Genomic DNA, 54912 nt, shown 5'->3' on the forward strand with positions numbered 1-54912 from the left:
TTTTAGCCACTGTAATATTTTCTCGAAACATGGTCGTTTCCATTCTAGATTTCCAGACTCCACAAACAGCGTTACTAATGGGCACCGGGTTCCAACATTTTTTCGTATTATGAATAGCATCAATAACTCTTCTCCACAGCGCCTTACCTTCGGTTCGATACCTCCATAGCCACTTGGAAAGGAGAGCCACATTGGACTCTCGAAGTTTACATAAGCCGAGGCCACCAGAGTTGATTGGTGAGGCCACACGGTCCCAAGCCACCCAATGTATTTTCTTTGTATCACTTGATCCACCCCAAAGGAATTTCCTTATAATACTTTCCAACCCGTTTATCACCTTTTCAGGAACCTTGAAAAGAGAGAAATAGTAATTTGGAAGGCTTTCCAAAACAGCTTTCACCAAAGTGACCCTCCCGGCAAAAGAGACGCAGTTTGATTTCCAAAGGGCTAGTCTAGACTCGAAAATATCAAAAATAAAATCCCAGCTAGCGACCTTATTCATGTTGCCACCAATTCTCAAACCCAACAGATTGAAAGGAAGAGAACCCTCTTTACACTTGATACACGAAGCCATCCTTTTAACTTCATGATCATCCACCCCCACCCCAAACAAGTTGGACTTATTGAAATTTATTTTAAGCCCCGAACATAAATAGAAGCCCCTTAATAAACGAGTTACCTTTTTAAGATTTACCTCAGACCATTCTCCCATAAAATGAAATCGTCCGCGTAGAGCAAGTGTGAGATTATAGGACCTTGGTTGGGCAGCCGGATTCCTATAATGGCATTGCGGTCAGTCGCTGTCTTCCATCATCCAAGCAAGACCTTCCATGACAATCAGAAATAGGAACGGGGACAGGGGGTCTCCCTGTCTCAGTCCCTTGTAACAATTGAATTCAAAAGTTGGAGAGCCGTTGTCCAGAACCGCAGCTCTAGCAGAGGAAACAATACCAAAGATCCACCTTTGCCACCGGTCCGGGAAGCCTATTTGATCCAAAATATCCAGTAAAAAACCCCAATTAACGTTGTCAAAAGCTTTATTGAAATCAATCTTCAAAATAAAAGCCTTCCTTTTTTCCTTTTTGAGCCAAGATACCATCTCATTCATGATAAGAGGGCCATCTAGGATCGATTTGTCACTAATAAAAGCACTTTGTGAATAAGAGATTACAGAGCATAATACCTTCTTCAAGCGGTTAGCGAGCACTTTTGAGATGATTTTGTTTATAACTCCAATGAGACCAATGGGTCTGTAGTCATTGAGGGAGCCCGGGTCCTTACACTTAGGGACCAGAGTAATAAAGGACGAGCTGCAGCCTTTGCTAATGATCCCTGTTTCGTAAAAAATATTGAGGACCTTTACAAAATCCGTTTCCAGCCTCCCCCAATTTTTTTTTTATAAATCTGAAATTAAAACCGTCTGGGCTGGGGGCCTTATCATCTCCACAGGAGAAAACGGCCTGCTTGATTTCAGTCACTGAAAACTTTGCAATGAGCAGGTCCGCCTCTTCCTTTGCGAGTCTGGATTCCGGTTCATAAGATAATTTGGGCCTGACAGCCCATTCTTCCTTGAACTTATCTCTAAAGAAACTGAAAACTTGTTTCTTGATTAGAGATGGTTTGGTAACCCATTTTCCTTCCACCATCAACCCAGGTATACCATTCTGCCTTTTCCTATTGTTAATTAACCCGTGGAAGTATTTGGTGTTTTCGTTGCCTTCAACCGCTCACTTGCATCTCGAGCGTTGCTTGAGGTCGCTAGCTTTATTTTTGTCAAAATCGGCAATTGTTTTAAGACACTCCAATCTGGTCCAGTTTTCATCCTCAGATAACTCTTCCTCTTCAACCTTGGTGTTTAGTTCTTCGAGTTCCATTTTACAAATCTCAACTTTCTCCTCTTCCTTTTTCTTGAATTCGTCTCTCCAACTACGAAGGCAGTCACGTAGCCATCTAAATTTTAGCGTCAAAATCACATCAGGTGGCCCTATACCCTTAAAAGTATCAAAACCTTTGTTAACAGTTTCTTCAAAACCGTCCCTATCCATCCAAGAAATGAAAACCCGGAATGGCCTAGGTCCAAAGTTTCTGTTCGCCAGAGTGAGGAGAATAGGGTTGTGATCCGACCTCAACCTTGGTAAAGAACGAAAGCAAGCAACCGGCCAAGAATCCACAACCTCACGTCCCACCAGTAATCTATCGATTTTGCTTAACTTTTTTCCCCAATCACCCTCCATAAGGAAAGTAAATTTACTTCCCTTCATCTCAAATTCATGGAGGTTAGAGGCTTCGATAAAAGCATTAAATTCACGGGCACCATGATGCTGGAAAACCGACCCCCTTCTTTCCTCTGCCACCCTTACCGAGTTGAAATCTCCAATAAAAAACCATAAACCAGAGCCCCCATTCTTCATACTAGTTAACTTTCCCCATAACTCTCTTTTTGCCCTTCTACTTTGCGGAGCATAGACATTTACCACAAAGAAGAAATCATTCGAACCTTTCATAGTGCCTTTTATCAAAAGAAAATTACTATCCTTCACAACATTAACCATTCTGAAAATCGAGGGATCCCAAACGTAGACCCCCCGATCTTCCAATCGAATCCACAAATTCAAACTCGAAATTTGAGTTGCCCCAATAATTACCAATTAATTTTTTATCCACATTCACACATTGTGATCTTTGAATAGTCAAAAAAGAAACTTTTCATTAATCCTTAGTCCCTTTATCCAACTTGATTTCCCCGTCCCTTTAATTCCCCTTAGGTTGATAGATAAAATATTCATTAAGAGACAACATTAATACCTTCTTCTTCAATGGCAGTTCTAACTTTGTCTTGGACCCCACCAAGGTTAACACCCACCTCTTTAACAAAAACGATGGTTTCTTGAACTTCAACTTCCATCTCTTCATCAGCTTGTTTCTTGCTGTGATCCTCTTGCACATAGTTCTAGCCTGGAATTAAAACCGCCCCCGCTGTTTTTCCTTCCATCTTCAGAGTTTCCATTTTCCATAGCAAAAAAGGCTTTGTTGATTCTGAGAGTGTGACCTCCCATTTTGATGTTCTTCATGCGTCTTTCCATCTCTTTCGAGTCCTTAACCCCAACAAAACTTGCAAAACCGAACCTAAGATCATCCTTGTTCCTTTTCCTTGCGATGTAAACTTTTGTTACTTCTCCATATTCTTTGAGAACGTTGGTTAAATCCCAAGGCCTACATCCCCCAGGGAGATTGGCTACAAAGAATTTAACGATGTGTTCCACATTACCGCCTTCAGATCTTCTGCCAAAGTCTCTTGGTTGTCGCTTCCTATACCTTGGTTCTTCCCAGCCACCCTCTCTCTCACTTTCTCTCTCACACATTTGTAAAATATTTTGATTTTAGTTTGATAACAAATGGTAAATCTACTCTTCATCCAATCAAGATGGAACAAGTGGCAACAAAGCAACACCTGGCTTTCCGGCCTGGACTGCATGATCCATGATGAACAAACTCCATCATCTGAATTAAGCTGTTGATGTCTCTTATTAATATTATTAAGGCTTTTGCTTATTTAGTTGTTATTAAATACAGTATTAGTTGTTTATTTTGTTATCAGGCTTTTTGCTCAATGGACGTACGGCTGATGATGATGAATATAGAGTAATGTTTTATTAAAGTTTGTTTATAATATACTAGTTGATTGTTCTTTTTTGTTTTTCTCAAACTTTGATCATGTTGCTTATCGTTTTTCTAGTTTCGACCTTTTGTTAATTATTCATTGCTCATGTGTTATTTCTTTTCTTTATTGTTTCTTTGATCCGGTTTTTATTTTAGTTTCTACTTTGAAAAAGAAAGATGATGACGACGATGATAACACGGGTAAATCTACTCATTATCAAGAGGAGTCATTAGAAGTGACAAAAAAGCAACAACTTGGCTTTCCATGGATTGCATGATGAACAAATTAACTCCATCAAAAACTCAAGCTGATGTTTCCTACTACATTACTAAGGCTTTTGCTTATTTAGTTGTTTTTATATACATATTGTTTCTTTTTTCAAACTTGATTTTGATCATATTAGAAAAATTTATGCTTGCTTAATTTTCTGTTTCTGAGTTTCTTGTTATCTGGCTCTTTTATTCACAAGCCAGAAATCGATATATTATGCTGTTAAAATACTACAATGCTCTTTAGCTACGTGATCCATTTTTTATTTTTTTTTGGTGGTTAAAGATAGTTTTTCACCCTAAACAACACAATCAAATGAACCAATATGAATATTTTATTAGTTTTAATGAAAATTTCTATCCTTTAAACGTGTTAACAAATCAAAGGGAGCAATCATCAAGTCCCCACTGTCATGTAAGTTTTGTCATGACCCTAATGATGCAGCCCCGGCCTCCTGGTTAATTTTGTGTTACATTACTAGTTATGAAGAAAAAAAAAAACACTATATTACAACCAGTCGGGTTTTTGAGTTTTCTTTAACCTTTTTTGAATCAACTTTATATAGAAATCATAACTCACATCATCAGTTTACTTATATGTGATGGAAAAGTATTATGTTGTGTCATATACTTCAAATTGCTAACATACTAACTGTTAAGACTACCACCAACGGCTACATAACAATCTCTCTCAATGTTACACTCTACTCCCTTCGACTATTGGTAACTTGCTACTATTATCCTAAAGTATAACATTTCAATTGTTATGTAACAAAGGAGTCACAGGGTATGCAAGTGCATACCCTATATTGTATATGAATTCGCCTCATCTATACTTCTATACTACTATATAAATATTAAAACACCGACTCTTAATATTAAATTATACCATTAATCCATTATACTATAAAATGTCTCTACTAACCCCTTTTAAATTAAATACTTTTACCTACACCAATTGATGCCGTCACCAACCGTCGCCGCCATCACCACCATCATCGCCGGCTCGCCGCCGTATTGCACGGGTACCATGCTCATTTACAATAATGTTGATGTATGGGAATTGGGATGTAAGCTCTCACCTCTCTGTTTGAGAGCTCACCATATTTAGGATGTAAGCTCTCACCTCTCTGTTTGAGAGCTCACCATATTTACTCAAGCAATGACACCACCACCCAATCTCGTCAAAGGTGGGATATGGGGAAAAGGAAATATAATATTTATGTTTCCACCTGATTGTAGAGACTAGAGAGACTTCTTCGGGAGATCTCTTGCTCATACATACAATATAATTGGGATGTAAGCTATCTGCAGATCAAATAACTTCCATATAAGAAAAAAAATTCAACAGAATATGATCAACAAAACTATCAAATACAATGCTAATAATCAATAATTACAACGTAGCTTTAGCAAAAATAGATGTTCTTTGCATCATAGATGACAACATAACCTATTGACAACGATGTATGGACAACATCACTGTTATATTGTACAACAAAATACTCGTAGTACATTAATTTACATTTACCAAAACTTGCATTTTCTCCGACATAATCACAAGGTTTTATTTTTTAGTATGATCTTGTGTCCACTGATTGGACTTCAAACTGATCACTTGAGGTTGTAGCAGAAAAACGTGCATCGTTCTGAACAGCAGCAGAATATTGAGACACACTACTTCCTGTGTGTTCACCCTCATTTTGGCTCCTCATCGTTCGGAATCTCAAATCTTCAAAATGACGACCGACTTCATGAGGTACTTCAGGGACACATATTCTTCCTTCAAGCATACTCACTACCTCGGACATAGTAGGCCTTGTGTGAGGTGATGCATTTGTGCACAATAGTGCCACTTTCACAACTATTTCTGCTTCTTCTTTGTTGATTTTAGACCCTAGTCTCTCGTCAAATAGTTCCTCATATTGTTCATTAGAATGCAAACGACAGGCCTGCAACGTCATATTGTTCAAAAAAATCTCGATATCAACTCATGTTGGGTACCTGGTAAAGTTTTAGGTGGCGATGGCGACCTATTTAGTGTTGACTGGGTTGATTCAGGTGATGCTTTTAGGTCTAATGGCTATAATAAAAACATGGCATAAACAGGAACAGTTGAAAAGATCAACCGGGCTGCAGGCCACCCAAATGTAATTAAATGCAGAAACCTTTTGAAGTAAATTAACATTTGTATTAATATTGTACAGTTAACACACTAATGATTTATAACATGTAAATGTGTCCTATCATGATGTTTTGACTTTTGATCCATAACCTAACCCAGTGACCCACCCATTTTTGTCACCTTTAAACATTTTACCGCGTATGACTTTATAAAAGACATGCATGGAAACATCAGTTGTTACTCTGAATGAGAGTGTTCCCATCTGTTGTGGTCAAAGTGATACAGTTTTAAAGTGTCGCCACTTCAAATTTAATATCGATAATCCCTTCACTATATTCTTGTGGTTATTGATGCTTTAGAAATTTCATATGGCAAGTATAAACAGGAATATTGAAGACAGCTAAGAACAGAAATAGTACCCAATCTAGAAGACAAACACTATCATCCATTGGTATATATTTGTTGTTGTTCTTGCCACTCACGATTTCCAAAGTCACAACTCCAAAACTGTATACATCCGCCTTGTAACTCAAGTGACCCCAAAGTGCATATTCTGGTGCCATGTATCCTCTGCAACAAATTTTCAACATTCATCAAATATATCAGATTTTTCTAGATGGCAAATTCAACCCATTTATATGTGAAAAAATGGGTAGATTAGGTTTTATTTTTCTATCTCTAGCGGGACCAATGGACTAATTCAACACTAGTTATATAGGAAACATGTTAAATGGGACAGAAGTCACCAAAGTGTATTTTTGTTGCTTCTTAAATCAAATTATGCAAAAAAAAAATTAGATTAACATTTTCATATAGTTTTCATAACCATATTAATTACTTCAAAAATTCATAGATAATATTAAAAATTTAGGCCAAAATACATCTGGGTCAATCCAACCTGTCCCATACAAAGATAGTCGATTTGAGCAGCCTGAGTAGGACACTCTGGCACCTCTAGAACTTAAGAATTTTTTTTTTTTGATAAACCAAGACTTCGCGATAATATGAAGAATTAAATACTCAGGAATTACATTGTTCCGGCAACTCGTGTACTGACATGGGTCTTCTCATCCTCATCTAGCCTAGCCAATCCAAAGTCTGATATTTTTGGAGTCAGATCTTTATCAAGAAGAACATTAGTGGCTTTTATGTCTCTATGTACAATTTTGAGTCGTGATTCTTCATGAAGAAATGCTAAACCTCTAGCAATCCCAATACAGATCTTAAATCTTGTGGTCCAATCCAACAGTAATCCAGTTTTATTTTCTGCAATTATAAACATCTTACGGTATGAATAATAACAAAATAAAACTAAAAAGGGAAGCAACAATAGAGAACTTCAAAAGACTCACCAAAAAGAGCGTTGGCAAGGCTATTGTTTTCCATGTACTCATATACGAGCAGTAACTGATCGTCTTCAATACAGCATCCATGAAGCTTTACAAGATTTGGGTGCTGTAAACAAGATATGACACCAATTTCATTCAAGAATTCGCGATTTCCTTGCCTTGAACGAGAAGAAAGCTGCTTTACAGCAATTACGGTTCCATCACGTAATGCACCCTGCATTATTGCATTAATTAGCTTCACTAAGTTTCCACAGACGCATTATAAACATTTAATTAGATCATATAATCCACAATGGTTTGCTAAACTATTACCTTGTAAACAGGTCCGAAGCCGCCTTCTCCTATTTTGCTAGTGATATTGAAGTTTCGCGTTGCAATTTTGAGTTGTTTGTAGGAAAATGATATTGTTTTTAACTCCAGCCCTTCAAAATCTGTTCAAAATATTACACATCAGAGTATCAACATACAAAACTATATTGCATAACTACATAAGCCTAAATGAAACTAGTGAAGGCAAAATAGGCAAACCTCTATCATTCCTTTTTCTGTCTTTTGAAAACACTTTCCACCACAAGATACCCAATATTATCAAAAGAAGACACAACCCCATTATTGCAAAACCAACATAAGCAACTGTGTTCTTCCTCCCACCACCAACTGAACACACTTTAGAATCTGCGTGAGAGTTTAGTAATATTAAAGCATGACAGTAATGACCCAAACGTAAAATTCAACAAGGCAACGGTCCATTATCAAAAGCTTGATGAAAATTCGATTTCATTTAACGGGTTAATGCTTAAGAGCCCGGCATAAAGAAATATGCCTTCAAAAATCTGTATAAACCTTGAATGTCTTGTAAGAACCATACTAAATTTGCTAGTCCTAACAGTTAAAAACTTAACGTAAGAAGGGATGTTGATATTGTTCCCTTTCAAAGAAACAGTACTGCAAACATTAAGAGTATAGCTATAAATTATGATGGATAACGTCAATTTCAAGTATAAATACACTCTGATAACAAAAAAGATCTATGATATAACTCACAAGGGTTAACAGAGATAGCTGATACGAGGGGCCCATAACGTCCTCTTTTTGGAAAACGTGCTGTCCCTTTACCAGCCCAGTAAAAGCGTATCTCAAGGGTGTTGTTTATCACACTTGCATTGAAGGGTACTACGAGTGGGCTTCCTATTGGAACCTCATCTTCAATATTGAAGTCCTTTTTTACAAGGTGTCCCTGAATTAGACAAAAGTTCATCTATCAAGTTTACAACCAAGAGCAGTATGTACATGCTCAATAATCCTATTTAAATATTTCCAACTATCACCTGAATATATATATTAAAAATCCGTCTGCCAAGACTTTTGTACGTACTGTCATTAGTATATTGAATTTCAGCGAAATGAAGATTAACAAGGTAATCACCATTTTCCAAACAATAGCTGACATATGTAAGAGAGAGTGGAGAGAGTCGTGCTGTTGTGTAAACAGAAAATAAGTCTGTTGAGTTCTGCAAAGATTCTACATAACGATTTGTTTGGATATTGTCATCCAGAAAATCCCCAGTGCTACTTAGTCCCCAATTATTAGCGCCTGTATGAAAACTTCCTGCACCACCGTCAAATACGGCATCTCCTTCATAGAGAACTTCGCGATTGTTTTCTCTTACCTTCAAATCATTTCCACCACTATTAACATGCAAGGAACATCCATCTGTCATAAAGCAAAAGATAGCATTACAGGTGGAGTTAGTTGGGGAGGGCAGGAACGGATAACATTCGGGCTGAAATGGGTCATGTTTAGTATGGATTAGGATGGGCCTGGTCAGATTAGGTTGACCCACAAAGACCCCAGGTAACAGTCCGGCTGAAATGGGTCATGTTAAGTATGGATTTGAATCAACCTGGTCAGATTGGGTTGACCCACAAAGACTCTTTTCTCTATTTTTTCCCAAAAAGAAAGGTCAAGTAAGGAGGTCAAGAAAAAGTTTATTACTCTACAATAATAATCTTAGCCTATGAAATGATTTAGGTGGTTGTATGCATAACTATATAGTCTGTTGGCGACTTTCAACCCATTTTTAGATTAGAACTAGTTCGTTGACTTGTTTCAGATTATGAACAACCCATACATAACAATCTTATAAATAATACAATTTAAGTGGTTGTATGCATAAATATAGTCTGTCGGCGACTTTCAGCCCAGTTTTAGATTAGATCTAGTTCTTTGACTTGTTTCAGATTATGAACAATCCATACATAAGTAAATTAATACATTTCAACCTTCAAAGAGCATCAGTATTAACAAACTATCGTTTATTTAGATTACGATGTTGGAGTGAAAGTGGGATTTTTTGTTGGTATATCTATATTACTCCTATTATGAAAATTGAAAAAAGTTCAGAACTTCCTTTCTTTTCACCAGATAACTGGTTAGTTGATATTGAACTCTGAATGTTGCATGGAACTTTAGTGGTCTAAATAAGAAAAATATGGATATGTATATGAAAGTTAAAATAACAATAAGATGATAATAAAGACATGTGAACAAGTAAGAAACCACTTACATCTCGAACATTTGGCATTTCTTGTGCAAGGAAGTATATCCTGTCTATTAATAGGATGAATAACATTAACCTTTGCATAACAAAGCTCCACTATTCATATAACATTTTTATGATCCATTGAATCAGAGATACAATAGACTCACATTATGCATTTTCATATTATTATGATCCTAGACACCTACATGCGTATCTTAAGCCCGTTCTTAATATTTATAGAATTAGAAATGACGAGAACTCTGAAAATCTGTGTATGTAGGTGCCAGAGCTCCATATGATATGTTATGTATATTCAAAGTTTAGTCATAATATAAGACGCTTGTTAACCAATGTTTACACTTACAATGAGTTCCCCGAGAAAGAGCTCCTAAACAAGTTTAGATATAAATTCCTGATACAAACATAAAGATGGACCAGTATTATCAACATAAAAAATGTCAAAAGATGGCACATGAAAGGAAAAATGCAAGAACATAGGGGAGAAGAATTCTGACATGTTTTCACGGCATGTAGGTCGATCAGGTCCTTGCAATGTAAAGTTATTGTATGACAAGTCACTGAATAAAATGAAATAAACACGCAATGAATTTTTGCACATGTAATTTGACTAGTAGGGGTTTTCTAATGTAAACTTTGATTAGAGTAAAAATGGATTTGACTTGTAAGATAAATGGATTACTTGCTAACTTTATAGACATGAAGATCTAGTTGTATATCGCAACCTTTCACCTCTATATGGTAATTTTTATAAAAAAACAATTGGCCATTATTTGTATCAAAATTCAAAAATTGAACGAGGTGAAATCAATTTTGAAGTTGAAAGTTAATCCGTTACGCGTTAAAAGTCTTTAACTGTAAATTTTTCTATAACAGATGAGGATGTGCTAAACATCAATAAAAAGGACGTACATGGTAGCTCCTTCTATCAAAAGTGAGTCTGGTATATCTCCACTTAACATGTTGCCCGTCAAAAACCTACTCATACCACATGATATGGTTAGAAATTGAGAAATACGTGTTAACAACATACCTATGTCTATATATGCATGTTTAAGATAAAATGAGTTGCACAACCTGTCAAAACAAATGAATATTCATATGTTCACATGGGGCATGATCCACAATGAAATGCTAATTTTGGACCTGAGTTCGTTGGTGAATATTACACATGATAGTATATTTGACTCGATATCTGGTAGATACCCCCCCCCCCCCCCCCCCCACCCACCCACCCATACAGCATATTTCATGTATTATATTGATGTATATGAGTGTACACAAGTACTTGAATATATAAGCACACAAGAGTTCAAAATAACCTCCAAAATCAAAATTGAGTTGGTTATACGTACACGTAGCGTAAGCTCCTACCCAGGATGTCAGGCGATATTCCCCCCGTCATTTTGTTAAAGCTTACATCCCTGTTCAATTTAGCACGTAGAAGATTATAAGTAAAATACCCCAACAATGATTTGAAATGTTGAACAATACAGCTACTCACAAGCATGTTATATTGCATAAAAAGGATAGTAATGGTACACCTTGTTACCAAAGGTAATCTTCTTTACCAGAAAAAGGTTAGTAATGGTACACCTACTCATTTTGCGAGTCCACACACGTGTACGTTTTTTAGCACTATACAAATTGAGGGCATCATCGCATGTGCTACTTACAGTAACTGAAGATCTCGTCTTTGCCAAATATAAGCAGGTATCTCTCCAGAAATGTTACAGCTTCTCAAGACACTGAATTCCAACAGAAAAATAAAATAGAGTTAAATCATAAGGGACTCACTGTAAATCATTTCACAGGTGGCAAAAGCGGAGGGACGGATGGGTTGGCTCACAGGTCAAATCAGGTAACATAGTACACGTGAAAACAAGATCGTGTTGGCTTGTGGGTTGACCCAAACCACTTTTAATCCAGAATTTGTAAACCTCTGATAAAAACAAGTGTGTCGAATATATTACCAATATTACATTATTTCCATGATAATCTGTTTCTTTCAATAAAATGATATGGGAGGTTTAATCATTAAAAATACATGGGTGACTTACAACCCGTTTGATCTATTTGACCATTTGATCTATTTGTTTTTAACCATTAGAGTTTTATATTCATTATATGAAACAATATATCACCCGAATTGGCTTGTTCATAAGTGAATGGCTAAAAGGTTCAGAGTCTAAACTCATTGACCAGCAAGTATAGACCATAACCATCTACATACACTGTCAATAAGCCATTAGCGTTATTCAGTGGTGGAAAAGCCTGAGTTGGTCCACTTAATTCACAGATTCTCCTGCAGATAAAGTAGCATCAAGTAATGAGTTATCACAATTCACAACACAAGCAAAAAACTGAAAAAAAAAAGTCAATTATAAAATATCCTGGAGTAAAGTTAAAGGATAGAAGAACATCATATATACTTACAAATCAGTTAGATTATGAAGAAGGGAAATAGATGAAGGAATTGGTCCTTGCAAGCCAGCTCCAATTATTTCTCTTTGGAAACAACGATGGAAAAACAAAGGCAAATGGGATAAATATACTACATAACTGCATATATTAGTACTTGAAAGACAAAGCATTATTAGACGTGGCAGTGCTCACTGCTCAGGCTGAAAGTAGTAGTTTCTAGTGCGGGTCAAAACAGTCTTGTGGGTTTGACTGACCCACAAACACTTTTTCTTATTTCTAGAAATTCAATATTTAATGCAAAAATTGCGAACATTTATCATTAGTAAAATAATCTAAATTCAAACTTAGAACAAAACAACTTAGGAGGTGCTGAAAATGACTTCTGGCTGCTTTCAATCTACATATGCAGTTCACTCTTTACCAGATATTTTCATTTGGCCAAATTTGACATCGTTCATAAATAGGGCACATTTACCTCCTCTGGCTCTAATCATTATAAACGGAAATTTATCTTACAGTTTAATCAGTTGTCTCCAATTCTGTATGAAAGTAGGTATGGACCCTCTGAAGTTGTTGTCACTTATTCTACTGTATTCAAAAAAGATCTTATTAGCCATAGTACACCTTATGTATATATTCACAGAAAAGCTACCCCACCTTTTCCAAAACAAAGAGGCTAACATGAAGCAGACAACTTCTTTTCTTTTAACTGATGTGGACTTTTAACTCATTTAACGTAAATTACTTATTTAAATTCAGACTTTACTACAAACACTACAGTATAGAAAATATACTGGTTTAATTGGTAAAAACTACTTCATGGTTTTTATTCTTCAATTTACTGTGAAACTGGAATGGAAATCAAGATCTATCTCTTTTTTTCCCCAGAAAGGAGGAAGCATGTATCATATAATAATTTAAAAGTGCTTACAAATCTGTCAAGTTTTTCAATTCAGATAAGGATCCTGGCAACATTCCTGTCAACTGATTTGAAGATAAGATCCTGAAGTGAAGTATCATGACCCGGATCTATTAAACAAATACGTTATTAGGTGAGAAACAAACAGTATGAGAGGCAACTGGTCTTACAATGATTGTAAATTAATTAATTTGCCCAGGTCAGAAGGAATACTCCCAGATAAGTTGTTTGCTTCAAGGTTCCTGTTTAAAAAATTGTAATTACATAACAATACTGAACAAATATCTTCATTATATAGCGGTGACAAGGTTTATAAGTGATTAGAAAAAGATAAATATAAAGATGGTCTTTTAATGATGTCTACATTATGATGCCATCACGTGAAATAGAAGGGAAAATGGTGGGCTGGGTGGATAGTAAGTCAAAAAGGAGACAGGTATGGTATGAGCTGAAAAGGGTCAAGAGGTTCCAATGCCCGCAAACACTTTGTTGTTCATTTTTTGCCCATTTGAACCATTCCATTTATTAGCAAAATAAATCGGTATTCAACCTATTCGATATGTTAGAGATTTCAAATAAAACAAATCAAAATCCCCGCTCTGACAGCAGAACAACCAATACAGAAGAAGAGAATAAATGAGACATACAAATATGTTAAAGTGGTAATATTGCCAATTTCGCCTGGTATCTCCCCATAAAACCGGTTTCCTAGAAGAGAGCTGCATCAGAAACTACAGTCAAAACTATGAAAAGATTAACTTAAAGGCTCAGAGCATGGGTTGATCCAAAAAAGGCGATATAAAATAAGCTTTTACATTGACTGCAACAGCGTTGAACCTAATTCAGACGGTATTGTGCCGCCAAGGTAATTATAAGCAAAATCTCTGCAAAGAAATGGCATATAAATAAGCTTTCGCTATTCACATACTCACATCAACTAACCATTGCTTATAGAAGAGCACTTACATTTTATGAAGGTAAGGAAGCTTTATGAGATCGGGTGGAAGGACGCCACCAAGACTATAATATTTATGTACACTGCATTTGGGAGGAAAACAATAGATTTTCAAAAACCAGAACAACAAACAGGTATTGATAATATTACAAAACATCAAAATGGAAAGCATTTTTGATTAAGTTAGGAGCCGAAAAGCCTTTATCTCTACTAAATAAGTATGTACATCAAGTATTACTTTAATAACTTATTTAACAATTAACATCTGCAGAAACTTTTCTCTCATGTTCCAAAATAATGCATACACTTAGACTTGTAATACGAAAAAAATTGCTTTCAAATTAATACCAGCTTCAGATAGCTTAGGTATAAGATGAGCAAGATAGAAGTAGTCGGTTTGACCTAACTTGTCAAAGCAGACATCTTTTTCTACAAAAGACAACTTGATAGCGCACCATTTATGTATGAGAACGTTGTAGTAAAAGTTACAAGATGTGTCGGACTTGTATTCAATGTATATCAACCAACTCAAGGTGGCCTCGTGATAATGCGCCCCAAAGTCTCAAAAGAGATCCGGGTTCAAACCTCGCTAGGTTAATATCTTGGGAGGGCAAGGGAAGAGTTCAGAAAACGCCACTGAATACCAGTTAGGCTGCCTAAATAAAAGCCAAATGGTCGACCCTCCCAGGGTAGCCTGAACAAGCATCCCTTTCCATTAAGCAGGTTATGCTAAGCTGACATAGCACAACTGGAAAGATGTCTAAACCTAACTAGAAGCAATTTCCTTATACAATGAATACCAAACGAATAACTGAATGTAGAGAGACAACGATTACATACATCGTGACGATATTACAGTCCGTCGTATTTTGATTGGTACATTCAATGTCACATTCGACACTGGCATCAGCTTCCGGATGGGGCTTTTCCAAGTTAGAGATCAATTCAAGTTTACACGAGTTACCATTTAATCTCCAATGTGTTGCACCCATTAATCTCATTATATCTTCAAAAGCTTCCACTGATCAACAAATAATACAAGCGCATTAAACGATTTCTATATCAAACAAAATCATTACTATATGAAACACCATACAATCAAGGCTTTAACCCGTAAAATGCCCACGAATCTTTTGGTCTGTTGTACACATGAACTTTTTTATTGACTTATATATCCACCAAAGTTTCAAACTTTTATTAGATGTATGCCTCTTTTCAGTAGATTCTGACGACTTTTTCCGGCAAATTTATTTTTCCGGTAACTTTTTATTATAAAGTTGAATGGGTTGTATATGTACTTTGTACAAACCAAAAAGTTTGTCAAATTAAACAAACTAATCAATTAACATGTATTTATGGTTTAGGCAACAAGCAAACAAGTCATATACTACTTATTCAGACAGACATAAATACAGATATACATACATTAATAAGTAAAATTATTCTGGAATTAGAATTAAAATTACCTTGTTGTTGTGGAACTACAGAGTGTACAATTCTCAGAAACAATGTGAAGTTAAAAGCTAGAAATATAAATAACTTTTGTTTCTTCATATTATTATGATGATTTGATTTTGTGTATCTGAAACTCAAGTAGCACAAACACAAACAAGTAAAAAGTCAATAGTGGCAAGTATCAATATTGATGACGATACAGAAGAACCATGACAGTAGTTCTGTTAGTCTTTTCTTTTTTAATTATTATAAAGTTGAAAATTATTCGGTCAAATAATAATATAAAAATATACACCATTCACAGCCATCTTATGGTCTCTGCTATTTCATGTTTTTATGGCCATTCGACAAATCCACGATTTTAAATTAAAATACAGTACTTTATTGACTGTTGCTGTTTTAGTTTGGACTATCTGATGTTTACTATTCTTCTTTATCGAAAGTAACGTGCCAAAAACATATACTCGTAAATATTTTTATAATAAAAAAAAAGAGAAATTATCACAAATCGTCCATGTGGTTTGTTCGATTCGCATTTCCGTCCCTGAACTTTTTTTTATTCACTAAGTGTCCATGGGCTTTTCAATTTCATTGTCAGACGTCCCTCCTCCAAACGGCCGTCCCTTTTTAGCCGTTAAGCCTCTCACGTGCTTGCCATGTGAGAGTAAAATCGTCCACATACACTAAAAACAAACCACATGGACTATTTCTTCTTCCCATAAATTACATTCACCTTCTTTATCTCTCCATAACATAAACAATCATATTTATCACCTCAGCCCCACTTCCAAAATTACATTCAATCTTTTGTGATAATTTCTCCTAAATCTATCTATATATCTCTGACTCTTTGTACATATTCAAAACCACCCCCACCACACATATATGTATGAATCTATCTACATGTGATATCTATATACAAAGATCCACAACTCAAAAATCACACTATCAAATCTAAAATACCAAAATTTTTAAAAACGCAATTGAATTCCTATAAAAGATCAAATCAAAATCAACAAATCGAAAAACAATTTAAAAAAATAATAGAAACCAAGATTCATGTCATGGGGATGTGGGAATGGGGGAGAATATCTCACCATTGAAGCCTCAAAACACAAAAAATGCCACCACCACTGTGCCGCCGGAGCTAACCACTTTGGGAGCGATTTCCGATCATGGGGATTTGGGAAAAAGTGCGACTAGAGCCGAAGATACAGGTATTGGTTCCCACTGTGCCACCACTAACCACCACCGCCATTGTTCAGCCCTAGAATCAGCACCACCATTGTGCTGCCAGACAAGAGGGCGGGAAGGGGGAGGCCCATGGTGCGACTAAAACAGCCCAACTGGCTTTATTTTTCAAATTTACATGTTGGTTTGTAGTAAATCTTTAGTTTACATAAATTTTCGGTAGTGATACTATACTAATTGTTGCAACATACCTCAATGGGATGATAATACTCATGTCATGACTCAGACTCAACTATCTCAATGTCAAAAAGGTCAGAAGGCATCACGTACATTACTTTGATTGCAATAATTTTTATTATTTTATTTTATTTTTATTTTGATTAATGTTTATGGAATATAAACTTTAGATTGATTTTATTTGATGATTTAGATAAAGATCATGGAAGGTGTGGTACTGATGATGGTGATAACGACAAAGGTTAGAAAAGAGAAGGGGTCAAAAAGACTAAAATGCCCTCACGTGCATTGCACATGAGAGGCTCGACGGAGGAAATTTAACATACGTTAGGGTTAGGGATTAATGGCAATGAAATGGAAAAGCCTAGGGACACTTAGTGATAAAAAAAAAGTCCAGAGACGAAAATGCGAATCGAGTCAACCACAGGGACGATTTGTGATAATTTCTCTAAATATATATATATAATATATATATATATACATATTTCAGTAACAAATAAAGCATGACTCCTTGTTATTCTCCTACATTTCTCATCTAATTATTTAAAATGAATAATATATATAATTAATTTTTTTTGAATGTTAGATGATATATATTACATGAACTCCACGTAGGTCTTTTCCGTTTTTTCATTGCTACGTCAGCATCACACCACTTAGGACTCCCCTCATGATCTCTCTCCTATACGACAAGCTTGCTCATGACTTTTTCGCCACATCATCAATTAATTTACCATTTATTTTGCTCTATATATATTTAACCAAACCATATATTTAACATCAAAACACACATATTTATTTAAAAAAACACATTAAAAATAAGAAAAGCACAAAACATTTATTTAAACAAAAAATTACAACACAAGTAAGAAAACATTACGTTCCTAATACAATAAAACATAACGAAAATTTATTGAAAACACACAAAGCAACAAGAAACACAAAAAAAACAAACTACTCGTCGTCTTCATCGTCACTGCTTCCACCCATCGCTACAAAGTCTTCCCCAAACTGATCCATCAAAGACTTATGATAATTTAGAAGTGCTTTCATCTCCTTTCTAAGCAAATCAGTGGGAACCGAGTTCTGAAGAAACTTAAATGCCTCCATAACTTCCTTCCTGTGACGAGAAGCTTTCCTTGCCTTCCGATCCTCTTCAAACTTTATCCGATCTTCATCTGTTTTCTTTATCGATTCCTTCTGCCACCTGAACATTTCGTCGACTTTAAGTAGCACTTCTGACCCGGTGGATGATCTACTCGATCCTGCATCAGATCTTTGGGACAACTTTCGCCCAACATTACGCCCCGATGGTCTCCTAATAGGGTCATCGCCAAACAATGAGTCAACAGTCGGGGTTCTATATTGACCAAGCTGCTCTAATCCCCATAATGGCTCTAATGGCTCACCGTCGTCATCCAAATCCATCATATCCACCCACGGTTTTTTTTTGTCCCGTGGTCGTTCCAAAAGGTTGGGAAACCTTTAAGGATTTCCCAACAATTCTTGAATGCAAAGCGAGGCGACCCATACTGCGCCCTGTATTGCTCATGGACGACATAAAAAATATGCTTCTCGTCGGCTCCACTTTGCCGTCCTTTATCACTAAACTTTTTAAACACAACCCCAAAATTTTTACACCCGGCTTTGATTTTGTTCCATTTGTCCAAAACACGTTTTCCGTTTGACCATTCGCCTTGATCGCGTCCTCGGTAGCATGCACCCAACTCCTAGTCAAAATCACACATTCCTCTACGGTCCATTTCCTCTTTTCTGCAACCTCCCTTTCTTTTTTCGTCATTCGCTTTGGCGGTTGGACTGCCTCTACTTCATCTTCCACATGAGTGGCAGAAGCGACACTAGTTCCTGCGCGTTGATAGTCCGCTTCATCTACCACATTAGTCGGTTGTGGTGGTGGTGCCGCTGCTACTGTTGCTTGTTGAAACATATGTGCCGCATGCAATTGTTGCAATAAAAGAAGGTTGTTTGCGTTGTTTATGTTGGGTTATATAACTATTTATCAAATCAAATCACAAAGCACGCAGCGGAATATAAAATCTATGTAGTTAATTAATTAACCAAGATAGAAAACATGTACCTTAAATTGGAGATAATAAAGCAAGAAACCTTTATAAGAAGGATTAAATTGAACCTCACTACGATTGCACACACAACGTTAGAATGTATGTATGCTAGTACTTGATCACGAACGAACAACCCTTTGTATAAACCCGAATACCTAGCTAAAACCGAAAACCCTTTTCCTAGCTAAGAACCGAAAAATCAAAACCCTTTGGGTTTTGTGTTTCGGCCGAGAGAGAGCAAGAGAGGAGAGAAAAAAACCCTTTTAATTTTTAATTGTATATTAAACAACTAAGAATAGGTTTGTATTTATAGGATTAGGAAACTTAATGACCAAGCTAAGGGTTTGTGAAACCCTTTACACGACCGGCCCCCTCTAGAACAATCTAGAGGGTTTCCTAATTGTTTCCTAATTACAACTCTCCTTCATTAAGTCCGTTAGTTAAGTACCATTAACTATTAACCCTTTTAACGGACCATCGTTAGTTTTTCGTGATCAAATTAATTAATAAATTACATTTAATATATTAATTAATTATAATTACATTCATGTTGAGGTGTAACCCCGTAGGCTTAAATACTTTTCGGACATACGTTCATTTTACGTGATCATAATTTAATAGCTCCCACTTGAGCTCGTAATGAATGAAGGTAATAACATTGATTAGCGTCTAGCAACACGCCAATGCTCCCGAAAAATTTAAGTATAGTTTCTTAAAGTATGTTTAAATGGTTAAGGCATTTATTATCCCTTTGTTCTTGATACCTTGTTAAATATGAATATGGATCAAGGTCATATCATAATTTAACGATTATGTTTCTCATTCAATAACTAATTAATGATTACCAAATATAATCGAGAACCATCTAGATTTATTTGGGTACGGCCATGCAAACATCTTAATTAGTCAAATGAGGGCGCCAATGGTATCATGCTTCAACTTTTAAATTGAAGGAACAAATCCTATATTGACTACACGTGTCGGTCATCATACTTCACGACGCTTTCTGAAAATAGCCCTTTATGTACTCCCTTATTCAGGAAAGTTAGAACTACATCTAGTAAGTGCGATTCATACATGCTGACCTACTTGCATCTCAAGTCAAAGGATCAATAAAAGTAACCATTTATGAATTTCACTTAATGACAACGATCCATAAAGTGATAACTCGTTAGTGGGGTAGTCCGATATGCATCAACTATGGATATCATGTGAGTTTGGTGGGACCATCCATTATATATTCCAAGAATATAACCAATCACTCAGATTTGTCTTAGTTTAATTATATTCCCATATAATTAATCGACAATGGACAATTTAAAATATTTAATAAAATATTAAATAAAATATTCAAGGATTTAACATGCAAATATAGGACACAATTTAATATTAAATGAAATCAAACATATCAAGTACTTTATTTCATTATGGAAAATATAAATTGTTTAACATCTCTTATCCAGATACCGAAACAACAGATTTACATGAAATAACTAGCTAATTTAAGTCCTATGCCCTCGGCATGCCTTTCAAGCTTGGGCCTAGACAAAGCTTTTGTGAAAGGATCAGCTAAGTTAAAATCTGTGTGAACTTTGAGTAAATTGATCTCCCCTAGTTCGATCTGCTCACGAACATAGTGATATCGTCTAGCATAATGTCTGGCACCTTTCTGAACTCTGGGTTCATTGGCAATGATTAATGCACCAGTATTATCACAGTACAAATCAGTGGGTAAGTCATTTGAGGGGATCACGTTTAGCCCGCTAATGAACTTCCTTATCCAGACTGCTTCCATTGCGGCTTCTGAGGCGACAATGTACTCAGACTCTGTTGCAGACATGGCGACTGTGGTTTTAAGCTCATAGCATTCCACTGTGCCTTCATTTTAAAAATGAAGACGTATCCCGACTGATATTTTGAATCATATTAAATCCATCATCACAAATTCTATTACCATTTGAATTTTTGATCGGGATTTCAACCATACACCAAGAATAATTCTTTAGTAGCACATATGTACTTAAGAATGTTCTTTACAACAATTCAATGATCCTATCCAAGATTTTGCTGATAGTGGCTAACTATATTTTGCGCGAACGCAATATCAGGTCTAGTGCATCTTACCGCGTACATAATAAATCCCACAGCCAAAGTATAAAGGATTTTTCACATACGCTCCACCTCATTAGGTGTAGAAGCACTGTTCTTGCTAGATAAGTTAAGTCTTTCTTGCATGAGTGTAAACCCACACTTAGAATTCTCTATCTTGAAACGCTTCAAGATCTTTATCAATATAAGCACTTTAACTTAATCTAAACAACCGCTTTAATCTATCTCGGTAGATCTTGATTCCAAGAATAAATGCCGCTTCACCTAAATCTTTCATGGCAAAACACTTTCCAAGATGGGATTTAACATCTTGCAACATTGGAATGTGTTTTTCTATGATCAATCTGTCATCAACATACAAGATAAGGAAATTAACATTACTCCCACTAGCTTTGCGATATACACAATGCTCATCGGGATTTTGAACAAAACCAAACCTTTTGATTTCTTCATCAAACCGTTTATTCCAACTTCTTGATGCTTGCTTTAGTCCATAAATGGACCTTTGAAGCTTGCATATTTTGTTGGGATGTTTTGGATCAATAAAACCTTCCGGTTGATCCATATAGACTTCTTCATCCAAGTAACCATTTAAGAAGGCAGTCTTAACATCCATTTGCTATATCTCAAAGTCATAGTACGCTGCTATAGCTAAGCGAATCCTAATAGCTTTAATGTCCGCAACCGGAGAAAAGGTTTCATCATAATCAACAGCGAAACATTGAGTATAACCTTTTGCCACGAGACGAGCTTTATAGGTGTGTACATTTCCATCCATGTCTGTCTTCTTATTGAAGATCCACTTACACCCAACAGTTTGAGTATTTTGTGGAAGATCAACCAAGCTCCAAACTTGATTGTCTTTCATGGATTTCATTTCCACCTTCGTAGCTTTAAGCCATTTGTCAGATTCTGGATCTGATAATGCAACTTTGAAATTCGGAGGCTCATCGCGATCTCCAACAACGTCTTCTTCTACCATTAGACATAGTCTTTCGGTAGGACGTCTTGTCCTTTCGGACCTACGAAGTGGAATTGCTTCATTATCATCGACTTGGGGTTCATCACTTTGAACATTCCCCCCCCCCCAAGTTGATGATTGCTAGGAGCTTCAGAAGGTGACACATCTTCCTCTTGAGTCTCATCAAGTTCTACAACCCTCCCACTATTCTCGTAAACTAACTTCTTTTCAAAGAATTCAGCATATCGAGCAACACGAACAATATTTTTGGCGGGATCATAGAAGTCGTAACCCATCGTTTCCTTAGGGTATCCGACAAAGATGCACTTAGTAGTTCTGGGTTCAAGTTTGTCAGACGTATCACGCTTCACAAGTGCCTCACATCCCCAGACTCTTAAGTAAGACAAATTAGGGACATCTCCATGCCATAATTCATACGGCGTCTTGTCAACCTTCTTGGTTGGAACCATATTGAGAATGCGTACAACAGTCTCTAGAGCATAATCCCAAAACGAAAATGGGAGAGTTATATGGGTCATCATTGATCTCACCATGTCTAGCAAGGTGCGATTTCTCCTTTCAGACAATCCATTATGCTGAGGAGTGTATGGAGGAGTAAGCTATTGGACAATTCCACATGCTTTAAGATAATCCTTAAACTCTTGGCTTAAGTATTCACCACCTCGATCCGAACGAAGAATCTTGATGGTTTTACCGAGTTAATTTTCTACTTCATTTTTAAAATCTTTGAATGTTTCAAAGACTTCATGTTTATGTTTAAGCAAGTAAACATAACCATAACGACTGTAATCATTCATAGAATAATGAAGTAGCTAGCACTTTTCCTTGACACATGCCTAAATGGGTCACATTCATCCGAATGTATTAGTCCAAGTAGTTCCTTAGCCCTCTCCGGTTTTATGCGGAAAAGGTAGTCTTGTTATCTTGCCGAAAATACAATATATGCATTTGTCAAATGATTCATCATTTGATTGTAAGATCCCTTCACGTTGAAGTTTTCAATGCTTGTCTTGCTAACGACAATTTCAAAGATACGCATTTATCAAATGATTCATCATTTGATTGTAAGATCTCTTCACATTGAAGACTATTAATGCGTTTCTTGCTAATGATAATGCCAAAGACATGTATTTATCAAATGATTCATCATTTGATTTGTAAGATATCTTCACATTGAAGTCTTTAAATGCGTTTCTTGACAAAAGTTAAACAAGATGAAAATGTCAAGGATAGATAGAGTCCAAGTTAACTTGACTCTTTTGCTATTGAATTATCATTTGAATCTCATCAACACTTATAATTCAGTTAAGAAGATACTCGAAGAACTGGTTAAACCAACTTGCTTCTTCTTCTTGTTCAACTCAGCTAATCTACTTAGGACAATTCCTCTTCCAGTGTCTCACTATAGCATAGTGATGACAAGCCTGGTTTTTAGCCATATGCTCCTTTTTCTAAAGGGTCTTTTAAGGTTTTGAGACAAAACACTTTGTTTTCTCTTACCAAAGTTCTTGCCTTTAGCTTTACGGTTGTTTTGCTTTCTAAACCCTTCCCCCCTTGATCATATGAACTTGGGGTATCTCAGATTTCTTGGACGGTTTTCTTCATACTCAATCAACTTGATATGAAGTCCAACTATGCTATGCGGTTTTCTTCATACTCAATCAACTTGATATGAAGTCCAACTATGCTATGCAAATATGCAATTATCTCTTATGCCAATAAGAATCGGCAGAAGATACGCATAGTTTAAACCTTTCCATAATGCTCAAAGTGACTCTTCATCTTGAGTACATGAGCACTCACCTGTTTCCCATACTCGTGTTCAAGTTATAGAGTGACTCAATTAGCTCAAGTAATTTCATCTCCAACTTGTTTTCCGTACATAGACTTGAGTTATCTGATCATATCACACGGATTTTGCAATCCGAATTGCTTTTTGAAGCTCAGGAGACATGCTTCTAGCATCAAATAAGCAACCTCAATATGTCTATTGTACCGAGTATTTTATGCTTCCAACTGCATAGCAGTGACACTCGCATCAGAAATAGCGATATCTGAGTTTCAATGACATCAACTTTTAGAACAATTCTCTATTGACAAAACAGTCATTGAAATTGGTTTTAGAAAGTTTTCTCTTTCTAGCATCGACCTGAAAGCCGATTGGTGTATGTTCTGTGAAGGATTTGTTGCCTTTTACAAAACAGATTCAAGTTCAATTATCGGTATTTTCGATAATAAATCCTTAAAAAACTTAATTACCTAACGTTTAAAAAATAAACAATTAATTTCATTAAGGCTAGGATCCAAATGACATACAACCATTTCATCAGTTGATCTGCTAGAAATGATTGCACTCAAAAGGTAAGTGACGAGCAATAATTGCATTACAAGTGCAATTCCTAGTAAGTATGGGACCTACGTATGACACTTGATTCATCAAGTGATCTTTTGTAGTCATGTTTTGTCCCATCTTTTGTCACGGGTCAAGGTCTCACCGCTTAACTCGCTTTAAGTCGTCCAACTAAGAACGCACAAAATTGACCACCACTGTGTACCAGTAAATGGGTTTCGCCATGCAACCGCCATTTCACCACTGTGTACCAGTGAGTAAAACAACGACCCCATGTGTCCTTGACAAATTGGATGGCAAATGACTTAAGTTTATTGGGTCATTCAATTTGATATGTGATCAAAAAGTTATGTTTGAAGATTCATGCATATCTTCTAAACATAACATTTAATAAAATCATTTTTATAGTCTTAGCAACACAAGAGAGCTCGGTAGCTCCATTTGAACGCACAAAGAAGCGCAAGGGCAAAGGTTTGCGATGAACGCAATTAAAAACTCGCCCTTTTAGAAGGCTAGCGCACTCCGACTTATACCTCTCTTAGAGTTTGTTCAAATGGGTGAGCCAGTGTATCTCAAGGTTGTAAGACTCCAATTTTATTAAAAAATCTCTATTTCGATATTGCTTAGTGAAGTTTATATTTTCTCAAAAACAATTTTACATCGCAATTTATATCACAATAAATATGCAAAATCATAAACTATTAACTATTAAGCATGCAACGAGTTATGTTAGGCCACCTAAATATGTCACTATGGTTTAATTATGTCTAAATCGGCTCCCCCTTCAAAGAAGAGGACCACATACATCAAGTTGCCTTGATTGCGTAAGCCTTAAACATATACAAAACAATCAATTATCATATAAGCACATAGTTGCTCATTGGAAATTCCAGTAGCTTCACGACCTGTTTAGACCTGTTTCTGGTCCGATTCAGACTTCGACCAGAACGACAAAGTTTTAGCCCTATGTGTTGAGCATCTAAAGTTCAAAGCAAGACCTCTAACTCATTACGGATTAAAAGATATGAATTTTTTAGTGAACTGTCGTAAAGCAGAAAAATTACACGAAAAATTCACATAGTCACACAATTAATTATCCAATTATCTAGCATAATTAACCCTAATGATCAAGATTTCATATCAATATATCTAAGTAAGAATCATGAATGATTTGCATGAAAAAAATTCATGATTTTTACTTCTTTTTAACCATTAAAATAAAGGTACACATATAAATACATGCAATTTATCATATAAACATGCAATTAATCAAAACTTGGATTAGGAACCCTAAAAAAAAACAATTTTTTTTATTTTTCTGGAAAAATTTGAACCATATATATATATATATATGTATGTATTAAATAAAACCTTTTTCTTATTTAAAAATTCAATTTAAATATATATATATACATAGCCGAAAATTTTAAAAATCAAAAACCCTAAACCCTCTTCAAGTTTTGATTTATTGGTAATCAAAAACATACATAGCAGGCTCGTGATACCACTGTTGGGTTATATAACTATTTATCAAATCAAATCACAAAGCACGCAGCGGAATATAAAATCTATGTAGTTAATTAATTAACCAAGATAAAAAACGTGTACCTTAAATTGGAGATAATAAAGCAAAAAACCTTTATAAGAAGGTTTAAATTAAACCTCTCTACGATTGCACACACAACGTTGGAATATATGTATGCTAGTACTTGATCACGAATAAACAACCCTTTGTATAAACCCGAATACCTAGCTAAAACCGAAAACCCTTTTCCTAGCTAAGAACCGAAAAATCAAAACCCTTTGGGTTTTGTGTTTCGGCTGAGAGGGAGCAAGAGAGGAAAGAAAAAACCCTTTTAAATTTTAATTGTATATATCAAACAACTAAGAATAGGTTTGTATTTATAGGATTAGGAAACTTAATGACCAAGCTAAGGGTTTGTGAAACCCTTTACACGACCGGCCCCCTCTAGAACAATCTAGAGGGTTTCCTAATTGTTTCCTAATTACAACTCTCCTTTGTTAAGTCCGTTAGTTAAGTACCGTTAACTATTAACTCTTTTAACGGACCATCGTTAGTTTTTCGTGATCAAATTAATTAATAAATTACATTTAATATATTAATTAAATATAGTTATATTCATGTTGAGGTGTGACCCCGTAGGCTTAAATACTTTTCGGACATACGTTCATTTTACGTGATCATATTCTAACAGTTTATACTGTGAATCGGGTTATAACCGACTTGATTATAAAACGAAGTCGAAAACGGGTTCACATTATATGGAATCGGCGATGGCGACGACATATAGTTGAGTGGGAATTGAGAGTTGGTAGATTGAACTGGTGGATTCGAGCTCGACATCGCCGGTGATGGCGGTGTAGGAAAGTTGAGAAGGTTTTGAAGCATGTCGTCGGCAACATTTTCGTTGTTTTTCTTTTGTTGGTTTTTGGTGTTTCCCTTAGACATGGTGTGGGTTTGAGTGTAAGTGATAATGAATGGTTTGATTGTATGTGAAATGGTTTGAGTATATGTGAAAATGGAGGAATTGGGCTGGTTAAAAAAGAAGAAAAGGAAGAAGTAGTCGTTACATTTGAAATGGAGAAGAAAAAAAATTGTTTTTATAGCCGTTGGAAATAAGGGCCCACAAAGGAGCTTTCTTCATAGTCTCGGGGAGGACTAAATGTTTGGACGCAACATGTTGGACTCTTCATGCCTACAGCGGCGGTCGTCCTAGTTGGTTAGGACGCATCACAAGGACGATTGTAAGCACACGCCTTATTCTCCATTAGATCCTTAAGCATATATATTAAGGGAGAAGATTCCCTCAAGTTATTTCCAACTTGAGAGTCAAGTTAGAAACATCTAAAACATTGAATTGAATTTAAAATTCAAAAATTTTAAATTTTGACACTTGATTTTAATTCAATGGTTTAGATGTCCCTAACACGATTAGTCATGTCAAGGAACTTGAGGGACTCCTTATATTTTAACCTATTCAATTAGCCACATTTATCTCTTTTTAAAATTCATCTCATCTACTTTTGTGCATAGTTGACGACTCGTAACTTTTGATTCGACTCGGAAATATGATTTTTTGACTCGTAACTCGACTCGTACGGGTCAGGATATTTTTATATAGTACATAATCTTGTATAACTTATATATGTGATGCTTTTTGAAACAAAATATAAATTTATTATCTTAATTCATTTAAAAATTATTACATATTCGATAATTTTGAGTCATAAACATACATGTGATTGAACACGTAATCGTATAATTCTGGTAATTATTTTGTGGTTCTCGATTGAAACCTTACAAGGCTTCATGCATCTAACTACAAACTGCATCTCACATCTAACTAAATATGCTGCTTAAATGTACTCTTTGTCATTCTTAAAACAAGAATGCAATCTTATTTGATCACTTTCACTATATTCGAATATCACTCTTGTAGTGCAAGAGTTCCTTAATATACTTCCAAAGGTAAGGTAACTCATTAGACGGTCTACAAGGTTTCGCTTATGGCTGTTGTCTACTCCATATAGTTGGCTTTGTTCATTCAAACACAAAAAATCATTATATTTAAGTTTCCCTTGAAACAAAGGCACATAACTAGAGTGAAACTTGTTTAGACCGAAACTTCTATTCATCTTCTAATCTGTCTGGAGTGAACAGGATGGATATTTATATTTATATGATTATCATAATATGACAAAAAAAATAAAATGGTGGCATTATGTTATAGATATGTTAGAATAGTGACTTTGGCTGCCACTCAGTCTCTCATCTCTTTGAATCTCAATACCAGTGGTCAATGGTGACGTCGAAATACTTGCTTGGTTTGTGTTGGAGAACTGACTTTGACTTAGTCTCTCGTGGAAATCTCTCATGGCTTTGAATCGCAAGTCTTCAGTGTAGCCAGTTGTTGTTGGGACTATTTCAGGAATGGAAGTTCTTCCCTCAAGCATACTAACAACCTCAGACATGGTGGGTCTTCTTGACGGAGACCCATCTGTGCACAAGAGTGCTACTTTCACCACAGTTTCAGCTTCTTCTTTGATAATATGGGACCCCAGATTTTCATCAAATAACTCATCGTACATTTTACTTGTTTGTAACCGACATGCCTGCAACAACAGTATTAGACTGACGGTCCACATATCTACAAAATTCAAAGCTACAAATATATGAGCGTGAAATTATAGACTGCAAAGATAAAAACGGGGGTAATATGTAAAAGCTTTTTCTTTACGCCTTAGAGAAAACTTTTTTTCTTTTTTCTGATTCACACTTGTGAATATCTATGCGCGTGAAATATATAGGCTGCAAATGTAGAAAACAAAAATTTTTGTACTTATAAGTGTGGAAATGTATCATACGAAGTATGTTTTACCTAGTAATTCACAAAGGAGGCATGTATTTCACAATCACACACTTTTAAATGTGTAAATACGATAACAAAAGTTTTATATTTAGCAAATTGTTGTCGCCTATGTAACTATGTTGCAATCCAAAAGTGCCAACTTCCATATGGTTACAAGAAACAGTTACTCAGTATGAAAGAGTAAGCTTATCAATGAAACCACTACTTTTAGTTGGTGGTTTAAATAGAATTTTTTTTTAAACGGACGTTCTTCAAGGGTGTTCTGTTAAACAAGTTTTTAGAAGAAAAAAAAATTGGTGAAACAAGTTAAACCGGTACTCCCACTACCGTTTTCAAATTTTTGGCCCGAACCCGGTATTCGCAAAACCGGGCTCAGAAAAGAGTTCGAAATCGGTATTAGCATTACCGGATTTAGACATCGTACAACACCTTTTCAGAGCACAAAACAAGGAGAGCATTGAGTGGGTGATGTGACTAAAGCTTGCGAACCCGGTTTTCCCAACAAAAGAGCTTTAGCATCTATTATTCACACAAACTTTGATATATATATATATATACACACGAACATAGCTCAATTTCTGGGCATTCAAAACATTCTAAAAAAAAAAAAAATACGCCAACTAAATTTTAAAAAAACATATCTACAGAAATCGCAGGTCCATCATCTTCTGGTGGTGATGCATTCCCAAATATCACTAGGTTTGGAGCAAAAAAACAATGTTTGGAGTCACATGAATGATGATGGCAAGCGTAAATCGGAGGTGACATCTTTAATTGATCGTTTGAAGGCGAGAAAGTCAGATTATGAGACTGAAATTGCAAAATGTGCAACGGTGGTCCAACCATCCAAAATAGACAGGAGGTACGAGGCCTACCTGCAGTAGAAGGTCCAATGGTTGCAACTAACCATTAACCATCTTACTTTTGCCAAGTCCTCAATAAGGAGCACGATTTAGCACGCGTATACCTTTAGTGCTGAATTCCGCTCGGTTGGTAGTCGGTCCGATGGTTACGTGACTAACCTGGGAGAGGAATATGCAAATGCAACAAAAGACCCTGAAGCTGCAACCCCTGCCTATGAGCCCGGTGAATACATTCACCGTAATGATGGTGATAGTTCATTTGACTCCACCGATTCTCGTTTTGTTGATTCGGATTTTGGCTTATTTATGTAATCGTTTCGGTTTTAGATAAAGTAAGTTGTTTCGCCATATATGCTTTTTATTATAAAGTAACAAGAATACCTAATAAGAAAACAAACATAAAATTGATATCGAAAGTTGCCATGTTACAAGAAAACACCTAGGAATTCAGAAATAAACGGATAAAAACCACACAAAGAACGCAAACAAATAAGCGACACGATTATTGCCATATTCAAAGTTCGGTGCATGTTTTCCTAATATGACCCAACCCGTTGCAAATGCCACATCTAGCTTGTTGTCTTGAGGTTGAACATCTGCTAGTAGAACTCTCATCCATCTCGTTCCGGTACCGTCCAGTGCGTCTCATACCCCTATGCGTGACCAGTTTTGCCGGGTCTCCTTGGATCTTCCAAAATCTACCTCTGCTCACGTCTCGGAGGGAAGCAAGTACAACATTATACTGATTTATCCACGTCCTAGTTGAGTACCTCTTACTCGGAAGATTGGCAGCTCTATCCTATCTATATCTGCAAACAGCAATGGCATGAGAACATGAAAACCTTTGATGTTGCCAAGCTCCACAATAGCAATTGTTCCTATTACCTGTCATGACAGCATTGTATGTGTACTCGCCCTTTGCATTTCTTTGGTTCGTTCTCACGGTGTAATTTCCTATTCGTTCATCATACACTTCCACCCGATGGCTTGTTGAGACTCTTTCACGCATTTGATAAACCTCCAACATTTTGCGAGCTAGTGGTGGGTTCCAATTGGTGGCCTTCCGGTATTACTTGACAAAATGGTCTCTTGTCAGAAGTAAAAGTGGTCTCAATTAAAGCTCTAATAGGTAGCATACGAGCTTTTCGAAGGATATTGTTTTGGCACTCGGCAATGTTTGTCGTTAAGTTATCCCAACGACGAAGTCCCGAGTCGTGCTTTAGAGTCCACTTATCCAAACCACTGTTTCTCAAATACGGCCAAACACCCTCTGCTTCACCTTTGACTTCATCCACCGCCCAAGAATACTTGGATTGTTGGGATGTGGAACCGATAACCCAAGCCAAAATTTTGATACACTTGTTCATGAAGTGCGAGTTGACATTGCTACAAACGTGCCTCAAACAATACCGATGATTGGTTCACTGCATTAATTATGCCTTGGTGACGGTATCAAAAGGATACACAAATCACCCTGCTACTGCGATCTGACATGCTCTTGAAAGAATTTAAAAACCATCCCCAACTTTCATTAGACTCTTCATCAACCAAGGCAAAAGCGATAGGCAATAATTGTCCATTGGCGTTCTTCGTCACTACAGTTAGCAACGTTGGAATGCTCTAATTGCCATCGACAAAGATCACTGGAATATAATGTTGGAATACTCTAATTGCCAGTCCAAATGTCCAAAATACAAACTTGAATGTTTGTATATGGCTTGAACTGGTTAAAGAATGTAGTCATTCCACAACAGTGCCTGGATTAGCACATTGTAATTCAGCAATATACTTCGGCAATGCATCAATGTTACTCGGTCAAGTTCCATACAACCTTTCAATTGCTATCCTTCTTGCATTCCATGCCTCGGCGTAGGTCACATCGACACTGAACGTTGTTTTTACTTGCGTCTGGATGTGTCTGACTTTATAAGTTAAATCCTCCTGCACCTCAGGCAAATTTTCGGAAGCTATCATACTTGCTGTCATACATCGGTTGTTGTTAGATCTCACTTCGCCATAGCAATTATGACTCTCCACCCACTTTGTGATACGAAACAATCCTGAACTGTTTCTGCTAGATCCAACTACAACCCACTTACACGGGACCCGGTCCATAACATCACGATAATTCTTCCCCTTGGTCATGCACTGTGCTTTCCAAAATTGTGGCCTCGTATCTTGAACAATAAGTTCTCTGTTTTCTCTTATGTTCTAAAGCCTAACAGTGTATACAAGTTCCGCTTTGCTTTGAAAATCCATTACTTTTTCTGTCACATAGACCAAAATACCACATCTTCTTGAACTTCATTGAATGGAATTTGACGATCATCTTCAAGATTAAGATGTTGTTGCTGCTCCAAAGGACCTTGTACATGTGCCACTTCATCATCTTCATCTCCAGATACATCCCCATCAACGCTATATCAGTCGATGGTATCATCTCTTGTATAAGGTGCCTCATCACTAGATCCATCAACCATTGGTGCAATTTCATTATCTTCATCATGTTCATCGTCTTCATTGTCTTCATCATCGTCATTGTCTTCATGATCTTCGTTATCTTGTGATTGGTTACCCGGTTGAAAAAAACATTGACTTTGAGTCAAGCTTAACAACTGGTTTGTAAAAGTAGGCTCGAACTTCACTTGAAATTACGCTTCACCCAGATGATAAATCATTGCCAAAGTATTATCATCCGTAATTAAATTTCTAAAAGGAACACCCTTAAATGCATACCATAAATATAATTGCAATTTGAAGTCTTGTTTTGAAACACCAAAACAACTGTAAGTGACATCACAAATTTCTGAATAAGTCATTACGTGAAAAAGAGGAAAACTTCTTTTTGATGGATCTGCATTTTGAAGGATCCCATTTGCGAATGATACACACTCATCCCATATTAACTGAACCACAATTGGGTTAAATGATGAAGATGCCATTTTTTTTAATATATAGTTTATCAAAGTGTTTGAAATTTTATTTGAAAATATTTGTTGGAATACTAATGGAGATACATCACATGTACTATATATAGATAAATGGTTTAAAAGTTGAATAAGGGTTACATGAGGTTGCGACACATGTTAGGTTTAGGCCGAACCCTGTATTCCCAAAACCGGGTTCAAGCTTTCTTGTATGATAACTGTTCCAGTCACATATGCTCTTGCAGGATGTCATGTCACCTCGAACCTGGTTCCGCGAATACCGGTTTCGAGCTTCGAAAAATGAACCCGGTTGTGCGAATACCGGGTTCGGGCCAAAAATTTGAAACCGGTACTGGGAGTACCGGTTTAACTGGTTTCACAAAAAAAAATTTCCAAAAACTTGTTTGACAAAACACCCTTGAAAAACGCCTGTTCCAAAAAAAATTTAGGTTTAAATAGAACAAATGACTATTAGCCGAATATTTAAAATCGTCTATAAACAGAAATTAAATGAAATTTGGCATAGAGTATTACCCAATCTAGAAGACAAATGCTACCGTTCTTTGGTATGTAAAGATTGTTGTTCTTGCCACTCACTATCTCCAAAGCCACAACACCAAAGCTGTAGACATCTGCCTTCTCACTCAAATGACCCCAAAGTGCATATTCTGGTGCCATGTATCCTCTGCAATTCAGGGCATTTTTTTCTTACTATAAAAAACTAACAAAAATGTATGAATAAAGAAAGAGAACAAACACTCACATGGTGCCTGCTACTCGTGTGCTGATATGGCTTTTGTCATCCTCATGAAGCCTAGCCAATCCAAAGTCTGATATTTTCGGGTTCAGATCTTTATCCAGAAGGACATTAGTAGCTTTTATGTCCCTATGTACTATTTTGAGTCTTGATTCTTCATGAAGAAAAGCTAAACCTTTAGCAATTCCTACACATATCTTAAATCTTGTTGGCCAATCAAGAGTTAAGCTACTGTTATGTGAACCTGAAAGCAGTGATGTTTTGCTGATTACCAAGAGTATGAAAATACAAGAAAGAAACAAAAAACTAATAAGCAATACAATCACGTAAATTTCTTCAAAGACCAATTTCAGAGATGGCAATTCCGAACCATTATTTGAGTTGTGTTTTATCTGTTACGAATAAAAGTTTTATGCCAAAGGATTTAACTAGAAGGAAAATGTCATGCTAAATTAATCGTGTTGAAAAGCACCATAAGGAGTTAACCCATTTTTCATTTCTTACCAAATTAAGTTGAGACTGGCTGATTATACGGCATTTTGGAATCAGAAAAGTAAAAAATAGAACCGTCCTGGACACTTACCAAACAAGGCATTGGCAAGGTTATTATTTTCCAGGTACTCATATACAAGCATCAGTTGATCTCCTTCAATACAACACCCGTGTAGCTTAACAAGATTTGGGTGTTGCAAACAAGATATCAAAGCAATCTCATTTAGGAACTCTCGATTTCCTTGGCTTGAATGAGATGAAAGCTGCTTCACTGCTATTACGGTTCCATTAGGCAACACACCCTGCACCACTTAACTTATAACGAGATCCACACACAATATAATAAACATTGATATAAGATGTAAATCGACATATTTGTACTACATTATTACCTTATAAACAGGTCCAAAACCACCTTCCCCTATCTTGTTTGTGCCATTGAAATTATTTGTAGCAGTTTCAAGCTGTTTCAGGGAATACGACACTGTATTCAATTCCAGCCCTTTGAAATCTGCTCAACATATAAATTGATTATTACAAAGAACACTTTTACATGATGAACAAGTGCATAGCGTAAATCACAGGTTACCTTTATCCTTCCCTTTTCTAAATTTCAAACAGCCTTTCCACCACAATGCAGCCAAGATAAAAAGAACAATACACAGGCCCATAATTCCAAAAATAACATAAGCAACTTTGCTCTTTTTCTTTCCCTTGATGGAACAAGTTTTAAAATCTACAAGAAACAGTGTACAAATATGAAATTAAATTGAGCTTAAGTCACACAAATATGAATTAAATTGAGCTTATTTCAAAGGACAGACACTTGCTACTAGACCAGCAAATAAGTGTAAAGCTTTGTGCCACAAAAAAAAGAGTAAATTGATGATTTGGTAATTTATATAAAAACTTCCTTTTGATCATTAATTTAACATGTCTGAAATATAAATCAGATAGGCTACAACTAATTAGTAAAAATTACGCGTTTGAAAAAAAATAGTTCAAACATTTAAAATTGTAGCATTGTGCAATTCAAGCTTCTTAACTGTAAATAACTTTATACTTCACAATGCTTACGAAAGTAAAATTAGTTCTTTGATTAAAGCAAACATTTTGTGAACGTATATAAGCGAGAACAATTTGACAAAGTTACGTCCTTCCTCGGAAATGAAATGAAGAAGAAAAAAAGAGTCTACAACTTTCATAGTTTCATTTATTTGTAGTGATAGTAGTACGTACATGGGTTGACCGAAATAGCAGATATAAGAGGTCCATATACACCTCTTCTAGGAATGCGCGTTGTTCCTTTACCAGCCCAATAAAGGCGTATTTCCAAGGAATTATTCACCACACTTGCATTGAATGGTATCACCACTGCTTTTTGTATACCGTGAGCCTCATTTTCAATATTAAAGTCCCTTTTAACACGTTTTCCCTGTAAAATATACAATCCTCATTAATCATATAGAGAAGTTGCAATTTCGATTCGTAGAGTTATATATAGGTATAGTTATCCATTCAAGTATCAAAGATCTAACAGGGATTCGCGAGACAAAAATTAAGCAAACCCATCAAGGAAGAAACAGGTCAATTAGGTGGAACGGATCGATAGTGTTGCAATACATTTGTTTAATGCATAAACCAGTAAACCTAAATCATCTTTACAAAGTTAACTACTACTGAAATAATATGATTTTTGAAATTAAACACTACTAAATAATTAATACATCAACATTGTTCGGACAAAGAGTATTTCAGGTCAAGTCAACTTGACCGTTTTTAACATGTACCACAGATTACCCTTCTTGCCCGTTATCTGCCCAACCCATTTTTCTACCTCTAGCCGGTCTATTAAACAATTCAAAGCAGATATTATATAGTTATGCAAGAACTACCTGTATATATATATCGAATAACCGCTTCCCAAGATTTCTATACGTACTATCGTTAGTAAATTGTATCTCAGCAAAATGCAGATTAATAAGGTAATTTCCATTTTCCAAACAATAGCTGACATAAGTAAGTGATAGCGGAGACAACCGTGCGGTTGTATACAGAGGTGGTAGGTTTGTTGGTTCTTCCAAAGATCCTATGTAATGACCAGTTTGAATGTTGTCATCCAGGAAGTCTCCAGTGCTACTAATTCCCCACTTACTAGTGCCTCTATAAAAACCTGCTGCATCACCATTAAATGAAGCATCTCCTTCATATAGCACTTCAACATTATTTTCTCTTACCCATACATCATATCCGCCACTGTTGACATGTAGAGAACACTCATCTGCAAGACATCAGATACAGTTGTCTAGTGGTAAGGCAAACACTTGGTGACCTTAAGGTCTCAGGTTCGATCCCCGTTGGGCACAAAAAATAATTCCTTTAAGGTACCCGTTACCAATGAAGCCTAGACCCATATGTGAAGTTTAAATACGCGGGTTCGATCCTTCGGGGTGCCCAAATCATGTTGGGATTAGGATGGAGGTATTTTACCGGCATCATATGACTCATACGGGGTGGGTCGATGGGTATCCAATTGTGGTACCGAGGCTAGGGTTCCCCCATTACCCTTTTTTTTTTCCAGTTGTCTTATGGTTCAAAACTTTTATTAGAGAAGCAATTTGATTAGCCTCAGAAGATTTTTAATGAAAAGTCTATAACTTGATCTCCTGTTGTCTTTTTAATTTTAAAGTTAATGAGTAAGGAAGTAACATTGAACTTCAACTATAGGAAAGAAACTTTATAAAGGCAACAGGAACTCAAGAATACTACAAGAATCCAGAGAAAAGACATAAAGGAAAGAATAAACCCTGCATCATGTAGACCGAGTCTAGTCGAAGAAATAAATTTAAGTCAAAAGATTATGACAGCCTAGATTAACGACCGAAGAAAAGAAAATGTATATTCATACTCAATAGCTTCAATAAACTGCAATAATGAGACTCCAAAGGTCATGCTTGAGTAAGGACTACATACATTTGGGACACACGATATTTGTTTCGCATGGAAGTACATCCTGTCTGTTAAAAGACACATATACAAAATCAATTAATGAAAAAGGTGCATAGAAAGAAAAAAAGGAATAGACTGAACGAAATTTACAATGTTTTCCCAGTTGAAGAGCTCCGAAACAGGTTAAGATATAGATTCCTAGTAAAGAAAAAATACGAAAAAATTAGGATCAATATTGTATATATAATGTCTCGCCTGAGAAAATATATAGGACAAGCAAAAATAGCCTTCTGACATGTTGGGTCGGCATGAAGGTTGATCCGGTCCTTGCCATGTAAAATTGTTGTAGGACAGGTCACTGTTCATAGCAAAAAAACTTTTGTAACAGACGAGCAATATAAAGTTCATGGGAGGCTAACTCCTTTCATTAGTGAACAAGACTTTGACTTTACGGTCAACCAAATGGGTTTCGAGAATCTAAATTGAAACTGATCTCGTTGAAGATTTAAAAACCAGCCTTTACTTTGATAGATTTGTAATAAAAGTTTATCTTGTGACCGAAATATTTCTTGACTTTTTTTTTGGTTGAACGGCAAATATTTCTTGACTTTTGAAAGAATCAGCATCAATTTTTTCATTGGAAGGTAGTTTAATTATACCTAAAATAAAGTCAAAAAATGTATCTATTCTAGTTCTAGTGGAATGGATAAGTATACTACAAGACTCCAAGGAAAAGACATACATGGTAGCTCCTTCTATCAAAAGCGTGTCGGGCACATTTCCACTTAGCATGTTACCAGTCAAAAACCTATTAAATCAAACCACAAAACTTATAAGTCAGAACTGATAGGAAAGGGTTGATTGCATAAAAGGTAACCAACTTTGGTTCAATACATATTTGGGGTAACCAGCGTTGTTTTTATCCATAAAAACACTCATCTGTTTTAGCACAAGGTATATTTTAACCTTAAAAAGAAAGAGGGTAATGGAGGGAACCCTGGCCCCGGTACCACAATTGGATACCCATCGACTCACCTCGTATGAGCCATATGATGCCGGTACAATACCTCCATCCTAATCCCCACATGATCTGGGCACCCCGAAGGATCGAACCCGCGTATTTAAATTCACATGTGAGCCTAGGCTTCATTGGTAACAAGTACCTTAAAGGAATTATTTTTGTGCCAAGCAGAGATCAAACCTGAGACCTTAAGGTCACCAAGTGTTTTCCTTACCACTAGGCTAACTCCTTGTTGATGGTATATTTTAACCTTTGAAACATAAAAAAGTCGACATTTCCAAACGTACAAACACATCATCCAGTATGTCAATATTTTGTTTTGATGACCTATACATAATTACCTTCATCATAATTTCTTAAATTCAAAGTCTTGTATGGCTAAAAGCAAAGTTGATTATCAGAAACAGAAATGGACCAAAGTTGCTTACCTCATTATGCAACTAACCCAACAAGGAACTCAAACAGACTTCATACTTACACATATCTCAAACTTCTTCCAATGATATTACTTGATATCTCCCCAACCAACTGGTTAAAACTTACATCCCTATGCAGTGTAAAAGGGAATGATTGTCATCAATTATACTAATTATAATATTAGAAACAAAAATAGACCATACTTTTGAGGTACCACTGTACAAATTCTTAATCAGTTAATTGTAATTTCATTATAAATACTTCTTACTAACCAAGTTAACCAGTATGCTTTGTCCCACAAACATTACCAATTCTGCCTTCTTACAATAGTCTAATATTACTGTTTGATAAATGGAAATTTTCAATGATCAAGAAAATTCCAAAACATTAACATTTTGTCAACCATCACTACCCCAGTGCGTCCATAGAAGGGGACACTTATTTTTGACCAACCACTAGGTGAGGAACCAGAGACAAGTATCCGCTCCTTGCCAAGCATTACAAGGAAGGCATGGTGGGGGTAACACAATGCATGATGTAATGGCAAGGACAGAAAAGGTGCATTTGCATGGACTCCATCAAATGTGGTGAGAAAAAAGGAGTGGCAGGGCCATTACTTGTGAGTACTCACCTAAAGACCACATTAATAGCATAATACAAATTGTCAAAATCGTTGCTCGTGCTTACAAAAATTGAAGATCTCTTCTTTGCCAGATATATGCAGGTATTTCTCCTGAAATATTGCAATTTCGCAATAGCCTGAACTTGAGAAAATGGTCTACCTCAAATTATGTCGAACTAAATGTAAACATCATTCAGTGGTAAGTAAAATAAGGATCAGGTCCATACACTCTTAGTATTCCTGAAGCATTATTCAACGAGGGAAATTTCTGAGATGGTCCATTTAAGTCAGATATCCTCCTGGAAAACAAGGTGGATTTATCAATTTCATAAGAAAGGTGACTAACGCTGGTCACTTTTCCAATTTAACTTCAAATGATTTGATTGAAGGTAATCTAATCCGCTAAATGGTCAAACTTATGATTATTAGGTAATTACTTTAAAATAAAACTCTGGAACTTTAACGGGTTTTCGCAGGCATAAAATAAGTAGGTTCCCAAACAGTAATCATAAGAAAGTTGATCTTCACACAGAAAAGGGGTCTAGGAAAAACATACATTTGAAAGGTTACATACTTACAACTCGGTTAAATTCTCAAGAAGTGATATGTTTGAAGGAATTGGTCCCTGCAGCCCAGTGCCGATCAGTTCTCTGCCAAAAGATTACATAATTAATAGGGTGAAAGACAGTGACAGGCTTATTAGTGGCAAATGCATGATTAGAAGAGATTGATCTTACAATCTTGTGAGTTGTCTCCAATTCTGTATAAGATCGGGTATAGGCCCACTTAAGTTATTGTCGTTTATCCTACTGAATCATCATTAAAGAAAGATGGTATGAATTAGAAGTTGCACAGTGAGGACAAAAGGTAACCCCTCAATTACAAAACAAAATTATTCTCTCTGACTTTTGAGATCAAATGTAATATTCTTTGATTTCAAATATATAATGGGTCTGTTGATTTTCCAGAACATCCATTATAGTTGATTTTCTCTATATATCTGACCACAACATCCAAACCAGAATCAATTTTGAATATTAGTAAATTGGATCTCAAAGGTCAAAGCGGTCGTTGGTTTGTAACAGATGGCCTACGAACAAGGTAAAAGTGCAAAAGCTTACAAATCCTTCAAGTTTCTCAATGCAGAAAAGGACGTTGGTAAAGTCCCCATCAACTGGTTTGATGAGAAGATCCTAAATATAATCAGTTGATTTAGATATTTACTTATAAAGAAATAGCTGATTATATTAATATGAGAGGTAATGGAACGACTGTATTTGGTCTTACAAAGTTTCTAATCTGCTTAATCTCCCAAGATCAGAATGAATTTCTCCCGAAAACTGGTTTCCTTCAAGGTTCCTGTTCATATATTCTAGTTACAAGGTGAATGACCTTTGGAAACTTAAGAGTTTCGTTTACCATTAGTTATCAGTTATGAACAAATACGTAATATGAAAATGCCCAAAAAAAAAGACTGTAGTCTGAAAATATGCATATTTTGAAAATATTAACGTTAAGGAAAATCATTGTATTGGACTAATTTGGTCCAAGATCAAATGTAGAATTTTTCCATATGCTTTCACCAGGAAACTGATTTCTTGCAACAGAAAGACCAAGTCTGATAGCGTCATTACTTGAAATTTTGAACACTTATTATAGAAGCAATAAATAGCATAAATGAAATTAAGCTGGTTTGATTCTTTAGTGCCATTTCTATGTATGATCTAATCATCTATAAAAGGTGACAATTGTGGGCTTGTAGCCAAAACAGCAGAGGCGTTATATAAAACACCTACAGATATGTGAGACTAGTAATATTAGCCAGTTCTCGTGGTATTTCCCCGGTTAATCGGTTCCCAAGAAGAGATCTGCAATATCAACATTCTAGTCAAGGCCATGAAAAATAACTTATAAATGAAATTTAACATGAAGAACCAATATGAAACAGAAGGCGGCTTCACATTGACTGCAACCGTGTGGCAGCCCATTCAGCAGGTATCCTTCCACTAAGATAATTGTAAGCAAAATCACTAGGAAAAAGAAAAAAAGATAAAGTTAGTTATATTCAACTAAATATACATACTGTTGTATGTACAGGAAGCTTACATAGTTTGGAGATTAGGAAGCTTCACAAGTGCAGATGGAAGAACACCACCAAGACTATAAAATTTGTGTGTGCTGCAACATAAAAAACCCCAAATACAACTTTACTAACAGCAGACATGTCCAAATTCCAAAGATAAACAAAATAAGGGACTCAAGTGGGTCAGGTTACGGGTCAAAATGGGTAGTGGTTTGGTACAAGTAGTAATACACGAAATTGTGCTGGGTTGACCTCAAAGACTTTTTGTTCGAAGTCTTAAACTTTTAGTAAATAACTGGATACAATTAAAGAACTATATGAAGAAGAGTCTTATTTGTTAACCCATTCTTTTAAGAAGTGATTTAGGAGGTTTCATACATCATGAATTCAAGTTGAAAAACTTTCAACCCCTTTCAACCAAAATAAATCTATTTATATGCAAATATGTATGGGAAGTAAGAAAATGTGTTATACATGCTAATGACATGGCAGTTGCTTGAATTAAGATTGTTGCAGGCATCATCACACTGAACACTAGCAAGAGCTTCTTGATTAAGCTTTTGCACTTTAGTAATTGCTTGAAGTTGGCAAATCTCGCCATTGAACCTCCAGTTTGTTGCACCCATCGAGCTCAAAATTTCTTCAACAGCTTCCACTTAACAAAAGTAATTCATATCTATAAGTAGTTTCGCTTGAAACTTCAAACCTTAAGTTCCGAGTTAAGCAAATGTCACTAAATGGCAACTGGGCTGATCGAGTTTTTTTGAGATAGTGAGCCAATCATATAATATAGTTGACATGTCGTTTTAATCATGACGTGGCATAATTAGTCAGTTATAACTGGTGACATGCTACATCATCGCTTTTAAGTGAGTGGCACAACACATCAACTATGGTATACGATTGAAACAACACCTCATATGTAACAGAGAATAATAATACAGGTTGCAAGTCAGATGTAATTTGTAAGAAAAATTTTCACTAAAGTTGACCTAGATAGAAGAATTATTAAAAACTTGGTTAGTAATTACTGACATGCACAAAAAAAAAAAAAAAAAAAAAAATCCAAAGATTAACAGAAATAATATAAAGTTTTGAACTTTAGACTTCTCTACCACTTAGCTAATGCTGAAAAGGCAATTAACTGACCCTAAAAGACCTAGACAATATAAGTCACTAATAAATCATTTTTGTAAAGGGTCAAGGCAGTCAGAAGATTTTGGGCCACATTTTATATCAGCATAGTCACTAATCCTGGAGTGTTTTTAGGCAGGAAAATTAATTAAAAATAAATAAAGATAAAAACTATGGTTTTACCTTCTTGTTGTGGAAGCGCAGATTGTACAAATTTTAGCAGTAGCAGGAAGCATACTGCCATAATACATGAAACCAGCACTCCCTTTTTCATCAACTTGTGTGTGTGTGTGTGTGTGAAGGGCTTTCAAGAAATATGTTGTATGTATTTGTAAGAAATATGTGTATGTGGCCAGCTGTGGTGGGTCACAAGGCACGACAGTTAAAAGGAACATGGTATATATATGTTGTATGTATATGTATGATTGAATGAAGGTTGAAAGAAGCAGACAAAGGAGTCGTTAAGCAGGCCATCAAAATCATTCCAGCACTCCTTATTTGATCGTTTTTTGACCAAACACCTCAAAACACATCATCCTAAATATGAGAAATTACTAATATTATGTTTTTGAAAAAATTGGAAAGAATGAAAGTTTTAAAACGTGACAATTGTTTAATTGACAGAATTTCATAAGGAATAAAGACATAAATTATGTTAAATGACAAAACTATCCTTTTTTATTTATTTTCATTTTGTTGACATAATATTAATACAAAGCAATACACACTTACCCAGTTACCTTTTTTTCCTCATCCACCCAAGAACATAAGCAACGACAGTAATAAATAAACATAAATATACACAAATAATAATCATAATAATAATATACATACATGATATAACAAACTATCTATACTACTTATTAAAGAAAATACCCCCATATTTAAAGTTACATAGGGGGAAATGTCTAAAATGCCTTTTTATGTAATATTTTCATCTACCACCCTTAAGATATGTAATATTTTTACTTATCACTAAAATATTTTTACTTACACTACCCCTTAACATTAATGATTACGTTATACTATCAATCCTTTATTTTTTAAAATATCCCCATTAATAATCTACATCAATCGACGTGTCATTTACCACAAATAGTCGCTTCTACCACCACATCGTCGCCGCCACGACTACTGCCACATTACACGGGTAACGTGCTAGTAATATAAACATAGATGGTGATGGTGAATAATAACATAAGGCAGCAGCACGTGATCTAAATTATATTGTGGGCAAATCAGATTCTGGCGAAGCTAAAAGTTGCAGTAGTGGTGACAATGGTTAATTTCTGGCGGGGCATCAAATCAATTTTCCATTTCAAATTTCAAACGATAAGATTTTTTTTTATTTTGGTGTTTAGTTGTGAGAGGGTATATTAGTAAACATAGATGAATTTCTTTGAATGTTTAAGGATTCCATCGTATTAGTAAAGAAATTGTAAATTCCATGATTTAAAGAATTTGATAGAATTTTTTGAATTTTAATTCCATTCATTTCCCAACCAAACAAGTGAAGCAATAATTCCAATTCTTACGAATTTCAAAGGATTTCTATGAACCAAACACCCCCTTAGTTTATTGCCTTGAGCACGTTATATATATAAAATCTTTTAATCTTATTTTTAACTATATAAATATCTTTACATTGGACATAGTCTTAGGCGTTAGGTCATGCATCAATAATCTTGAGTTTTGGAAAAACTTCAATAACAAAAAAATATTATGGACAATTAATGACATCTAAAGACACCCTCCTTTAGAAATAGTTTAAGAGCAAATAGTAAATACCAGAAATATCGTTTTCTACTGCTTTCTGGGTTCTATTTAAATGATATAAAAAAACCTATGATGTATGTTTTTGACTTCTTTTTTCAAAGACATACTTATTAACTTATTAATCCAATCATGTTAATTTACATGCAAATATATTATAATTATAAATAATACTATTACATGTGAATATTATATTATAATTCTAAATAATACTATCACATGTGAATATTATGTTTAATGTTTTGTCACTTTACATCACATAAATAAAGTAATAAATAATAAATAAAAATCTATATACCTTTATACATGTTAAAAAACACATTAAAAATAAATATTAGTACAATTATTCAATGAATTGAACCCCTCACGTTAGAATTAACTTAAATGGTAAAGTTGAATAATCTAAACCATTGATTAAAAATCAACGGTCAATATTCAAAAATGATAATTGAATCTTAATCATTCATTTTAATCTGATGGTCATTAACCTTCTGAATTTACCCCTCAAGTTATAACTTGAGGGAATCCCCACCCTTATTTTACTTTTTTATATTTTTTTGAATCCCCACCCTTATTTAATAGCAATATCTATGTGTAGCGATCACAACAAACTTTCACTAGTTCCTTAATTTGTTTAACATTATTTTGAATCAGTAAAAATAAGATTTAGAAAAAAAAGACCAGGCTTGGAGGGCCTTTTCTACCATTTAGGTAGAAATTGGAAGCAACCTCTCTACTTAGGTAGAGGTAAGGTCTGCCTACATCTTAACCTCCCCCATACACCGTTGAGGTATTGGGGCTCAAAACCCGCGGAAGGCGGCACTGAGCAGTTACTTACTTACTTACTTACTTCATTATATCAGTCGACTAACCAAACACCGATTCAACCGATCGAATTGGTTCGTAAAACACTAGTTCAAAGTAATCTTCTTAAGTAATATATAGATACTTAATACATATAAAAATTATATTCGCCATTATATATATATATATATATAACAATTTAATTTCCCGTATCTATAATAGCTTTTTTGACTTTTTAGATTTTACCACAACTGTTTCAAATTTTTAATTTTTATCACAAAATTTTTTATTTTTATATTTTGGTCACAAACTTCCAAATTATAGTGACTTTTTACCACAGTTTTTTACTAACTTTTTTCGCTTTCTTGTTTTCACCACTACCTTTTTCAACTTTTTTTATTTTTACCATAAAACTTTTGATATTGATTCTTTAGCAAAGAAGCCTTGTCGATAGTAGCTTTTATGACTTTTTAATTTGGGCTATTTGATTGGAAAGTCACTCAACTTATTCCAAATACCTTTATCGAGGATCGAACAAAAAAGTTCTCTATGTTGGGGTTAAAAACCGGCTAAAACGCCTTTATTGGGCTGGTACGGGCTAAGAGGATTTTTATATCCGGTAAAGTTCCACGTTGGCTTCCACGTCCTCACAATTCACGTGCCTCAGTATTTTCCTTTTTATATTTATGCATATATATATATATATACACACAATATCTTATACAAAACATATTCTTTCACTCTCTCTCATCCAAAACCTTCCCCCTTTCCAAAACCCTAAAATATCATCTGCTTCAATTCATCCAAGAAGGAACAATCGTAGCAATGTATTGCGTGACGGAGAGGCATTATGTTATTATGGGTATCGTATAAATCCACGAACCTCTTGGACAAGGAAGAACCCTGGAAGGAGATTTCTTTCATGCCCGATTGTTGTAAGTAATTTGCAATCTTCTTATTTTCTGTAAATCTTCTTAATTTCTGCTTTGTAAGTATTGAAAATCTTCTAAGTTTCATTAGGATGATAGAAGAAAATGTTAGCTGTATCAATTCTTGGATGAAGAACTCCCCACCCAATATTACAAAGATCTTGTATTTCAACTTCATAATGAGTTAAAGTGTCTGAAAGAAGATAGCGAAATGGAAACCGATTTGTTTGAAGAAGGAATCAATCTCAAGGCTGATTTGAAAGTTGCAAATGGGAAATTGCAAGTGTATGAAAGGGTGTTTATATGGATGTTAGGTGTTTTAATTGGATTGTGTTTGGTAATAGGTGTGTTGGTGATGCATTCATTCTAGTTGGTGTGTTTGGTTTTTGATGTGTTGGTCATGTACTCTTGTTGGTCATGTATAGTGTACTCTTGTTGTTTTATGTTGTAATGTATTTTAATTTGGTATGAAACTATTTCTGCTTTCCCTTTTCGTTTGAAATTCTGGTGCATACAAAAATTATATGATGTTTACTAACCTGTAAGTATATGACAATTTACTAACATGGTGCATACACAATTTGCTAACACAAAAACAGACATAATTTAAGATCAAAACACACATAATTTAAGCTAAAAACACAATATTATACAAGTCAACTAGAAGGTTATGCAAGTTTGACATCAAAAGACTACAAGTTTCATACTACACAACCCATGTTACTACCTAAGTGCAAGTTTGACATCAAAAGACAACCATAAGTGCAAGTTAAGACTACAAGTCTGAAATCAAAAGAGAACAAGTTTCATATTACACAACCCATGTTACTACCTACAGAACCACAAATGGATCATCTAGAGATTCTCCTACTCCTGGCACTTTGACTCCAAGCTTTTTCTTGACAATCCTTTCACTTGGAGGCCTCCTGTCTAGCAACCTTGAACTCCTCCTCTCTGGCATGACATTGTTGTTGGTTTTTTTGGGTGTGCTTTTTTTGGGAGTGGTCTTTGTGGGAGTGGTCTTCTGGGTGTGGTTCGGATTGTGACTGGTTGCATGTCATTTGGCATCTCCATGTTATCTACTTTCTCCTTTCCCTTTTGGTTTGCAACCTGAGCTAGTTCAACATTTTTCTTTTCCAACATTTCAATAGCACTTGGAGGGGTAACATTCTTTGGCCAAATTGGGCAAGGCACCCCATCAGCGCTACCTATGAAGGTTTCTCCACTTTTAGGATCAACACACACACCAGCACCCCACCAAGAAGGTAGTCTTCTTGGACCTATCCAATGATCAACACTTTAATTAACCAATTAACAAAAATAAATACAAAAGATAAAAATGAGAAAAAAATTTTGTAACTTTAACACCAAGAAATTTAGGATTCTTGTACCCAGCACTTGAAACACCTAAGCCTACTCCTGATTTTGATGTTCCACTTAAAGATCCTATCACAAAGTTATCACCATCATTTTGTAGATTGACAGTCTTCTATGGACTGAGAACTTTATCCACATACACACTCCTTTTGGTCCACCTTGGACTAGTAGTAGAGGGTCTAATCTGGTTCTGGCTTGAAAACCCACCAGCAATATTTTGCTTTTTCTGAATGTGATCCACTTCTTGTCTTTCCTGAACCACATTTTGACTTCCAACACCCACATTCTGACTTCCTTGACTGTTACCATGGTTGTTCTGACCCACATGTTGACTTGGCTGGCCCACAAGTTGACTTGGTTGGCCCACATGTTGTCTTTTCTGACCCACACTCTGACTAGTCTCACCAACATTCTTTGGTGGTCTGCCCATCTTATTTTTCTACTTGGGTGGTTTTTGCACAGCAGCATTCTAACACCCTTTCTTGTTGTGACCAGGTTGAAGACAATTTTGGCATGTCATTGTCACACCATGTTTTGTTACCCCAAGCAAACTACCTTTTTGACTGACATGGCTCTCATGTTGTGCCCTAATTCTTTTCTTCTTTGGCCTACCTGGCATGGCCCTGTGTTTGGGTGGCAAAGGGTAAGAGGGTTAGCATCATGAATTTTCTTCATTATTCTGTGAAACAGTTGGGGATAGGAGGTCTTTGATGCTTCCCAAAACAGTCCTTGCAAATATGCACCAGAAAAATGCTTCTTAAAATTGTCATATATATGTCTAGCACACTGTTTGTGCTCTGAATTAGGCAAAATTTCCCTAACAGCTTCTATTAAACCCTACCAATATCAAATATATATACATAATCAACTACATACATACAAAATCATATACATACATAATCAGTTACATATATACATAATCAAACACATATATACACAATCATATACATATATATATATATAATCAAATACATTTATAACCAAAAACTTACTTTGTGTTGATCTAAAATGAGGGTTACACCAGAACCAGCTCCAAGGTCAAGATCTTCACCCAATAGTTCCAAAAACCATTTCCATTTATCCTTGTTTTCAACACTAACAACTACCCAAGCTATTGGATAAATATGATTGTTACCATCTCTACCTATTGCACTCAACAGCTCTCCTTGGTTGGGCTTTTTCAGAAAACAACCATCAAGTGCAATGACTTTCCTACATCCATGCAGCCAACCCTTTTTCAAAGCATCAAAACATACATACATTCTGTCAAAATACACTTTCTGGTCTAGATCTCTAGTGACACCAATTTTAACAGTAGACCCAGGGTTGGTTTCCAACAATTCTTGTGCATATGATCTCAGCAATGCATAATGTTCTTCCAATGTCTTTTCATACTCATGCAGTGCCCAATTCTTTGCCATTCTACACTGATTCCCAATAACAAGGCACTTATACTTTTTCATGACCATATCAGAGATGGCAACCAACTTTATCTCTGGTTGGCCCTTATTCTATCACCAAATACCTTCCCTATCCACTTATAATCTACAAGGGACCCAAGTCTAAAATTCCTTGAACAGGTGTGTTCATCTTTTAAGGACATAATTTGAAATGAATCCTCACTTGTCATTTTTTTGGCATAACATCTCCAAGGGCATTTGGGTTCTTCACCTCTTGTAGTTGCAGGGTATCTGTTTTGCTTCCTTTGTTTCCCTATTTTAGGTGTTTTAAGAGGAGCAGGGGGTCTCTGTCCACACCTAGCCACACATCTCTTTTTAGTTGATTTCTTAAACCAAATTGAAAATCCATTAGCAAGTGCAAAGTAAGTCATCATCTCCCTACATTGCTCATGGCTAATGTATCTTTCCCCAACTTCTGGATGTTTTTGCCTCCAATTTATGTGTTGGTTATGTATATGCCATTTTTCAAGATTCTCAATCTTTTTAAATGGATCCTCATCCATCTCATCTGAGCATTTCAATTTATCCATCAACTCCCTCATGAATTCTTCATGCTCAACCACTACTTCTGGCATGTCTGTATTGCATCCATCCTTAACTCCAAGTTTTGGTTGCCTAGCACCCTTAGGTTTCTTCTTTACAGCTGCTCTCATTAGCCTGAACTCTCTTAATTCATCCTCCCCTTCAGAAAGGTAAGCAACAGATATAGCATCACTTTCATCATCACTAGACCTACCTGATGGTTCATAGTCTTCATCAGATGAAGAATAACCCTCCTTATTAGGATCAACTCTTCCATCATTCTGATCACCATCTCTCTTTTCACCTTCCTTGTTTTCAACTCCCTCACTACCTTCATTCACCTCCTTTCCATTTACAGATTCACCAGACTCAGTATCACTAGACACCACATGTGTAGCATCCTTTGCAATTTCATTTCCTAATGGTTGTTGGCTTTGTGCATCTAAATTAGCTGGTGGTTGACTAGGAGGTGGTTGAGTAAGTGGTGGTTGACTTTGAGATATAAGATACTCTTCCACTTGAAATTCATTTGTGCCCCCATCTTCCAAATCACCATGGTTTTCTATTGCAAGGACAACTAAAAATTGAGAAAGGTCATCTAGAAAATGGTCTAGATAAATGTGCATTTTACCATAACTATGCGCTAAATCAAACAATATGGCAACTTCTCTTTGACCATCTACTTTGATCAGACCACCATTAAGCTCATTTCCAGGTATTAGAAAATACAAATTAATGAAAGGTTCACCACATCACTCTTCCAAGAACTTTACAAATTCGTCATATCCCTTCGGGGGAGTGAAGATAGGTAACACAATGTCGTGAACATACCCGAGTGGTGGATGTTTGAATGACCCATCATAGTGCAAATCAAACTCATATCGTACTTCAGCCGTCATCCTGTTTATGAAAAAAATTTAATTAATATGGATGTTACCAATTTAATAATATTTATTACAAAATAATAATAAAATATACATATTTTATTAGTTTCAAACTCGATTTCCAAAAAAAAAATCATGTAAGTATGTAATTAACCACTAAATCGAAAAGGAAACCCTAGATTTTTAAAATAACACCCGGATTTACAAATTAACAATAATATTTACATATTTTATTAGTTTCAAACTCGATTTCCAAAAAAAATCATGCAACTTTATGTTTAAACAGTAAATTGAAAAGGAAACCCTAATTTTTTTAGATAATAATACCCGGTAGACGTACCTTTCTGAAAGGAAAGGATTGCAGATATGGAATAAACGACAGATTTCTGAGCTTTATAGTGATTGTCGTTGTGTGATTTTATGTGTGATTTAGGGTTTTTTGGTACCAGGCAAAGAGGGAGACATGGGGTTGGGTGGGATGGATATGTTTTTGGTGTATGTAATGCAGCCAAACACATATATACATACAGATATGTTTTTGGTGTATGTAATGCAGCCAAACACATATATACATACAGATATTATATATCGATAGATATAGATAAAGGGAATCCGAGCTGGAATTTTAATTAATAGAAAAATGACGTCGCATGTACACTTAGGCAGATAAATAACAGAAAAATAATTTTAAAAATCAAATTTACTGACTACCTTTTCGCGAGCCCAGTAAAGGCGTTTTAGCCGGTTTTTAACCCCAACATAGAGAACTTTTTTGTTCGATCCTCAATAAAGGTATTTGGGACAAGTTGGGTGACTTTCCAATCAAATAGCTCTTTTAATTTTTACCACAATTGTTTCAACTTTTTAATTTTTATCACAAAACTTTTTAATTTTATATTTTGGTCATAAACTTCCAAATTATATTGACTTTTTACCACAATAACTTTTTTTTGCTTTCTTGTTTTCATCACAACCTTTACAACTTTCTTATTTTTACCATAAAACTTTTGAATGTGATTCTTTGGCAAAGAACTCTCAATTTCTTTATATTTAAGCTTTTAACTATAATAACCACTACCCTTATGATAAAGGTTCCGTCCGAAGCATAAAAAAACGATAATAGTTTCTTTAATCGTCAATACCACCCATCCACCGATATGGAAATCTATACAATATCAATATAACAAATAATAAGTTGCTCATAAAACTTGCTGTTCATTTCAAAAGCATCTTTCTTTCAAATAAGAGACTTTATTTGTATGGAGATCAATTTTTTTATATATATATGTAATATATTATTATGCAGCAGGACAGACATAAAAAAAGATTCTGCAGCAACGCACGGGATAAAATTTCTAGTTCAAAATAAAAAATTGTAAATAAATAGAAATTACATGAATAGTCCACGTGATTTTGTAATTTTCCTCCTTTCTGTCCTCATTGTGACCAATCTTGCAATGAAGCGGTGTTCTGAATGACTAGGCGTGTGTAGAATTCTTTAAAATCGACTGAACGTACTACTATACTAGTATATAATACAAAGAGATCATTCATGCAATACATAATACTATCATACAAAATACTTTTTATTACTGAATATTATATAGTAATATAATAAACAGATAAACAAATGAAGCTTATCTTGTTATCATAAAAAAAAAAAAAAAAAGGCTCTAATATATTTCTGTAATAATATTCCATTATTCCAAGATAAGCGTTCAAAAGGTTAATAAAGTTAACTTTGTTAATTTTGGGGTTTGCATCACAAGTTAATGAGTGTTTATTGAAATGAAGTACTAAAGTAGTAGATTTAATGTGCACAAACATGTAAGATATATGATTAACGAATATACTTGTTTTGGTATGAAGCTTTTAGGAGCTTTTAGGGCTTCAAACTTTAAGCAGGTTTTAGGGAAAAGTTCCTAGTTTGAAGGAGCTAGAAGCTTTTAGGTTGGATGGAAAAACTCATTTATCTAACGTTACTATAACAAGCGTTTAAGAAAAGCTGGAAGTTTTTATTCTTTCAATTTACTTATATAACCTTTCAAATCTCCCACGTAAGTTTCTTCCTCCCCTGCATCCATATGGCGCCCAAACAACAACTATAAAAAAACATAACTTTTATTTTCTTCCAACGAGCCATAGCTTCTGTCTTAGACCAGTCAAAATTTGTATCATTGGATCCTTCATCTCTTAACTCCTGGTATGTAGAATCTATTTTGTTTTAATTTATTCCATCCAATTGTTTTTCTTTAATTATGTTAAATTGAATGCCAAAGATTATGCTAAAATAAATGCTAAAGATTATGTTAAAATGAATGCTAAAGATTATGATAAATTGAATGGTAAAGATAATCGTCAACATAACTACGTTTTTTTTTGGAAAATTACACTTTTGGTCCCTAAACTTGATATGTTTTTCACTTTTAGTCACTAAACTTCAAAAATTGCAAATTATAAACTGAACTTGACATATTTTTTCACTTTTGGTCACTGTGTCAACTTTGTTAGTTTTTCTCCGTTAACTTGCCCAGATTCGTTAATTTGTTTTCACTTTTCGTCCTTCCCATTATTCCATAACTAAAATCGATAATCGGTCCAACTTCAGGTCTTATATATTGTTTTGGCCGATTAGTGAAAATACATATTCTTTTATTATGTTTTGAAACAAATTTTTTATGTTTACAGTTTACTATCTATTGGTTATATAGTAGTTTGATTAAATGAAATAATTGTTTATTTTTTAAACGACGATGAAATAATTGTTATTGAAATTTTTATATATAAAGATAAATTTATTTAGTGACTATGTTTGAATTTTAAGTCTTCTTATGTCTACTTTAACCGTAATTTTTTTTTAGTATGTTATATAAACTTATATAGTTTTTCTTAATTCATTTTATTAACTATTAATAAACGAAAATAAAAAAAATGATATTGTAATGTTTATCTGAAGTAACGTGTTGTAGGTTTTTCTGATAATCTATAATGCCTTATGATTTAACCGTAAATATTTTTGTCTGTGTTATATAAATTTGTTATAAACATATAATAATGAACTAATTTTTAAATATACTTTTCATTGATTTAAGTTACACCAACTATTATATATTACAAATAAAAATGTTTGGAGTCAAAGTTAAAAGTAAAAATATACTAAGAAAAAATCAAAATAATAACATTTAAAATTGGACGAATAAGGTATATATTAAAAAGTTAGGTAATTTACACTTTTCATCACTGAAGTTTGTCGATTATCGATTTTAGTTATACAATAATGGAAAGGATGAAAAGTGGAAGAAAAAACTAACGAATCTGGGCAACTTAATGGAGCAAAACTAACGAAACTGGGCGATGTGACCAAAAGTGAAAAAAAATGACAAGTTCAGTGTATAATTTGCAATTTTTGAAGTTTAGTGACTAAAAGTGAAAAACGTGCCAAGTCAGGGACCAAAAATGTAATTTTCCCTTTTTTTTTCATTGACGACCCTAATACGTTTTAGCTAAGCTTTTTTTTTTTTAACTGAATTGGTGCCTGTGACAACCCTATTTGCTTCGTGTTTAGGTCTCGAATATGCCAAACCAAATTTAACTTTGAGTTTCCATATGTGTATCCTGTGTGTAGAGTACTAGGTTCTTGAATATGTAGACTATTGATTGAATTTCTCCTTGTATGACATGTGTACATGTTCCTCTAGCATGTTGTTGTACTTGTTGCTCTAGCATGTTACATGTTGCTGTAACTTCCATTTGGAACTACCTCTTGTGGGCTGCCATAACATCTAACTTAAGTTGAAAAGCCTATGATGAGCTTAGTTTATGAAAAAAACAGTCTTTCACAAAAACTTGTTTTTAACTAAGTTTATACTTCATAAAAAAACATTTACTTCTTTCAAACTCGTAAAAGTAATATAAAAAGATCTAATTACAATGTCAATAAGGCTTTATGGAAGGTCTAAAAATAGTTTTGTGTCATGGATTTATGAAAATGTGAAACCGAAGGTTTGAGCTTTTAGTTGCTATCGATGTGTGTATATATATATCATCATCATTATGCTTAGTATTAAATGTTTTTTATTTATCTCTACTTTTTTCATTTTACATTCATTTAAAAGCTATAGTTACCTTACTAAACACTTAAATTTATTTAATAGCTACAGCCTCCAGCTTTCAGTTACAGCTATTAGCCTCTAGCTAATAGTTAACAGCTAGTTTTGCCAAACATACCCTAGCCTCAACGTTAACAAATAAGATGCAAGAGCGACTTTCAAATTTATGTCTATCACGATTAGATGTTTATTCATACAATTCATGAATCAAAGAGTTGTAAAGGAACAAATCAATTTGAATATGGTTATAATAACGTTTGTCGTGGCATAAAGCTTTATTTCATTAAATAAGCTTTATGGCTCATACGGGGTGAGTCGATGGATATCCAATTGTGGTACCGGGCTAGGTTCCCTCCATTACCTTTTTTTTTTATATTCTTGTTTGAGGTGTTAATTATTTATTTAGTTGGGTCAAAATTTCTTTTAAGAAAACTAGCATTGTACTCGCGCGATGCTGCGGTGATCGTGACGACGACGGTGTGGTGGTGGAGGCGAGTGTTGGTGGTGGATGCGACGTCGAGTGCCGTAAATAATTCATATAAAAGTAATTGATTTAAAAGGTTAATGGAGATATTTTAGAAAAATAAAGGATTGATAATGTAATTTAATTATTAATATTAAGAGAATAGTATATGTGAAAATATTTTAAAGGGCTGTAGCCTTGTAAGTGTAAATATTACATAGGATGGTATTTTAGACATTTCCTCGCATGTAACTTTCAACATGG

The 54912-nt window shown here is 35.1% G+C and overlaps 2 protein-coding genes and 1 long non-coding RNA gene across 7 annotated transcripts; all 3 read right to left on the reverse strand.

The window, feature by feature from the left end:
• Positions 1-5285: 5285 nt before the first annotated feature.
• Positions 5286-15935, reverse strand: LOC122583964 (probable LRR receptor-like serine/threonine-protein kinase RFK1). Of its 3 annotated transcripts, none has more exons than XM_043756334.1 (24): positions 15730-15935; positions 15104-15284; positions 14275-14346; positions 14124-14192; positions 13956-14027; positions 13479-13550; positions 13321-13392; positions 12906-12974; positions 12402-12473; positions 12199-12270; positions 11642-11713; positions 11321-11389; positions 10878-10943; positions 10463-10525; positions 10312-10359; positions 9972-10015; positions 8733-9118; positions 8449-8641; positions 7933-8079; positions 7717-7835; positions 7408-7618; positions 7087-7321; positions 6475-6625; positions 5286-5882 (listed from the first exon to the last, which is right to left on the reverse strand). In XM_043756334.1, the coding sequence occupies exons 1-24, from the start codon at positions 15815-15817 to the stop codon at positions 5505-5507; spliced, it is 3021 nt and encodes a 1006-aa protein (XP_043612269.1). In that variant the 5' UTR covers positions 15818-15935; the 3' UTR covers positions 5286-5504. The 3 variants fall into 3 exon arrangements, with proteins under 3 accessions (XP_043612269.1, XP_043612268.1, XP_043612270.1); XM_043756333.1 differs by having other exon boundaries at positions 12906-12977; XM_043756335.1 differs by lacking the exon at positions 12906-12974 and having other exon boundaries at positions 15730-15933.
• Positions 15936-28236: 12301 nt separating this feature from the next.
• On the reverse strand, positions 28237-42715 carry LOC122583962 (probable LRR receptor-like serine/threonine-protein kinase RFK1). Of its 3 annotated transcripts, none has more exons than XM_043756331.1 (24): positions 42511-42636; positions 41668-41848; positions 41217-41288; positions 41072-41140; positions 40907-40978; positions 40398-40469; positions 40232-40303; positions 39848-39916; positions 39689-39760; positions 39338-39409; positions 39176-39247; positions 38550-38618; positions 37793-37858; positions 37346-37408; positions 37201-37248; positions 37075-37118; positions 35997-36382; positions 35341-35536; positions 34691-34837; positions 34494-34612; positions 34193-34403; positions 33616-33853; positions 33387-33537; positions 28237-28805 (listed from the first exon to the last, which is right to left on the reverse strand). In XM_043756331.1, exons 1-24 carry the CDS (start codon positions 42599-42601, stop codon positions 28413-28415), a joined length of 3045 nt encoding a protein of 1014 aa, XP_043612266.1. In that variant the 5' UTR covers positions 42602-42636; the 3' UTR covers positions 28237-28412. The 3 variants fall into 3 exon arrangements, with proteins under 3 accessions (XP_043612266.1, XP_043612265.1, XP_043612267.1); XM_043756330.1 differs by having other exon boundaries at positions 39848-39919; XM_043756332.1 differs by having other exon boundaries at positions 28757-28840; positions 39848-39919; positions 42511-42715.
• LOC122583965 lies at positions 30308-33374 on the reverse strand. The gene is made up of 2 exons (XR_006321363.1): positions 30811-33374; positions 30308-30734 (listed from the first exon to the last, which is right to left on the reverse strand). It is a non-coding gene; the product is annotated as an uncharacterized LOC122583965 (long non-coding RNA).
• Positions 42716-54912: the final 12197 nt, after the last annotated feature.

The sequence above is a fragment of the Erigeron canadensis genome, chromosome 9, assembly GCF_010389155.1.
Source record: "Erigeron canadensis isolate Cc75 chromosome 9, C_canadensis_v1, whole genome shotgun sequence".
Lineage (NCBI taxonomy): Eukaryota > Viridiplantae > Streptophyta > Magnoliopsida > Asterales > Asteraceae > Erigeron > Erigeron canadensis.

Excerpts from the sequence above, each read along its gene's own strand:
- LOC122583962 (XM_043756330.1), bottom strand. The coding sequence starts at position 42,601 with ATGAAAAAGGGAGTGCTGGTTTCATGTATTATGGCAGTATGCTTCCTG. Across the intron at positions 40,470-40,906 it reads ATTACTAGTCTCACATATCT|GAACCTTGAAGGAAACCAGT; the intron begins GTAGGTGTTTTA and ends ATATATGAACAG. Across the intron at positions 39,761-39,847 it reads TGGAGACAACTCACAAGATT|AGAACTGATCGGCACTGGGC; the intron begins GTAAGATCAATC and ends ATCTTTTGGCAG.
- LOC122583964 (XM_043756333.1), bottom strand. The coding sequence starts at position 15,817 with ATGAAGAAACAAAAGTTATTTATATTTCTAGCTTTTAACTTCACATTG. Across the intron at positions 14,193-14,274 it reads CTTCCTTACCTTCATAAAAT|AGATTTTGCTTATAATTACC; the intron begins GTAAGTGCTCTT and ends ATTTCTTTGCAG. Across the intron at positions 10,360-10,462 it reads CCTACATGCCGTGAAAACAT|GAATTTATATCTAAACTTGT; the intron begins GTCAGAATTCTT and ends TGTTTGTATCAG.